The sequence below is a fragment of the Poecile atricapillus genome, chromosome Z (genome assembly GCF_030490865.1).
Source record: "Poecile atricapillus isolate bPoeAtr1 chromosome Z, bPoeAtr1.hap1, whole genome shotgun sequence".
Classification (NCBI taxonomy): domain Eukaryota; kingdom Metazoa; phylum Chordata; class Aves; order Passeriformes; family Paridae; genus Poecile; species Poecile atricapillus.
In genome coordinates this window covers 57,293,123-57,365,211 of record NC_081289.1, presented here as the reverse complement: position 1 = coordinate 57,365,211, position 72,089 = coordinate 57,293,123, and positions in this window count along the sequence as shown.

Sequence of the window (72,089 nt, the reverse complement as noted above, 5' to 3'; positions counted from 1 at the left end):
CCTTAGAAAGTGTGAAGATATTCTCAGCAATCACAGAGCTAAGTGAAACAAATTAGCTTATTAGTCTCTGGTGAAAAGCTGAGGATTGTTTCTTTACTTATCTCTAAATAACCCACTATTAAGCTAAATTTGATAGAGTAAAATTCTGTCATCTAAGGGAAAAAAATTATAAAGCCTGTGAATCAAATAAAATTTTCTATAATTGGTCTAATGAGCTGAAAAGGTCTGTTCTTCAGTCACTAGTAATTTAGAATGCTCTGCTTTGCTAATTCTATATATGGAAACTGATCTATTGATCTGATCTGTTTCACTAATTGAAAAAGCTAACAAAATAGACTAAAGAGAAAGGATTCTGCTAGGTAGAGATAATAGAAATAATTTAAATATTTTATATTGATTTAAAAGAAGTGCAATTAAGTCTTTCTGGTAATAAGTAATTTTCTTTTTCTACCAGGATAAATACATTGTGCCTCAACATAATTACTCACATCACAGAATACAAAGCAAAATTGGTTAACAGTCTACTGCTGGTCTTTCCTAAAAGGTAAAATGAAACATAACTTAAAAAGAATTTGGGGTTACATGGAGATTCTTTAGAGAGGAGTGTGCAACTTGACCTGTCCTATGAGCTGCACAGGAAATTCTTCCTATGTCTCAGTCACAAGAAGTGCATCCACAACCAAGAGGAACGGGACCTCCAGAGACAGTTCACAGGTAAGAGATTACAGCAGCTCTGCAAGGCCCTGGTTGCTCTGTTTCCAGGGGTTACAGAGGTGCCTCTGCTGCCTCTTTCCAGCCTCTCACAGCTACCTGTGCCCACTTCTGTGGGCACTTCTTATGGGATGTAGGCACGAGAGAAGCACTTGGCTTATCTTCAAGTTATAGACAGACTTGGGAGTTAGTTCTTATTCAAAGGATATGAATGAACTACCAGAAGAGAACTACAATGCAATGAATTTGTACTGAACTTGCACTTATAAAATGTGTACTTCGTGGCTCATCTTCAAGCCTGTGTAGTTTCTTTTTACTCAGTAATTTTTCTTTCAAGGAACCTTGTGAAAACTCTTGAGAAAACTCAGGAGTATGTATATAGTAAATATAGTAATAATTATAGCAAAATAGTGATGCATTTTCAAGGAAAAAAAATTATTTACAATGGATAAATAATTATTCGCTGCCTTCATGAGTATATGCACAACTTTTCCAGCAGCTTTTGTAACTTGGTTTGCCCATTTTCAATATACTGATAAAAAACCCCATGGACTCACCTTGATTTTCCTAATTATATATGTAGACTAGATCAGTCAAAACAAAGTTTCTAGAACCACTACAATTCAGAGGTTTTTGTGTTACATTCAGTAGAAAAACAAACAAAAGCCTGAATTCACCAAGAATTCGGGACATCATGCAGTTGGGCTTTTTTTTTGCTATTGACAAACAGCAGCCATTGGAAAGTCTTGAAGAAGACTTTTTATAACATTTTCACCACTCCGAAAGACGTATTTTACTTCAGATGCAGGCAGAAATAATTTTACCAGTAGACTTATTTCAGCCTTTTAGTTTTCTCTGTTTGGAACACAAGGACTTCAGGATAGTGCTAGCTTCTGTTAGTAATCAGTGTGTTTCTGCTGGTAAATTTATTTGCTGTAATTAAGTTTTCTAAAAATTTAAATATCCCCATGGTAGGTTCTTGAAGTACTAGGTCAGCTGAGGCTTTTTCATTAGGAAAAAATTGCTAATGGAGTACTGTTGAGAAGAACCCAGCATGGAATTTGTCTTTTTAGTTGGCCTGACAGTCATAGTCCTAATTTGCTACTTGGTGCTTCAGATGTAAGAAAAAATTTAGGCAAATGTTTTGAAGGCTGAAGTTATTATATTTTACTTTTGCAATGGAGTACAGAAGAAAAAGTAGAAACATTGTGAAAGTGTGTTGCAACTTCAGAATTAACTGCCTGAAATGTAAGAGTGATTCTGGAATGTAAGTAATTTGAGCAAAATTAGCTCTGAATTTTAACCCTGTCTAGAAGGCTGCCACATTTTTCCTGTCAGTCTCTTTATTTAATCATTTAAGGTTTTAAACAAATAATGCAATATAAGCCATGAATTAAATGGAATATTCAGGGACTATATTTTAAGGACATGTACATGTCTTTTTTAAGGATATGTCCTTTTTTAAAGACATGTACATTTTAAGGACTAGCACATGTTTGTGCTAGTGATGTATTTGCAAGCAAATAAAGTGCATAAAACATTAGAAAAGGGCTCAAGTGTCCAGTCTTCTCTACAAATCTGCCAATTATTAAAGCAAAAACCAACAACACCCCTCCCTACACCCAAGAAACCAAACGCCTGAAAAAAACCAAACAAAACGAAACTTGTTGAACATTTTAATAGAGACTTCTCCTAGTGGAACCTTCCTTCCAGCACTGAGGTGTTAACATTAAAACATTTAAATATTTTGTGCTTCACAGTCCTTTACCAGTGCCTGATGACTTAAATCTTATGCATGTGTTTTAATAATGGCAACATAATATAGTTTTTTGTTCCAAGTAGTTCAAGTCCATACTGGTCTTCAAGGTGTGTTAAGTCTTAATTCCCCTGCATTGTATAATATTAAAGGGACTCTTTAGAGGTTTTTCAAGAATTCTTCTTCAGCTTTGTTTCTCCTTTGTGTGAAACAGAACCCACTCTAGGATACTCTATAAACTGTCATTTGGGTAATAATTCTTTTCTATTTCCTAGAGCCAAATATAATATTCTGTTCTGTATTTAATAGCTGTAAATATTACAAGAGGTTAATTTCACCATTAAGTTCTCTTGGAAACTTCCTTTTGAATGTGATCCAATTGTTCCATGTCTTTTTTTTTGTGTTTTGTTCTCATTCTTCTTAAAACATCCTATTTCTGTCTCTCCTTTTAATCCATACTGTAGAGAGGTGCTTTCCCATTATTATGAAGCAGATGATGCATCCACAATAGCAGGGAGCCAGGCGTTCTGTCCCACAGGGAACGACCTGGAGGAATGAAATTCAAGGGTGGTGAAAATGGGGATCACTGAGGAGGAGCGTGACACCAGTCCTGCCCTGTGACTGTGAGGGCTGCCAGCAGAGAGAGGACTGCTGGTGCACAGGTTCTCAGTGGGGAAGGTTCTCACCAAAGGCTCTGGGCCGAGCATAGGTGAGTGCTTTGGGCAGTGTTTGGGGCAGATGGAGGAGACAGAACAGATGGATAGGATAGCACTGGTAGCAGGGTCTGCTGTTTCCAAGCCATATATTTGGTCCTTCACCTCCCCCCAAGTGAGAGGGTGTGGCAGCTTTCTGCCCTTGTGAAACTATCCATGACATTTGTTCTGCAGGGCTCCCCTAATGAGTCTGAGGCAGTGCAGAAACCTCAGTGAAGGACATACGCTATTACTGTGGCATGAACTTTGTTCAATTACTTGAATAGTTCGGGAAAAACAGGGAGACAAAGACCTGTTTCTTTCAAACTCTCTCACTTTTTGCTAGAACTCAGGTTCCTACATTCCTGTAGTCTGTATTAAGCTCTGGGAGTGCTTGGAATTCCTTCTATGAGCTGCGGCAGAACCAAACCAGAGGGGTGTTGCTACTGCAAGGGTGTTTTTTAAATAACTGAAATGTGCAGCATTTGTGAAGTTTGATTTTCAGAAACCCCTTCTAGCAGTAAAACAGTGAAGTAGCAAGTTCTTCAAGTTGCACATTCTATAAAAGAACACCCTAATTTTAAATTATTCTTTTTAAGACTAAACCAGAATCAATCAGTTCCCCTTAATCCCTATAAGTGCTTTTCCTTTTAAACTGTTACTTCAATTTTTCACAGTTTCATTTCACAAAGGAATAGGAATTAGCTCTGAAGACATAACAAATTAGTCATATTGATCCTGCCAAAGCTGCTAAATTAATAATCAGCCCCCCCCCCCCGCTCCCCCCCCCCCCCCAGCCAGTTTTAAATTCACAAAAAGCCATCAAGAAATCTCTGATGTAACCATCTGGGCACCTTTTTATTCTTCCCCAAATCTGTTTCATTGTTTAATCCTCTTCACCAATTTGTGTTACTTGCAATATTCATGAAGGAACAGATAAAAATAGATTTTACCTGTTTTGCTTTCATGTTTTGGGAGGCAACTAGTATTCTTAAATGCACTAAAGTTCCACCAAAGGGAAAGAGATAAAAAAGAAGAGAGAGTGAGTCAATATTCTTTAATGACATTCCAGCTGTCTTAGTTCTCAGAGCCTTGTTTGCAGACAGCCATGTCAGCACTCCAAGTGAAATAAACTTTATTGGCCTGAAGTGCCAATAGTGAATGACTATATTACAATTGCTGATATGCATACTCTGGTGCCAGAGACTGCTTAGACAGAATGAATATTGTTGTTATAAATTACTCCTCAGAGTAGAGGGAAAAAAAAGTAAACACTTCTGCTCTGCTCTCAGACAAGTGGCTGTACCGACAGATATTATAGATATATAGATTTGCATTCTGAATGAGCTGTGCTCTCTGTAGAGACACTGGAGCACTATTTAGAGAAGGTCTTTCGACACAGAGTGCTGTATTTCTCCCACATGAGTGTAATCTCTGTGCATTCCCTCCCCTGTCATCATCGCTGTACCCTGTGATCAGAAGATCACAAGAAGGATGAAAAGAGGTTATTCCCATAATGGGAGTCATATTCTATTATCTTAATTCAAAGTGAGTTGTCTTTTTCTTCTGGAAGTGTCTCATCATTTTAAAAAAGAGTATGCCAAAAGGGCAAAACTTTGATATCTTTGTACTGGACAACAATATATATATAGACAATGAACACAAGATGAAAGTGATACTGTGAAGCATACTGGTAGTTTCATTACCATATGGTATAAAACCATTAAAGACTAGAATAGTCCTAGTGACTCCAGCACCTATTCATGTAATAAGATGCTGTTAAGGAGACAAAAACCCATTTGAACAAGTTCTGGACCTTAACCTGTTATTTATGCATACTATATATTCACAAGTCTCTCATGAGACCTTCTAACTTGTGCATCTGAAGTAAAATTTCACAACTTAGAATTTCATGCTTTTTTAAGTTGCTCCCTATTATATGTCCAGAAAGAGCTTAACAGTTGCACTTTATCCATTCACAAAATTGCACATATATGGAAGGTGTATATGCTCATGTGTTAACAGGTAGAGCAAGATGGGTGCACATTATGGATCACAGTCTAATTTTAGGTAATTAATAGAACAGAATAGAATATTTCAGTTGGAAGGGACCTACATTGTTCCAACTAGTCCTACTGCCATTACTTCTGTGCTCACCAGGAATTTAGCAGGACATTTAAAAATATTTTATATTTTTTGTAATGCATTTCTTCCCTCTCTCACAAAACAGCCTTACCAGCTAAAAAATGCATGGAGTTCTCTCAGGGCATAGCACCTGCCCAGCCCTGCTGAGCTGCCAAAGTCAATGTCCTATTGCTTAGATACCTCTCTGCCTCAAAACAAAGGTCTGGTCCTGACCCATTGAATACTTTTTCACAGGGTGTCATGTCATAGAAAACCATGAAAATTTAAGTTTCCAATTCACCCTGGGGCCAATCCTGTTCTTTTTCAGTCCAAGATGAACTCAAAGTAATATCACAGGAAAAAAGGCAAACCTGAAAATCAAATGTTCAGCTTTTTCATACAGATACAAAGGAAGAGTCACCAAAACCAAACAGAATCAATCAGTTGTGAATAGACAGATGACCCTGAACATGACATTATTATAAACCAAGGCACTTCCTGACTATCCACCAATGTAATTTCTAAGTGAAGTTTTAAGCTAAGAGACAGATCTTCACTACAAATAAGCCATCATTATTTCCCTGAAATCAGGACCACACCTTGCTGTTTATTACTAATGGTATATGGCTACTCTTTTTTCTTTTCTTTTTTCTTTTTTTTCTTTTCTTTTCTTTTCTTTTCTTTTCTTTTCTTTTCTTTTCTTTTCTTTTCTTTTCTTTTCTTTTCTTTTCTTTTCTTTTCTTTTCTTTTCTTTTCTTTTCTTTTCTTTTCTTTTCTTTTCTTTTCTTTTCTTTTCTTTTCTTTTCTTTCTCTTTTCTTCTCTTTTCTCTTTTCTTTTTCTTGCTACTGGAAATGTAACAACAGGAAAAATCTGTTAAGATTATCCTTAGAGCTCCAAAGAATTCTGTTGCTTCACTCTGGATTTTTGCTTACTTTCTCTAGTGATATTTACAGACACAAACTTACGCAGTGGTTTTAAAATACCATAAAATTGATAGCTTCAAAACTCAGACATGGAAATGTCAACAAAGTTTGGGTTTAGCTCAAATCTAAAAGATCTTTGAAGTTTATATGTGCTTAGATTTTGTTCCTAGCTTTTGGCCAAGACCTAGACTACAATGATAAAAATAGCTTGGCAGCATTGTGCAAACCCAAGCCTTCTGCACCCAAATTAAGCAAATTTTCTACTTTTTCTGATTAGTATTTTTGGACCATTGCCACTCTGTATGGCTAAACTAGTCTAGTCTTGCCAATAGGACATTTCAAATAGTGCAACAAGTATCTGCATCATTTAAAGAGTACATCTTTTTGAGTCACATAACCTACACTTATTTTTGTGGCAACTGAAGGACTAAACTTGAGGCTTGGATTTTCTCTCTGAAGTGCCATCTGGAACTTGAAAGATCTAGAGTCATGAGACAACAAATTGTATTCAACCTAACATGATTAATATAAAAACACAATGTTCTCTTTTTATTTAATTATGGGATTAACTAATTAAACTGGTAAATAGTTTTTGGTTTTTTTCTTAATTAAAAACATTCCATTAAACAGCCTTAGGTCTACAGGAAGGAAGCAAAGAATGCTACAGGTGATGTGCATTCTCCACTGATGATTTTTTTTATTATACTGATTATAGTTCTACTATAACAATGTCTATAAGGCCCAAAAATCATAATCCATTTTTCTAGAATCTTCAGACAAAAATACTGTGAAGGAGTTCTAAGACCCATGTCCTCACAATTCTTCCAAATCCATAGTTTTTATCAACTTACTTGATTGCTTTTGTATGTGAGGAGCATAAAGTCTGCCTGCTATGGCTGGGAAGGCAATGTTATGTTTCATTGGTGGAAATTAGCTATATGATTACCTTAAAGTCCATATAGGTCTTTAAAATGTATGTAGCAGAACTTAAGTGAACTCTACCCGATTTACTCCTCATTATATTTCCAAGGATACACTATTTGTTATGGGCTCTAAAGAAACTGAAGTGCAATAAAATAATTAATTACAGCGGCAAATCTGCAGAAAAATTGAATGACACAGTAGATTTCATTTTCAAGCTGACTTGTCACCAAAAAAAAATTAAGAAATAAAAATACAGGGCACACTTTTAAAAAGGACAGTTCAATTACAACTACACAAAAGTGCTAAAGGGAGATCATCAAAGTAAGTCTGTGTCTTGACCTACTTTTCTCTTTATACTTCCAAGAATAATTCTTTGTCCCTGTTATGAAATAAATTTAGAGCTTGGGAAAAGAATTAACATAAGAGCAATGGAGACTGAGCACTTAGGCGAGTTACAGGCTTAGCCAGAGAAGTGAGAGAGTTCTGTATGTTCCCTGCAGACCAGCTGAACTGTGACAGAGAGGAGATATTTGGGAGTGAGAGGTGGAGCTTCACTTTCATGTACTATCTGTCCTTGGCTTTTACACTAAGGTATCTGAAATAAGGAACAAAACTAATACTAGATTTTCTTATAATGAAAATGGCCAAACTCCAATTAGACTGAATGTCTGTATTCCTGTTCTGCACCCTACATATCAATAAAAAAAACCCAACAAAGTTTTACACATTAATGCCTTATGTTGGCCACCTTTTTAAACCATCTGTGTCAGTCTATGTCATATATATATTTTTGTTTGTTTTTTTTTTTCCTTAGAGGAAAAGAGCCACATATTCCATTGCTGGAAATCAGCTAATTTTTTTCTGGTGGGTTCCAACACTCTCAGCTAGTTCTGATTCCAGATCATGCAAGTGAATAGATATAAAATCAGGATGCAAATCGACTGAAAGAGAACTCATGCTTATCCTTCATTTATAGATCATAGTCACTTTCTGAGTATAGATACATACAAGTATTGTATAATTTGTCAGTAAGATACAGAGGTACAACATACAGGCGAGAGAGATGACCTGAGCATGGGTCAGGGCTTGGAGTGTGCTGTTTCTCTGCCCATTGTTAAACTCAAAGCACTTGCTAATACTCACCCTTGGTTATAGACTCTGTCTGTATAGCATGTAACAGGAACAGTTCACAGCATAATGCTTAGATATGCTGAAGTTAATGAAAATGTACTAGAACTTTTGCAATGTAAGGAAAGAGTAATTTCCCAGTTTACTGCACAGATCACTTTTTGGGATACATGTCTTCTCCTTCTCCACATCCTGCCCCTTTTCCTCTGTTGTGTTCCTCTGATTTTGTCTCAGGCACAAGCAGATACCACACTAATAGCACCATCTTTATTCCCAGAGAGGAAAAAAAGAGACAAATGGATGAAGGTGTGTCATTCACATACCTACTCTCCTCTCTGGAAATGCCAGCTCCCTGGTGCTACATGTTATAGTAAGGTGCATTTAGCAGGTGGAATTCAAATATTAAGTAACAACTATTTCCTGTCCTTTAAGGACAAGAGAAAGGCCACACTGGTTACATCCAGCCCAGTACTTAGTCACAGAAATGAAAATACCATCAGACGATTACAAGAATGGATACTTATGACACCTTTTATTCCACCAGTTACTAAGTGGGGTTTAGTAAACTACACTGAGCCAGATGTTGTTCATATACATTTATTAAACTTTTGCATGTTTCTCTTGTAAGGACCAAAATATTGAGTTTCATTTACAATAGTGCTTTTATTTGCTTGATATATTTTTGAAATGAAATTCAAAAGTTAGGAAAAAGGTATACGCTTCAAAACATAATCACACAGGAAAAACTCAAGAGGAGTTATTAATTTTTGTTGCTGCTGTAGCAAGGAGGATGGCTCATAGTTATTACCAACATGAATTATAATAAAGACATTCTAAAGCCTGCAGAAAGTATCTCCACTGCATGCTGTAACAGGCATAACAAACCTGTCCAATTTTGGCTTCATATTGCTGTGGGTGAGGTGTTAATGACCTATTGGAATTGAAGCTGATTACAGGTCTCATTAAACAAATGGGTGGAGTAAGCATTCAAATACCCTGAGTAGTAAAAACAGCTGTGTATGTAGGAGCCAAAACACACTACCACCTGACATGACCATGTTCTCTAATGAAAATCATGAAACTGAAAAGTGTTCCTGTTGTGCAAGTGGTGGCGTAGGCAGCCACCAGGAGCCCTTGCAGAGGAACACACACAGGCCAGATGTCTCTTGAACCTGGACTGAGAAGCCCAAGGTGGTTCAAATGCAAAGTTGTGCCACTGATAATCATCTACATGGGATGTTCCCTCAAAAATTTATCAGAGGAAAAAAAAAACAACAGTAATTTTCTTTCATGGTAAAGGAAATCACTTTTGAAAGTCTTGGATCTCAAATTTAAGTCAATGAAATGGTGAACAATACCTGTAGTGGGGCTTGATTTTTTCAGGGTTTTTTTTTCATCTGTTTACATCTGTGCAGGATATTTAAAACACAGAGTATTTACTTATTCTTCTACATCTACTCCTAAAAAATATTTTGGTTCATATAATATAGAGACAACAGAAAATTTGGTAAAATTCTGGAAAAAAATAGAATAACCATTGATGAAAAGTGTTTTATACGTATAAGCTATCAATTATCACCAGTCCACCCACCTACTTTCATAACAACCACTGTCTGACAGGAAAAAAAGTCCAATGCCTTTCTGGGTCAACCAGACAAATTAAAAATATAATTAAACAACAGCAAAAAATAATCTTAAGGTTAGTTGTAATAAATAATCAATAATCATAAAAGTTAATAAAATAGAAAAAAAATGTTGCATATACATTTATTGCAGGAATGGAAATTGAAATAGTCTTATTTTCAGTGAAAATGTAGTAACACAAAATAATGGAATTCTACATTTCATATGTTTTTCCTACTTTGGCAGATGACGTTGATAATGCTTTGGAACACAGCAGCATCTTCTAATAGGATTTATGTAATTGCTGTCTCCATGGGGTTTCTGAAACCTGCATCATCCAGAGTATAGCACTACATGCTTACTAGAATTGGTTTGTTGGCAAGTGGATGTACATGCTCGGTAACGGTGCCGTGAGAATGTATGTAGAGTATAACACAAAAACTGCATTTAAAATTATGCCCAGTTCTTTTATAATGTTTATAATGTTAATTATAAAATTATTATTCTGTGATACCAGAAATTGTTCATTTCTAACAATAGTTCTGTGAGGAATACAGTTTTCAAGTATTCTTGTCTTACAGAGAAGGGAAAGTGGGACAATATGCCTTTAAAATGAGTGTGAATTGGTATCACAGTCACTACGATGGTCTCTCTACAGGGCTCCTGTTAACTCACCATGCTGCCCCTGCAGGTTTAATTCCTCGTGGGCATGCTCTGTGTCTTGTGACACTTTCACATCAAAGGCTGCTGGAGTGACATCTGGCCTACAGCTGGTGATTTGTGTTGTCTGTGCATTTCACACCCTGACGAGGTGAAGCCAAGACAAAGGTGACCCACAGAGGCAGGTAGGAAGCCTCTCCCACCATGCAGCAGGTTTAGCCACTGCTCTACAGATCCTGCAATGTGATTAGAGAACCTGCTTAGAGGGTTTTGCTGCTGACTACATTCTGATGACTAAGCTTGCCATTACAGTGACTATGCTCAGGCATGCTACCCTTCAGCCAGAGCCTCAGAAAGAATGCAGGCAGGATTCTCCCTCAATGCCTCCTGACAAAAGCTTTAGAAAATAAATAGCATTTTCAAGAGGCCATAATTTGCAAAAGTCACAGTATTTTTAGAGACCTGGAGGTGTCCTCTCCACCACTTTCCCTGAATCAGGATGCCAAAAGGAGAAGTTTGTCTCTCTGTTGCAACTAATATGTTGAGCATCTTTCCAGGGTCTAGTTTTCAAATCCACAAATAAGTCTCCACTTCTACTTTTGTTACCAAACCAATAGCTCACAGTGATTCTGTGAGGAGTGGCAACAATGACATGTGGTTTCCTACAAAACTCTGACTTGTTGACCACCAACTTTAACAGCTGGGACAGACCCAGTTAGGGTCCCAGTTAGGACATTTATGAAGACTTCCCTGTATTTAATACTGGTATTTCACCTGAGCCTTTCCCTCAAACATGCCTTTTTATTGGAAGTTCTAATCCATTTAGCCTCCCCTAGCCATTTATCTTCTTATAGCTGAAGGAAATTAATTTGCCTTCCGACCTTTACCCTCCAAACTGTATCACTAACTTTATCTACTGCCTAGGTACGGGGAGGCACACCCTGAACATGATTGTTTACACTATGTTTTTCTAGGCAAAGAGGGAAACGTACCAATAAATATCTTTTTCTCTAGTCTGACTAGAGGAGGGTACATTACTTGCTGAGCCTTCTGAAGAAATTTTCAGTCTGTTGTTCTGAGAAAGGAAAAGTAAAGTGGAAGGGTCACGTTTGTGAGAAAGGTGTGTACTTCCCTTTGGAGAAGTGCCACAGAATGGTCAATGCACACTTTCATAGAGGCAGAAAGTTCAGCTCATACACAGCCAGATTTGATTATCCAGTTTAAAGCAAACATATGCAAAAGCAGTGAATCAAATCCAACAAGTCAAAATAAATTAGAGTACATGTTGTCTATTGATAACAAACAATTGCATACATGAATGAGTCTTTTTGCGGTGATAATCTCTTATGGGAACTTCTTTCTCTGACTCCATGCACGTCAGAGAATTCTACTAAAATGCAGTGACCTGCTATGCAAACACTCAACTTTGCAGAGATTGTTTGTTTAGCCATTTTTTGATGAGGTGCTTTAAGACATATTAGACTTTTGCGTAGATATGAACCATTTAAAAATCTTTTCCTGTTTCTCAATGTATTGACTGAGTAATATACCTGGCAGAGATACTTGTGAGAGTATAAACATGCAGAACATCATACCTGGGAGATGTATTTCTTCAGAGCAGGATTCTGTATGGAGCTTAATGGATTTATGAATTTATGAATAATCAGTGATTGCCTTTCTAATAATGAATCAAATTTCACTCTTTTGGCCATTATTTAGACAGCAAAAACCACTTGGCCACACGGTACATGATGGCTTTCTAAAATTTTCAGAGGACAGAATTAAAGGCATGAGTGCAGACATGCTAAAAATTTGTCTATTATACTGTGGTTAGCCTTTTTTTCTAATATTTTGTACTCTTCCTGCACTGCTGGGGACTGAGAATCCAGGGTGTGTGATGCAATTTGATGAGAGCTGCATTTGTAGCAGTGAATATCCAGCCACATCTGCAGCAGCTCTGACTAACAACTCTTCAGGGTCTCTGACGAAATAAAAGACCTTCAGATAATTTGGCACAACTCTAGCAAAAGAAAAACCAAACAGACAAACAAGGTCAGAGAAGATCCAACTCAATTTTTTCCAGATGGAAATAGAAGTGACACTCTCTATGATGTTTTGATTATATAATTTTTTTTTTCTCATGAGCTTCTCATATGTTTTTAGCTTTACTATTTGTTCTTAAAAGGTCATTACTAATGTACTTGTTGAAGACTGAGGATAAGAATTTTAGTTTTCCTTTTCTGACTTTCAAGAATGATTAGAAATGTTCTTTAAATTCTTCAGATCACTGATTAAAATCTGAAATGTAGAACTATTTTAAAATAGGATCTGAAGTAACTTTCCTATTTTTCTGTCATCCTTGACTACTCTATTTTCCTTATCAGTCTCATTCAGTATTCAGGGTCACTTGGCCATTCCTTATTTAAACTCAATTGGGCAAATTCTGTCTTTTAAATATACACACATTTCTTGAAATGCCCAGAGCTGTTTTGAGCTATTTTGTTGCATGAATTCCATCAAACTTGTAGACCTTCCATGAAGTTTGTAGCTACATTCCTCAGCTGGCTTTGCAAATCTTGGTTGATTATTGTCTACAATATGATTCCTGCCTGTGTTTGCAGTAGCAAAACTTCAGCGCTATAAACTGAAGGTTAATAAGGGATTATCTTTTTCATGCATCTCCATTGAAAACTAAGCATGGACAATCATGACTCTAAAACTATTTCCATTGCAGCCTTCTTGAAAAGAAATGGTTAGGTTTTTTTTTCTTTTAAGGAAAGTCTAACTTTCTATTAAAAATCAAAACATTGCACAACAACAACAACAACTGTATATTTTAAAATTTTCATAACAAAACATTGAACATTACTAAAATGAAATAGTTTCAGAGTTTGAAAGCAATTGTTGAAATTCAGAAATCTAACAAAAAACAAAATTTTCAGTCATCACTAGTCATTAAAACCTCTTTGTTACTCGTTACCCAACGTCTGGGGCACATCACACGGCCCAGAGGAGATGGTTCTGAAAGGGCTGTCTGTCCAGTCTCAGTGAGCAGGTCAGCACAGGAGGTAGGATATTATTTTTCATCCTGATACTAGCTATAAAAATATCCTGGGCATAGCTGTGGTCCTTAGTCCAGCAATATGAAAGTAACATCTTTGAAAAAGTACTTTTTAAAGTATTGAATATGAGGACACATAAAAGATAATATTAAGTTGTTGTTATTATTATCCTTGGGTGTACAATATCCACCCAAGTCAACTTTCAAATGTCAGTGAAGTGTCTTTGTTAAGCAAAACATCAATCCCATATGATTAATTTATTTTTAATTTAAATTTAAAACCCCTTTGGTAAGGGAATGAATGGGAACTGATTTCCTGCATACTATACTCTGTTCTGCTAAACTGAAGAGAATTTGCCAGCAGCAGCCCTACTATCTTCCCCACAGCTTAGTTTGGGAAATTTGTCCCATGGATACCCCTAACATGGAATTCTGCAGGTAAGACTAGCAAAGAAGTGTCTGCATTTGAATCCTCAAACAGCTCAACTCTTGACAGATCACAGACACACAATTAGCAATTAGTGTCAATTTTGCAACAGTTTAATAGTACATTAATATTCTAATAAATGTAATAATGATCATCACATAATAGATATAATAATATATAATAAATATTCTCTGCTTTAGAAGAACATTTTGAAGATTATTGAGTCACTTGTTTTTTACCTATTTTCCTCATTATTATTATTATGTACCTCATGCCATTCTGTATGTGTATTTAAATAATAAAGGCTGTCCTAAGGAACATGATGGGAATTTGAAAGATTTACATCAAATATAAAACAAACTGCAATTAATTTTCTTGTTGCTTTCATTTATTTATGGAGGAGTTAGATTAGGATTTTTTAGCCCCTCAACAGAATCCACACCAATTAAAAGGAGATGAGAAATAGTTAAGTAATTAGAAAGGATGGCATTCTATAACCTATTTTTGAATTTGACTCTTTTATATTCTTTCTAATGCATATCTATTATTTTTCTTTATGTGTAATATTTTTTCTTATTTCTCTCTTCCATGATGTTTTTTTATTTTTTCCTTGCAATTCATAAAAACAGTCTCAGCAGAGGAACCAACTGGTTAAGTTGGTTATATGCTCTGTGGGATACAAATCAGCACAAATAAAGAGCAGTCAGACATCTCAGTGGGGTGTGAAGGACCCTGTGTATTCCCTGGTTGAAATGCTGCCTTGGCTTCTGTGATGAAGTTCTCTGTTTTTACTAAACTGAATAAAGAGAAGAAAAAAAACCCCAAAAAACCAACCAAAAGGATCAAATAAGAGCAGGATATTTGAGTTATTTAATGTGTTTTTCAGTGAAAAGTCAAATGTATTTTTTGATAGTGTGTTCAGTCTAGAGAGTGCTGGACAGTAGACTTTTTGATAGCGTGTTCAGTCTCCAGAGTGCTGGACTGTCTCCAAATAGACAAGCACATGTGGTCTGATGTAAGTCCTAGTCCAGCTAGTGAAAGAAAAGTCTTTAAAAACCAGCAGAGAGTCTAATTCACCTTTTCTAGATTCGTAGATGGATTCATAAGCTCTATACACACCTGGGATCATCAGTGCACATGGAGCAAAGAGGAGCAAAACTCTATTAACTACGCCATTATGACTTTATAAAAGCTTTGAAATTAGCCATTGCAAGAGATGTTTTCTAACTTGTCAGCAAGCAAATAATTGAAAATAGTTAAGAATTGCAAAATAAGCACCTCTTTTTCCCTTCTTTTTCTTTATTCTATAACAATTAGTGAAATATTAGCAGTATAGGCATTTAAATCATTGTAACAAAGCTCCAAAGTTAACTTTGGAAAGTTCCCCATAACTTTCATTTTAGTCTCCTTGCAGACCCAGGAAGACAGTGATCTGACAAAATTTGTTTTATTCAGTCATGATTTCACTTTTTTTAAATAAAACCAATATTTTTACTCACATTTTTATTTTTCTTTTTTTTTTTAATCCTTGATTATGTTTACAAATGGAAGAAACATCTGCAAAAGGAATGATAGCTAATGAAACACTTTCCTATAGACTAGAAATCAAAATTTATTACAAACGAATATTACATATTCATTTGTAATAAAGAATAAAAAAAAGATATGGAAGCGAGTGTAAAAGTAGATAAGTGGAGTATTTTCTATTCTGGCTTGGAGGATAGAGGGTTTATCTGTTATACTTAGTCTGATGAGGAACATTGAACAGATTGTCTTACAAAGTCACAGGATTGTCTTGTAAATTTGAACATAATTTTATTTATCAAGAAAGTGGTATGCTCTGGGTAGGAGGATAAGTTTTATTGTGTTGCTATAAACTGTTGAAGATATGCTTGGTATTTTTTACCCATAGCTCCATTTCTGATGGTGAATGGAAGTAAAAATTAAATATTTGCTTTTTTATTCATTACTATTTAAAGTTAATTACATAGTAAGTTTAACAGCAATTAGATGCACAAATACATGGGAAAGCAAACCCTTCATTAGTCTTAAAAATATCAGTGTTTTAAATTTTTAGTCAACAGTTAAAATAGTCCACTGCAAGATAAAAAACATGTGTTTTCCTGTTGAATTAATTTTCCAGCAAAATAAGTCATTAGAAGTATCTCATTGCTCATTCAGCTCTCCAGAGCCAGATAAGCAGATGTCTGTCTGAACATAATATTTTAGAAAGTAGACCATACAGTCTGAGAGTGGAAAGATCTTCCTTGCTTCCAGAAAGACTTCTAAAATTTAAATCAAAATTTTAAAATGTTTGCTATATAGGAAAATCACAGAATGGAATCATAGAATGGCCTGAATTGGAAATGATCTTAACGATTATCTGTTTCTCACCCCACTGTACATGGGCACAGTCAAAAAACATGGAACCCTTCATGCATTTGCATGTCATGTTAGATCAATTTAAAAATTCCATTTGAAGTTCTGAATCAAAACTCCATTCTTGCTTCATGATGCAAATTATAGTGCTGGTCTATATTCTCAGAAATAATTGGTGATAGAGGAAATCAAGTCAGAGGGATAATTTTGGAAAGCAGATGCACAACATTTTCTGAAATTAAAAAAGTCACTCAGTATGTTCAAGGATGAACCAATAAAGCGAGCTGTTTATCTATCAGCAATCACATTAGATGCGGAGACTTTGACATCACAGTAGACAAATTCTATTTTACAAATGCTTTATCTGAAGAAGTAAATTGTATGCTAGATGCCTACACATGTGTGTGCATGTGTACTTGAGACACAAAGGGAATTATACAGCTTTTTTTGGTTCATAAAAATCAGTGAAAAAGCTTTGGCTCTATAGCTAGCAGGATTTGTTACTAACTTTATTACTTCTGTTTTAACATTCAAATGCCAAGCTGATGTCCCAGGGTAATTCCTCAGAGATATCTGGTGGTGTGCAAAAAGAACTGTACATCATGGTATACTATTTGATCTCTCAGAGCACAGTAGTTTAGGAAAGAGAGGTTTTTGTACAAGAAATATAACAGCATGGGCTTAAAAAGTCAGAGAAAGAAAACATAATGAATATAAATCTTAGGTTTATAGAGAGAAACACTAAATCAAGACTGAAATAACCTCTGTTTTTCACTTCATAAAATCAGAATACATGTGATGCAAACATGGCAGCTCTAAGAGCCCAATATCTAGCTTACAAAACCTGAAAATCCTTTTATTCTCTGCCTCTGATACCTTTGATTTTGCTCTTTATATTTTGCAAAATGCCCTGAGAGCAGGCTTTCACAACATGGATGATGCTGCCCACTGAGAAGTCGCTTTTCAGTTCAGAAACAGAAGAAAAAACTGTAGAAAGAAAGGGCCATATTCAACAGAGCTGCTGATTTGAAGAGCAAAGCAATATAGTGAATATACAAAGAATGTGCTGCAGCTTATAAAATTGCTAAAGAAAATGAGAAAATGAATGCAAACATGATCTCATGTTATATGATACTTGCAGAAGTAATGGAAGTGACATCAGGTGCGCATCTCCGGTTGTAGCTTTGTAGCTAGGGATATTCCCTTGAGTGGGGAAGGTGGACTTTAGCATTTGATGAGAAATGCTTCGAACAGGACCATCATGACTGAGAAAACACATTGAACAAAATACACAGAAAAGGCAAACCAGAGGATAACACCTCTACCTCAGAATACTTTGATTTCTCTTGCACATATATTTTTGCTACACTCTGGTAGGGAAGGTCTTAATATTGTCCTCTTCTGTCTGTCATGCATGTGCCAGATGTGGTGACTTTGCCTATTATATTTTACCATGTTTATATAGGCAAGACAGAGAGATGCAGATATGTGTATGCAACCTGGTTTTGGTTTGGAAGACTAGTATAAGTGAAAGCTTTACAGCTAGGTGCTTTTCAATATCACCAAAGTGGACAGAAAACAGTTCATAAATGAGGTTGCGGGAGCAATGAAAGCAAACAGAAAAAGCAAAATAAAAATGAATAAATAAAACCAAACATACTGACCTACATTCTGTTCTTGAGTTGGTGCTTCAAAGCAGGGGTGTTGGGCACTGTTAATGTTTCAGAAGGTGTACTAGAAATGAATAACACTGTGTGGAACCACAATGCCCAGCAGATATGTGAACTGTACTGTGAAAACTGGCATGCACTTGACAACCTTTGCAAAATGGTTAGAGGCAATGATTTTGATCTGACTTTGCAAAACAGACATATATGCAATGATCATCAACAGAGATAGTGAATAGCTCCTAAAATGAGCCTTTGCACTCTCCTGGGATAGCTGCATTCTTCAGTGTTAGTGATAACAACTGTCTAGTATTTGCTGTGAGAACCCATGCCAGTAAGATCAGAGGAGTCTTCTAATTGACTTCAAATAGAATAATCTGAGAGGGCTTTCTGTAAACACCACAGCAGTATTTTTTAGCTCTACACTAATAGCATATCTCTAACCTCACATGAGATTTTCAGAGGGGCCAAGTTGATTCATTATTTGCCAAAAATTACAGAGACCAGTGCAACCCAGCAGTGTTGCCAACATGGCACCACCCTGTTCTTTTGTCATTAGTGCAAAGAGAAATGTGAGGGGTTTGTTAGTTTTGTATTTGAGTGTTATAAAGTCCAAAAAGCCATGACTGGAGTAGAAAAGTTATTGTTACTGGCTCCAAATATTAGAGACAGTTAACCTTATTAAAGCAAAACTATGCTTCATGCCTGGGTTCTGGTTCAATATGTACTTCTGTGACCACTTATACATAGCTGCAGTGAATTTTATTTTCCCAGAGCTCAGCATGGCTAGAAATATGAAATTATCTATCTTCACTATCTTCACTGTGGAAGTTTGTTGTTGAGAATTTTTGCCCTAATTTGCCTCTGCTGCAAAAATACAGACATGTAAATAGCAAGTATTCACGCCCTAAGGAGAGAATGAAAGCATTTCAGAGATCAAGGTAAGACTGAACGTGGGAAAGAATTAGATATGAAAACTTTTAATAAGCTCCTTTGATTCCAGTTCTAATATCAAATTAGTCATGATCATGTAAGGCGCAAAGAAAGGCAAATTGTCTTTCCTTCTCCATTTCTTCATTTTTCACATAGCATTTAGAAATCATAGATCAGTATAAGAAATACACAATGTAAACACTTTTAACAGCTTCTATTCTGCGCAGTTCATCAACTTAGAAATGTACATAGCAAAGCCCATGCTGTTCCAAAAGACGACTGTGTGTTTGTAACTGGTTTCAATAAATAGCTTTTACCCAAGGTATAACATTATTAATCTTCTGTCTAATGGTACTCAGCAATCTGTGGTGCTCTCTCATGACTTCAAACACCTCAAAGAAACCAAATACATTATGATCAGCCTCTTGCAATGACTTCAGCATGAGCAGAGAATGTTCACTAGAAACACAGAGTTCTGTGACCAAGTCCAATTAATGTAACTGAACATAGTTAATATATAAGATTTTTATATTTTAAAATTATTTGTTGCTCGTTATATGTTTTACATGTTTACATGTCATACCCTATTTCTTGACAGTGTAAAGGCTGAAAAGATGTGATTCTTGGGATGGTCCTGTGCAGGGTCAAGAGCAGAATTTTGATGATTCCTCTAGGTCCCTTCCAACTCAGGACATTCCATGATTCTATAACTTGCTTTATCAGCACTGCAAAAACATGTGCTTGTTTGAATTCTAGGTGAGGACTACAAACCCTTTTTGACACCATGGTAAAGCACGATCCAAAAACCAATTTTGCCCTCAGAAAGTTTTCTAATTTTCAGCTATAAGTTCTAGCATCCCAAAAATGCTTCTCTGAAACTGACTCTTTGAAAATGGAAGAGAATAGATGCTTCCTTAACACTGTCATTTTTGAGTGGGCTCATTGTACAGAGTATGACAAGAGATGAATTTTAGCCTACTGAAGCCAAGTTCCGTAAGTCTCACACAGCCTGTGGAGAAAGATAGATCCTTCCAGAAACAATTGCCAAAATCCTGCCCTGAATAACTTCAATAGAGGAGCTTCTTACCTTCTGAAGACTGTAGAAGAAACCCATGGAGATTAGATTCATGGGGCTTATATTTCCTTTTAGAAATATCCCACTGAATTTCCTTCTCCTCCAGGCATTCTTCTTTTTCTATTATTTTAATATCTTCTTTGCCATATAGTCATGGATTTGTTAGTGAGCTTTTTAAGGAAGTAAATATATTCACCCTTGTGTGATGAGCCAATGAAAGAGAGGACCCTGATATCCTAGCAGCAGAGGGGCTGAAGCTGTGCTGTCTGACACTTCCACTGTCTTCAGCAGCTGACAATGGATGGCACTGGAGAAATTCTGAACGTGGTCCTTGACAAATTATGGTTTATCTGCTATTTTATTTAGTTAAAGCAAAACACTTCTAAACATCTGTTTTACTGTCTGTCCAGTCAGGATATTCAGATTCCTTGAGAAGCACATTCTTTAACTAATCACCAGAATTGTAAATCAATAATCAGATTAGTAGCTTCTTACAGAAAGCAAGGGATTTGCTCTTCCTGACTGACAGTAGTCATGTTGCTCATAATTAGGATTAGTCCTTTCAGGAGACTGAAGATTACAATGATACATACATACATTGTGGAAATTTTTTTTTCTCCCTCAGTGTCTCTTCCTGCTCTTTATTCCAACTTGGACAGTACTATATGACTTATGTCTCTGCTCCCCAGATCACCAGACAAACCAAAGGGAGCATGATGTTTGCTTTTTAAATGGATAGAATTTGGCATTTTGAAAGAAACTCCCAGCAGGATGGCCTCCCCTGCTGAAATATGTCAGTAGCCATCTCTCCTCATTATCCAAATGGCCTTTTTGATGAATGGCAGCAGCAGTCTTTTCTTATTATAGCTAGTTAGCTGAATGCTCATCACTATTGTTTTAGCATAATTATCTTCAGGGTTAGGTGGAGGCCAGACTGTTCCCCATTAATGTTACAATACTGGAGTTGATTTTTGTTCACGACTGTTAGCACCAAGGCATGAAAACAGCTTGTGAATACTGAAAAAAACAATCCATCATTTAGTCATGCAGAATGTGCAAGAACTTTTTTTATTCCTTCCTTTTATAGAAGGTATTACTTTAAAAATTCTTTGAAGTGTGTAAACTTATAGTCATGTCAAATCAAATGCTACTAATCTGTTGAGCAGGAAGGAATTAATATATTTTCAGGAATGTTTGTATCTCCCTGACTTGTTTAAACTAAACATAATCTCCTGATGTCATTGCATGTCTGAGAAGAGGGAGAGAAAAGGAAGAAGAGGGGTACAGTTCATTAGTTAAGAAATGTGATTGTGTTGCTTGAAGTAGTAACAATGGAAAGATTTTGATAGTTTGAGACATTATTGCAAATAAAGGGCGGGGGAAAGGGGGGAAATTCCTGTGCTAATCTCTTGATAAAATAGCATATTACATGTCCCCTTACTGTAAGACCTAAGTCCACCACCTCAGACTGCATGGCTGTTATATAAGCTGTTATTTGGATTATGAAACCAAGATCTGGTTGCAATTCGCTCATAGGGAAATAAGGCTCACAGGGCCTATTCAAATTTTCAGAGAAGGTACTTGTTTGTGGTGCTCTTATATCCTCCTCCATTTGCCATATAATCCTGCCAGATCAGACAGAGGGGAGAGGTCCCAGGCACTGCATCCCCATGGGGAGCAGGAAGAAAGTGGAGGAAAAGGGGGTGTCCAAGGGGTTGGACCTGGTCATGTACCGTATGTAGGGAGGTCTCTTTTTTGTGTTCAGTTGGGGATTTTTTAGTACAAGAATTTGAGATTTCTTTTCTAAATTCATGATTTGAAACTACAAGCTGTGGGATTTCTCTAAACTGTCCTAAAAAGTGCTGCAGTTTCCTCCACATGAAACACTCCTCTCAGAACCCAGAGATTTAACCTGAACAGATGAAATATTTGTATCTTTTTTTTTTTTCCCCTCTTCTCCTTTCCACAGCCTGACCCACCTAAGGTTTTGGAACTGCTACATCCAAGTGAGATGTGTTATGTGCCTTTGTTATTTGTTTCAATGAAGGAGACAGGCACACAGAATGCACAGGAGTTTAAGTAGTGTTGTGAAGCACTGCCTTGCTTGTGTAGAAGTGAACTGGAGAGCAAATTCAGAACAGAGCCTGCCTGATCAGAGCAGGTGTTCCCATGGTGGGAAGACTCTTAGAAGTAGAGGATGGGAAGGCTGAGAAGTCTGTATGGTGCTGGCAATTAAAAGTATTGGGCAAAATGCTAGAAATATATATATCAGGTAAGAAATCAGTTCCAGCAATTTGCAGGACAGCCTCCACCCACTTAAAATCCTTTTTTTTTTTTTTTTTTTTCTGTTCCATGATTTAAATAAATATTTTTAGTTTCAGTAGGAAGCTATGCATTATTCAAATGACAGTTCTGATACAGTTTATTCAGATGCAAAAAGCACTTTAAATTGATTTTGAAACTAATAGCAGAAGAGAGGAAAAAGGTGGGTGGGAGCACAAGCTGTCTTACTAAATATGTACACAAATAATTGTACATTTCATATCATGATAGTATTATATTTTCTGGTCTCCAAAGTGCTAAAGAACATTAGTTCTTCTTGAAATTGAATTTAATTAAGCATATTTTTAGTCATAAACATGAACAACAAGCTGATTATTGGAAAAAGTTTCCCTATTACCATTAAAAAACGCAAGGAAGGCAAGGCAGGGCAAGGCAAGGCAAGGGAGGAAAAGAAAAAAACTTATGCTGTTTAGTAGTTTTGTGAGTTATGAGTATTTAAAGTTGAATTGTAATACAGTGAGGGTATTGCCCACCTTGTACTACTGATAAATCTGTGTTGCAGCTATTACTGAGGAAGAACTTTATTTACTTCTGTCACACTGTGTGCATTTTTCTCAGCCGTTTATATTAGGAACAGCTTTTGTATGTGAAATAAGTGAACCTGACTTTAATCTGCAACTGATTTACTGTTTTTGCCTTCAGGGCCATCATCTTAGTGGAACTAGAGGACATACCAGCTTTGACATACTGTACAGGAAGCTTTTTTGAAAAAAAAATCAGGCTCTCCAAACCCCAAGGTCATCAGTCAAGCAGTCACTGACTGAGTAAAAGCTCAGTAGTTCTTGAGGTCTGGGCCACTGTTTAACATCAGATTACAAGCTTCTCTTATTTAATAAAAATTTAAAGGATGGCCTCAAGCTCAGAAATCCATTGTGCACATGCCTGTCTTTGAGCATGTGTGAAGTCCTGCTGATTTGAATATGAGTAGTTCCTGAAGCAGAAGGCCATGGGAAGTTGGAGAAAAGTATGTGCAAGATCAAATGTCATCTTCTTTGGTCTTGATCTCCTTGTGAGGTCTGAGTACAGTAGCGTCTTTTTTTTGTTGTTGTTCCTAAGATCTTGAGATCATTTTCCTACCACATAAAAACATACTTAACAGAAAGCAGAGTCCTGATTCAAAGGCTAGTGTTGCTTGTCACAGTTATTTGGATAGACAGATGTTTTGCTGGATGGACTCCTGACGTGCATTTGTGTATAAGTGCTGTGAGCTCTCACCAGGAGCTTCAGGCTCTGTGTGTAATAGATCAGATTCTGGGTTTAGATCTCTTCAAAACTTGATTTTTTGCTATCACAAATCATGAGTGTGAGAAACTTAAAATTAGCATTCCAGGGAAACAAATGAGGAAAAAAAATATAAAAAATAGCTATTTAGGCCAGGTAAAAGTAATTTTAATGTTTTTTTGAAAAGTAATAAAAATTCCCACTAGTGTTCTATGCCTCTTATGCCTTGCTTTCCTTTTAATGACATAAATTTCCCATAAGGAACACAAATAGGAAACTGAGGGAGAAAATAAACAATGATCTACTTTGAGGTTTGTGTTAATGATGTCACTATGGTGTCAGAAATCCTTCTATGTAAAACAGTCTTGTTTTGTAATCACACATTTTCTAGGGTACTTCATAACTACTAAAAGGAAATTTGAAAAGAATTTTCACCAAGGTTGGAGTCTTAGAATATGTTTTTATTTAGAAATAAAGGAAAGTGATGTTCATATTTCTAAGAGATTAAAACTGAGTGTTGCAAGAGTTTATTGATTTTTTTTCCCTTTATCATTTTAATCTTACAGGGTATGGGAGAAGAACTGCTTTTGTCATGACACCATAAAGGTCATGTTATAGTCATCTTATTTTGGGTGCATTATTACAGCCATTTAGATATGTTAAAATAACAGAATTTTAAAAACTGTACTTTAAAAAAATCTATTTTCCTGGTATATATGCTATTTTTAAGGTTTTCTAGTATAATGATTATCTGTACTCGCCTCAAAGTGTTTTCTTTTTTATTTAAATAAAATTCATATCTTCTTCCAATGTGGCCATGATTTTACTCTCAAAACTGCTCATTCCAACACCCTGCATGTCTATGTAGGTAGTTGCAGTTGTATGTTTTGCCTTTGAAAGAAAAGGAAGATGAGATCCAGTTTGTGTTGTGCAGCATTTGGCTGTGTATCTTTATATAAAATGACATTGTGCCATTTTTAATGCAGTATCTCCAACACTAAGTGGTTTGGTCTCTTTTTTTTTCTCTAGAACTGAATTTGATACTTGGCTTTCTCCCAAAACTACAAGCATTATAATGTGGGAACTCAACCTGCTAAACTTGGGAGGGAGTGGATAATTGTTGTTGTAGGTGTTCACATACCAGAGCATTTATATTTACTACTGTTTGTTTCTAGCAACCCTTACCTCAGCAAATTTGGCAAGCCTGTCCATTTAGCCCACATCTCTATTGTTTACAGACTAATTGTGGAATTCAGCATTTGCACATAGAGCACTACAGTGGTGTCTCCAGAGTGTCTCCTTCAGTGAGAACAGAGATTGTTGTTTGCCTGGAATATAATTTACTGAAAAAATCCCAATTATTTGACTTCATCTGGAATCACTACAGAGCTGTGAAGAAAGTGTAACAACACACAGAAAGCAAAACTGCTGTCAGTGCCAGTGTGTGAAGAAGTGCTTGCCGAAGAATTATTCTGTCTTAAGGTCTCTAGCACCTAAAGAGTATTAGGAAGTTCCATGACTTTGAAAAATAAATATTTTCTGTCTGGAATTTTTGGTTGGTGTGAATCAAGCTTAATTGTGCACATGATGTTACTGACAAAGAGATCTTACAGTTAAATAAAATAATTATTACAGTAGTGGTTTGATCAGTGTTTTACTGTACACAATGGGCATTTGGGCATAATTTCATCAAGCAGTGAGAATTTCCCAGACATTTTTTTACAGAAGAGCTCATATATTAAATGTGTGTTTAATCTTCGTGTTTTCAGCCTGCACCTTGAAAATAAAATTCAGCTTATACTTTTAGCATTTCAGTACTTTTTTAAAGGCTTTCTTTATTTGTTTGAATGTCCTATTTTCCTGAAATCTTCCTCTAATATAGTGCAAATGGAACCTCAGAAAAGAGCATAAAACATGACCCCAGTATCCTGTGCAGACCCTTTATACAACCAAATGTATACCAGTTGTACTCACTGCTTAAATCCACAGAAGAGAGATCCACACTCATTAACTTATTTGCATGACCATGGACCGAATTTCAATGTAATTGGCTTATTCAAATCACATTAGCAGGAAATGCAGACCAAAAAATGCAAAGAATGAAGGCAGTTGCAGCCTTATCTAAAATCTCTTACACATAGGTAGTCTATTCACTTTCTGAAAGTCCTGGGAATCAGAGCAAAAGTTAAAGGAAGTAGCATTAAAATAGGGCTGCAAAGTTAGAATTGATAGATAGCTTTGGACCTTCTTAAAGCTTCCAGTATGTGAAGGATATGTGCACCTTAACACCACTTTTGTATATGAATGCCTCCAGGTAAATTTCCCTACATAGCATATGGATTTTAAATAATTTTAACAGAGTTTCTCTTTGCAGGATGATGTTATGAATATTTTTTTTTAAGAGTTGTGTATGAAAACTGATTCTCAAATGTCTATAGTTTGAAAGAATGTTGCATAACATAACAAAAATTTATTCAGTACTCTGTAGTTTTGGTAGGGTAAGACTAGTACACTCACATTTAAAAGAGAACCTCCTACACAGCTATTTCTACTCAGGGCTTGTCATTTTGTACATGTGATATCATGTAATTTCTTTTAAAGCCTGTTACTAATTAAATAGCATCATGAGAGAATAAAATTTCACCATAAAATAACTCTCAATATTCAACATATTTCAACAATTGTGTCCAAGTCTCTAGGAAACAGTGTAGGTTTACATAAAGCTTTAAACATACCCATATTAAAGAGCCCTAGCCAATTTGAACCATCTGAAATCTTGTTATAAGGAGTTAGTACAAGGAACTTTTCAAAGGAGGGAGTGGACATGGTTGAAAGAAAAAAAGAATAAGTTATACTATCTACTTTCCCAAAAAATAAAATTAACATACCACGGTGAAGAAATGCAAAACCCCAGAAGACTAAATTAGGCAAAAAGTCTTGCAGAAAATAGAAGATGGTTTTTGAAGCTTGAGTTATAAAAAATATGTTCATATAACCAAGTAAAATTCTTGGTGATCTTAATTTTGTTTCCCTCCAGCTCCACAAATTACTTTCTAGCATACTTTCAAGTCTTTGCTGTGTACTCCCTCCCCACTCTGTTAATTAGATGACTTGCTGGAGGAGGATATCAAACTTCTACAGATGCTAAAGAACTATAATTTCTATATTCTATAATTTCTATATTCTATAATATAAAATTACATTGCTAAAATTTCCTTATTCCCTGAGGTTTTCAGTCCCTTCTGTTCCTGACCTTTTCTTTTTTGTTTTGGTTCTGACTTCATCTTCTGCACATGACCCCATTTCCCTTCTGATATCTTCTGAACCTTCCAAATATTTTTCTTGCTCTGTTCCAATCACTCAGGTTTCTGCACAGATGATTTAACTGCATCATCCTTTCTCCACCAGTCTCCAAAACCCTACCTGAATATCCATCCTTTTCTTTTGATCATATCTGGTCCTTATTAATTTGTGTCTAACATTTTTTATGGTGATTCTCTAGATCAGGAGGGCAAAACACCAAAGGGAGAGAGCAAATGAAATCTCAGGAGAAGCACCAACAGTTTCCTACAGATTGGTTGCTATATTCATTTTTGTCCTTCATGCAGTTTCATGCAGGTAGACTGTTCTGAGAGTTAGTAGAAGGAAGCTACTGACGTTGTATGAAGTGAGATTTTCAAGAGATGCAAAGTTGAGTACTTTTTAGTACATCTTGAAGAGATGTCAAAAGTGTAAAGTGACTGTCTCCCACATGTGAGGTCATTGTTTCTTTCTCTGCAAATAAAGAGGTTTTGATAGGTCTTCAGCAATCAGTCAATAGGATAGGAACAAAAAAATATCTCACATTGTCTTCTTGCATAGACCTGAATGTAGACCTGAATTCCACAGCTGCCTCTCCTGAATTAAGCCTCAGATATTTCTTTACTGCCTAGAAGAAACAGGCAACACCTTTTTTCTTGACTGATGTGAGAAATAACTGGAATAGTTTTGGTAAAATTTCCCATCTCTGAAATGTTCAGCATAAACAGTTAGAATTGGGCAACGTTATAAACAACTGAAAATGTGGCTTCATAAAAGGAAGGCTCAAGGTCATAATTTAAGCAATACAACAGTTCGACACATGGTGTTGTTCCGTAGAATGAATTACAAAATAAATTTTAAGAGCTGTTGTTTGAATGACAAGATGGAGGAGAATGTGGAGGAAGTCTCCCTCATAACCCTGCACACACTGTAGTCAGAATATCAGTGTCCTTACCTTGAGGACCTCAGGTGTGGAGGAATCTGTGGGGCAGCCAGTGACTTTGTTTCTGTACTGTTTGGCAATCAAGGGTTTACAGGAGGACAAAAGCAAAGAAGCAAAAGGTTCTGTGTTTTTTCTGACCTGAGCCTTAGGAGAGAGGGCTTAGCAGCCTACCTGCCCAATTCTTTAAGGCTGAAAGAGCTGCACATTATTTCTATCCATATCCAACTATTTATATTCATACCCATATCCAGGAAAAAGATTTTGAAAATTAGAATGTTCCTGATAAAATAAATAAAGTCTCTATACATTAGTACCACTGCTTTATTTTTCAGTTGTCTTAAGTTATCTGTTTAAAAATACTGTTCACATTCTGGACACTCATTCTCTCTTTTTGAATGGCTAGTTATACATTTGCATATTTGTAAGCATTTTAAAATTATTTACTAATTTCCTTTGTTTGAACCACCTGCTTCAAAATTGTCTTTTCAAAATTTTGTTTTCTCTTTGTGGTCATTAGTGGCATGCACATAAATTTGAGTGTGAGAGTGTTGTCAGTATACACAGGACACAGAGGGCTTGAGGCTGTTCCTTTAATTGTGTCAGCAAAAATCCATAGTGTCAAGTGATTCATAAGACGTGTGATCAATAATTTGTCAGCACAAAACCAATAGCCATTTTCTCTATTGCAGTATTTCCCAGAAAACAGCAGAGACAGCTGTGCTTAGAGCAATTTTATATGAGGGATGTCTACAGAAGGCTTATTGAGGCCTAAATTTAAAAAAATATAAGTAATTTGTGTTGCACCAAAAGTGAAGGTAATATGAAGAACAGTTTTTGGATGTTGCTGTTATTTAATTACCTTAAATAGAAATCAGTAATGGAATTCTAGAGTATCTTGAAGCCTGTTCTTGAAGCTGTGGATAAATTACTGGGGAAGTGTCCTTGATTTTCAGATGGTTTAGGGAGTTTAGGAAGACTGCATTTTTATTGCAAAATTCTTAATAGGGCTTTGATGATCTTTTAAACCTTCTGAGTGGTCACTAATATTTGAAAACACATCACTAGGGTTAATATTAGACATAGCTTTATAATTTTCCATAAAATATGAAACATTTGTCATGAAAACAGTATTTTGCATTCTTCTGCATCTAAACCATGCCTACACATTTTAAAAGTTTACCAATAATCTATACAATTTTACCATTGAAACGGCCAGGATCAGTTTAAGTTATGATTAAAAGTATTATTAGTATTAAGTAGAAAATTAGGGCTTTGAAGGTTCATCCTTCCTGAACCTTTATCATAGAAATTAAGTGACATAACCTCATTAATCTGCAATGAAAGTAATGTAATCTTTTGACATATGTCTAGTAATAGAATGGCTTGGGCTGAAAGAGATTTTAAAGATCATTTGGTCCAACCCTCCTGCCACAAGCACTGATACCTTCAACTAGACCAGGTGGCTCAAAGTCCTATCTGATGTGGCCTTGAACATCCAAATTCACTGAGACCAGGAATGAACGTTCTTCAGAGTGACATTCTTATTTCAACTAATGGAATACAGCCCTTAGTATAACTCAAGAGGCACAGAGAATTTATCTTCATGGGATGTGAAGTCCAGAGTGGGGTGGGGAGTGGGGAAAGACATTCATGGGAGGAGTCTCTTTGTGCATTCTTCTGAAAACCTGAGATGTTTGTGAAAGTATTTCCAAGAGTTTTGGCAAAAGGAAGAAATGCCACTGGCTTGGAACGGATTGCTTAGCAGAGTGCAGGAATATTTTGGAAGGACCCATATGATAAACTATCTAATTTACCTTTGATCTTGAGAGCTACATTTGTCTGTTTTTTCTTTTCTCCATCTATTGTTTTCAGCTCCCACTGGTTTTGTCAGGTCTTCTATTAGACATATAAGCTCCTAAGGGCCTGGAACCTGTTTGCCTATATGTTTCCCAAAAGCCATTCTGAGCACTACTCATGAATAATACATTTGTGCAGTCTGCACACTGTCTGACCCAACGTAAGTTCTCTCTTTTCGGAAGAGAATCATTAAAGACATGTGCACATACCCACTAAATTATCTTCTTTAAGAAATATGAGAAGACCCCTTTTATGTGGGGCAGACTCCTAGTCACGTCAGCTGTCAGTTAATAGAATTCTGGCTGAAGCACCAAGCAGCCACAGCAGCATTCCTGTGCTCAGCCTGTGTGCCTCTGCTTCGAAATTAGGCCTTTGCAACACTGGGCAGCTGCTGCTTTTCAAAAGTATGAACAAGACATAGTCAATTAGGAACAGAAACTATACAAACAATTCAAAAAATGAGTTTGAAAATCAAGTGTGCACTATGACTCATATGCTTTAGCTTGTCCAAGACTGATGCAGAAACTCATGAGACAGTAATTGATGAATTCCAAATAAAAATAACAACAATAATAATAATAATAATAATAATAATAAACAACACTCAGAAAGCAGATTTCTTTACCTTCATTTGCTTAAAATATTTTGCTGCAACATGTTATTGGCTAGAATACGAATGCTAGGAACTACTCCATGTGTCTGAAAAATTTCAAAGGAAAAATTAATTTTTCCTTTAATTTCTGTTTCTCTTGACCACCAGACAATTCCTCTTTCTTTCCCCCATAAAACAACCTTTGAACACAGAATACTCTTGTGCATTCTGTAAAATTTTGATATAAATTGTAAGACAGAATGAGGTTTACTTTTCCATATGCACAGTGAGAACAGCTTTGGACCCCCTGTATGTAAAGGTAATCCAAAGAACTGTGTGAAATATTCAAAGTGTACGCTTGATCCTTTCATAGCCTAATTATATTATTTTGCAATTTATTAAATAAAGACAGGAGCAAAGAGTGAAAACCTTTGTTATAGCATATGGATACTCAGTGTATTGTGGTTGGTGTTTTAGAGACATGACAATATGTGTCTCCTCCCGGACATCATGGCTGAAAAGCTACTTCTGCTTTCCATGGCTTTTGAACCATCTCCCATGGGAATTTCATTGAGAAAAGCATGGCATTAGACCTACTCTTTCCAGGTTCCTTAAGTGCCAGATGGCAGTTCTGTCTGGAGATACATCAGAAAGATGACCCTCAAGGCAACTGTGCATGCTGTGATTCAGGCTGGGCTTGCTCTGACAGGGTAAGTTCCATATACTTTGTAGGTCAGCTGACATGAACATACTTCTCTTTTTTTATATCATTCTAGTGAACAATATTGACTTAAAAAAGGATTGTTTAATTTAAATAAATAAATTTATACTGTCAAATTGTACCGTCTCATTTAGATCAATTGAACTTCCATGCCCAAATGGGAAGTGTTCAGAGATTTAAAAAGCCAGGAATTTGATTCATAAAGCAGTTATGATTTCAGAATGTCAAGGGGAGTTAGTGAAGCTGTAAAGGAATAGCAGAAGTAAACTTGTTTTTTTACGTTGGTCATTTACCCAAGTAAATAAGATAAAAAAATGTGGAGGCATAGTGCACAGACTGTTTTTATAAAACAAAAATTAGTTACTAGGAGAAAAGAGTTAAAAGATATGTAAGAACAGAAGTAATTTTAAGCAGTGCAGTTCTATATGTAGCTGTTAAAGAATCTTTTTGTCATAGCGAGTGTAAGGCGTAAATTTCATCGTATTGGTTGGATGAGAGGAGACATAAAAATGCACATTGCATTGTCTATCTTCAAATAAGGCAATAAGATTAAAATGAGAATGCTAATTACAAAGCCATTCTAAGTAGCAGCTGAAACTTAGGTTGCTTACAATTAACACATCAGTTGTTCAGTGTTCATGCATATCCCTGACTGAAAAAAACCCAAACAAAAAACATTATTTTTACCAAAATGTAAAGAAACAAACACAAATATTTGGTTTATTGACGATGCAGATGATACCAAAAAGAACACTGTTTAGAAATTGTAAATTGTGTCAGCATTTAAAAATAAATGGATGAAGAAGAAACAAGTTAAACGCAAACTGCTAGGAAGTCAGGCTGAAATTATTTTGACAAGCAATTTGCTTAACTAAAAATAACCAACTTCTTTTTGAAATGAGATGTTGAGATGCTTTCCTGTGAATGGAAGTCAAACTGGAGCTTTTCTACTTAGTGAAAAGATGACTGAGACTATAAAGTGAAAGAATGAATAGGAAACAAGTATTCATCATTTCCCGTTCAGTATTAAGTGCATCAAAAATACCATGATGCTGAAAATTTTAACTCAATCAAAACAATTCTCTCAATCCAATTCATTTTCTTGCCACAGGATGAAGTATAAAATAAGGTGATAAGGTGAAAAATACAGGAGGATTCAGAAAAAAAAATAAACAAATGCATGGTAAGAGGTCCACTGGTGTCAGCTAAGGATGATGGCCTGCAGGCAATCAATAGCATAAGAAGCTTTTAAACCATTGCTGTCTGAAATATAAAAGGAATAGACTCAAAGTTTTTATTCAGTATCCATTATTAGACTTCCTTATAGATACACAACCTTATGCTAAACAGCCATGCAGGTTTGGGTTGGAATTCAGGTTCTTGAGGTCTTAAGTTCAAAATATACAGCATGGAGTAAAATACAAATATATTTCTGAATTGTTCTAATAAAATTTGTTTTTTTTGTTAAGCAGAAAGAGACCAAAACTGCAAAATGTAGCTGATATTTATACAGCTGAAAAAGAGCACTGCAAATTGTTGCTTCCACAGAATATAGCCATATTATAATGAGTTATGATATTTAATCTAAAACATAAATGTTGTTTTCTAACTTTCCTAGCATTTTGCATGTGGTGAGACATTGGTCTCCTAGTTGATAATTAACTCTTTTGAAAACTGAGTATAGGGAATTTGTTTTGTAAATTTAATTCCTAGGAAGGCTCTTAGATGCTGAAATGTATGCAGAGGTTTTCATTAAAATCCTTCTCATTTGTTTTTACAGGTATTATTCTTACTGCTTAGATTGGTCTCATTTATTTTAGAACTTGCTTAGGACTGGAATGTCTTTGGCACTTTCTGAACTAGAAATGTTGGTTCTCTGAAAGGAAATTAAAGGTGACATCACTGGCATAGTGGGAGGATTGGTGTAAGTATGAAACATTTGAATATATTTTACCTAAATCTTAAAGTACTGTGTTGAAACAATTTTACTTATTTTGCTCAAGCTTATATTACATCAAGCCATCCGGCTAAGACAGCAAAGCAGTAGCTACATACAGCACATGCTTTTTCTTAAGTATTTAATAAAGCCCAGTGTTTAAAGTAAGCACAGCTGTTGAAGACAATTCAGCAGAAACCTTGCTAGTGTTTAGCTATTACGTCCAACTAGGACTTTATTGGCTGTTAGTAGGGCCAGGAAATTTGTTTTCCTAGATGTTTCTGATCAAAGAGATGGATAGGGTAGGATGATAACTTGATAAAAAATTATGGTGATAAGTGGTTCTATCTATTGTACATCACAGAGGCCAAGATAACACAGATAAACATCATCATCATCATCATCTAGAAAGAGCTACCTTAATTGTCTACATTTTGCAAGAAATCTCAGACAGTTATGGCTGTTCTTGTAAACTAATATATACTCATATTTTCCACAAACTCTCAGGACTTCCAGTGTTTTTGGAGCAAGTACTTCACATCATACACAGACAATATTTCAATTATATCTTTCTAATTTGTCCTTCAGAATGAAGAAGGTTGAATGAATCAAACCCCAACAGAGATGCCCTCCCAGTAATGTATGATCTTGCTGATTTTGGCCAAATAACACAAGTATAATGTCTTCAGTAGCAGTCAGAACAGATTAGAGCAGTTCTCTATATTTTTGCATCACAGCTATACAGAACTGCTTCATCTTCTTATCTGAGATCCAGGTAAGTGCAAAAAAAGCAGAAGATAGACCCAGGTGGCATTAGAAGGGCCACGGACAATTTAATTTTCTTTGTTCTACTCTTGCACAGAACCTATCTTTATAAAAACAACTTTATTAGCAAACACTGTGCTGATTTAGAACACTCGGTATCTTCCCTAGTTTTAAAGTACATAAACTGTCTTACATGAAAAATTGTCTTTCAGCCTAAGCTTTTCGCTTTGGGTCTTTAATAATTAAGATGTAGCCATAATAAATATAACTGTTTGCTAAGCTGTTTAGGGTTTATAAAAAACAGTTCATTTTTTTGAGTATTTATATTTGCATGATGACTATTTCAATAAGTATGAAAGGAAAAGAGGAAGAACAGGTTAATGCAATGCTGTTTCTTTAATTTTTATTTTTAAGAGAAAATACTGGTTATTACATTACTTTTATACAATATGTTAGTACAATTTGCTGAAGTGAAAAATATATAAAATCAAATACTTACTGAAAAACAGATATTCATTGCAAATTTATTTTCCTCATGATGTTGTGGATCTTAAATAATGAACAAAACATGTGCAGTACAATCCAAATAAATAATTCTTCAGGACATTTACTCATGTCAAAAGTTGTGGTTAAAGGGAAGGCAAACACCCATTTACGAAAATGTGTGCTTTAAACATGAGAATGAATCTGCTGAACCACATTTTCTATCTTGGTTCTCAAGGATTCTTAAGAAAATGGGTTTAACCATTATACTGAGCTCTCATCTGGCAGAGAAGCTTCCTTCAATATGACATTTAGAAGGTAAACATTGCATTGTGTGATTTTTAACTTCAGACAGGATCTGCTAAACTATATTTTTTCTCTAAATATTAGTAAATCCAAGTTGTAAATAGGCTTAAATCTTTTGATACTTAAAGGTGAACTGGAATTTACTTTAGATGACTGGGTTTGATGCATGGATGACTTACAACTGCACTATTACATTTTTTCTATTAAAATAAATTAGAACAGTTTTAGAGATAACTTTAAAGGTCACCTGCTAATTATCTATGCTGAACATCTTCAAATGATGTGACATATTGCAGAGTGAAGCACAACCAACAGTGGTGTTGGAATCAGTGAACTTTATAATCAAAGGGATGGCAAATGGTAGAGGTTTACCTGGAAAAATGAGCAATATTGGTTTCTTAGGTCAACAATTATTTTCTATTCTACAAAGATGAGAGCTTTTTTTATGCACCATATTATTCTTTAACCTTTTAAATTCTTTATTTTTTTTTTTCCTTTTAATTTTTTTTTTTCTGGAAAGACATATGAATGGCATGAACAACAGCATCACTCACAGTTCTGAGTCAAATTAATGCTTGTAGGGAGAGTCACTCAGCAATGACAGTATGCCCTAGATTTCACATACTTATACACCTAAAATAATTTTCCTTCCTCTGGGACTCTGAATTGAAAACTGCCAGCTTCTCTTTGTTTCATGATGTTTTTCTAAGATTACTTAGAAGACAAAATAAACCAAAATTTTATTTTTAGTTCTATTTTGAACTCTCTGACAAGATTTAAATTCAGCTATCTGCAGAAATATGTGTAGAAGTCTAGAAATCCCATAGTGACATCCTGCAGCCAAAATATATGAGCAGTGTGGGCACAGTTTGGCTATCTGTGAAGCCCTGGTGTTTAGGGAAAATTTAAGGTATTACAGAACTAAAGAAATATTGTAAATATTATTTTGCATACAGTTTTGAAAAAAAAAAAAACCAAAAATATCTTCCAGAGCCCAACTGAAGATTTGGTAGCTGAGCACCAAAAAGATATGTATGGATTAGCCCTGTGTCTTAGTCTGGAATGTGAACCCTGTCTTAAATTTAGGAAGTTCTTATGTCACAAAATATATTTTGTTCTATGACTAAAATCTGTAGGCCTAAAATTATTTTCTTGGAATCATTCACAGGAATGTAATTTTTTACCTGAATGGCAGCAAAAAGGAGAGATAAAAGATGTCCAAAATGATTTTAACTTAAAAATTGGAGATATATTTGGAAGGGTCAAGTCTTCCTTTTCATGCTGACTATATTTTTATGTAATTAATCTTGTTATGTTGACATTTCCTCCTAACACCATATTTCAAATTTTACTTTTGTTTGTGTTATTGTAGAAGTTCCCTTCATTATCTGATAGGTTCCAAGAGAAAATATGTAGAAATTCAGATTATCGGATGCATTACACTTTACGGCAAATCTGACATGGTTTTCTTTGATTCTCTTTGGTCACTGAGGATTTCAAAATCTAAAGTTTATCTACATGACATTTTCATATAAACCAGAAATGTGCTACTTTGTGGAAAAAGAATCACATTAAGATGTAATTACTACCATGTGCATGTGTCATCCTTCTAAACTTGTGCTGTTTGATGAGTGGTATTTATACTGCATTTGCACAGGGTAATGTAAGAAGCTCCCTAAATCCCTTGGATTATCTGTGTGGTATCAAAACACTCTATCTAAATCTATCTCCTTATTCAGATTGAAGAGCATAATTCTGAAATCTAGTGACAAAATCATTAATATCTTCCTAGCAGCTAATAGGCACTAAGCTTCTTATGCACATTCATTCACTCCCCAATTCACAGAAACAATAGTAGAAGTAAAATCTCAAAGAAGACATTCTTTATTGGCATTATGGTACATTTGGATTCCTGACAGAATAATTTAAAATATCTTTGTATATTAAAAAAAAATGTTTGATTAATGTCTTAAGGAGCAAAAATTTCACTACAATATCAGAGGTCACTAATATATCAGACTTGGCAAGATTAAATATTATCATTTCTTGAAACAGGAAAATAAATCAAAATAAGCTTCCTTGAATTCCAAAAATGGCATTACTACTCCTGTCTGACTAGGGTGCATTACACATCTATTTTTTTCTGAATTAGCAGCTCAATAGCGTGATTGTGAATTAAAGTTCCATCCTAAATTTGTTTCTGTTGTTCTTATTCTGTCAGTTTCTGTAGCCTAGTTCTATATTAAAAACATGCATAGATGCATGAAGGCAGCTTTAAGTCCTTCTCCTTGTTTTTTTGCTTAAATTAGTCTGAAGGAGTTTGAATGCAGCCACGAGCCGCCTCCAGACAGCACATGGCATGATTGAGGAACATTGTCTACTCCATTACACCGCTTTTCCATGGAGTTAGAGATCACCTCCTGCCACACTCTATCTCCATCCATATAATCAATTGTGCTTGTGCAGACGCAGCAGAGCTTTGAGTATTTAGCTGTCCAAATAAAATTTAGGGAGCTGATACTGCTTTCTTTAGAGCACATGGATACGTGGAGAGTGTTTTCCCACATGAGCCCAGAATCACCAATTTAACCCCATGTTTATGCTTAGTGTCCATATGCACACATGAGGCATTGAGTTTCAGACAACCTTCAAAACTGTGAAGGGTCCACTGCAGCCCCTCCAGCTAAGGCCACAAGGTAGTTTTCTGGATAACAGTAAGTAAAGAACTAATCTCCAAAGAACCATATGTCCTAGGTCCAATCTCCCTAGAAAAGCTCTGGGTCAGTGATCAATCCATTGCTTATCAAGCTGAAGATTTCTTTCCAATAAGTTTTCTGCAGAGAGGAACAGGGTGCTTTCCCATTGGGTAAGAGATGGTTCTTCTTAATAATCTTTGGTATAAGCCTCAATAATGAGATTGTCCCAGCAACAGATCAAAGATATACCATTATTTCCCTTTCTCTATCCCCACACCAGAAAGAAATGTAATTTTATTTATGCTAATAATTAAATTAAAAGGAAAAGTCCTTCACATCTACTTTACCTACAGTTCCTCCTTCCCTAATTCTTTGTCACACTTCTGCAGATCAGTTTGTAAACAGTATCATATTTAGAAAACCTGAACAAAACTTGCAACACACTTGTCTGGGACAGATTACTAAGTACAGACAGTCACTGGTGCAATAGAAGCTGAAATAGCTTGTATGAGTGGGAGTTGTAGCACTGTACCTTATCTGCTGCTCATGAATTATTCCTGCACCCATTCACTTTTAAAGAAATGATATAGCAAAAAAATTCTAATAAAACCTGCAAAGTGCTTTATGAGTCATTGGGATATTTTTAGTTTCATGTGATCGAACATATGCTGAAATAACCTAGTGTGGCATCAGATGAGTTAATTCTGTTATAGTCCACAGATAGAGACCTTTAAAATCACAGAAACTCTTCAATCAATTCTGGGCTGTTTACTGAATATGCTGTGTGGCAAATCAGGATGACCAGTAAGGATCTAATAACCTAATGCTTAGATTATTTTGTAGGTGGGAAAACAGGCTGTTTTAGTTGAAAATATCAACAGAGACATGATCTCTGATATAATCTTTCTCTGTCTTCACATGAGTTTTGCCAGTGCTACTACTCATGTGGAAACTGAAGGAGTTGAACCAAGGCTGACTTTCCCTCTCATGCAGATATGCAGATTTTTACTCCTGAATCAAATAGAAGACTTTATTTAAAACTAACACAAGGGGAAATCTCCTGGGCAGAGGCCAAATCTTCCCAGTCTTCACATTGCTCCAAGTCCTTGCCAGAAGGTTTGGAATTTAAATTCTGATTTCTAGCTCAATGACACAATGAACTGCCACTGGACCTGCTGAATGCCTCCAGCTAAAATCCTTGACACTTTTTTGCACTATTTAAAGACTGAAAATCTTCTACAGACCTTTGTAACAGTTTTATTCCCAGCCTCAACAATCTCTAGGCATTTTGCTTGTCAAACAACCCAACACCAAATGTGCTGGTTTTGTTTGACCTATATTACAATGCAAAGCTACTTGGGTCTTTAATTCACTGCCAAATAAAGCTGTTATCTCTGGATAAAGGGAACTAGGCCAAATGGTGATAAAGTCTCAGGGATGAAATGAGATTAAACCAGTTCTACCTCACCTTGCTATTTGCTAATTATATATGTGCTGGTCAGCAGAGCTCACTGTCTGTCTAATCGCATGTCTAAAGGTCAATTAAAAGGGGTTAATGTCCACAAATTAATATCCAGTGAAAAGTATTAATTGGCATATACCTGTCCTTTTCTTTCTTTTTGTCTTTTCAAGCCATTTTTGGGGCACGATACATAATATATAAAATTACAATGTGCTTTTAAAACACAAGAGGATATATACACTTTTTTTTTCCTTTAAAATTCAAAATCACTTGGCAAACTCAATTCTAGTGCAGAACTACAATCAGGTCAAAGAACTACATCTCATTTATTTTTAAATTAACACTTGGTAATATTTTTAAGGAAAGAATTACTCAGAGAGGTGGAGTCATGTTAGTACCAGAAATGTCTCCAGGGCATCAACAATGCCGAGAAACTTTCATGGAAGCCTTTTTAGAACAGTGGCTCACTTTACATCTTTGTTGTCACTGCATAAACAAACACAGATCCCTCTATAAAATGGTTGGCTTATAACTAAATTCAGTAGGCAAGTTTGTTTGGCTTGTTGAGGGGGAGTGAAGGGGAGAGCAGGGGTTTATCAGCTCCTGGCCTGCCCTGTTTGAAAACACAGACACCAGAGAAAGCTGTGCACAAGAGCAGTGGTGTAACCAGGAGACACACTGCTGTTTTCAGACTGCCCCAGTCAAGCTGAGGGCTGCCCCTCCTGGATCCTTTTCCCTCTTGGCCACAGCTGTTCATTCATTTATAGCTATCACGACACCTGGGCAAAAGACAAGTGCAAGTGGAAAGAGGATCAGGTCCTCTTGTTGTCCTGTCCAAGAAGCTCCTCCTGAGGCACCATCTGGTGCTCTGCAGGTGACAGGAGGATTTTCAACCTCACAGCTGCTCTGCTCTGAAACATACATGTCATGGAGTTACTTTACCTTTAAGGAAAGTTGGAGTTGCTGGGGACTGCCTGCAGTCTTTCTCATGACCAATTATCTGTCATTGCTGAGAACTGACAGCAGTTTTAGCCATTGAAAAGTGAGATCAACTTGTGAACCCCACCTTAAAGTGTACAACCAGAAGTCTGTGGGGCTCTTTTTGTTTCCTGACTGTGAAGGGTGGCGGAGCTCCGGCTGGCCTCCGGTTCCCTGCCCAGGCCATGCGGCCGGGCGGGGGCCGGGCCGGGCCCGCCGCGTCCCCGGCCGAGAGATAGGGCCTGCGGGGGCTTACCCGGCCCGGCCCGATCTCTGGCTCGGCTGCAGGTTTTGCTGTAACTACATTCACTAGAAAACTGCTGAATGAAGAAAGAGAGAAGCTCTGAGCTTGCTGCAAGCAGAGACGGTGACCACGCTCTCCAGAGCAGCTATGAAGAACTTTCCATCGCAGACAGCTCCAGCTCCTGTTCAGCAGAGATCACCGAACCATCTACAAAAGCTTGGGCAAGATTTTAACTCTTTCTTATCCAGATGAGACTTGCAGATTAATCTTTTTATCCAGAAAGAGAAAAAGAGAGTGATCAACATGAAAAGAGACTTTATAACTACTAGTGGCAAGAAAGAAAGGAAACTTCAAGAAAGGTAGAGAATTAAGAAGATGCTTTAATTAAGCTGAAATATCTTTCTGTTAAAACTATGGGGATGGACAATAAAGTCCTGAAAAGAACTCCTTTAATTCATGATAGAGTATGGGGAGGAATAGAGTGTTCAAAGTGTAAATTTGAGAAAAAGTAGAGTAATTACAGTATAGTGAAGTGCTGGGAGATTTGAAGCCTTGAGAAGCAATGAGAAAACTGTTTTCTAGTGAAGCTCACAAAAACAGACGAAGAATACTTTTTGCCTTTGAATAACTTATCCTTAAAATGCTATCCCCAAACTAATGACCTATAACACGTGGAATAAGAGGAGTGAGCTTTGATAACAGCAGCTCTGAGCAGCTGATATCAGAAAAACAAGAAACTATAACAAAAATAGTTTTCTTGTGAAAAACTCCATAAATTAACAGAAAGGAACTTCTGTTTCTTTACAGAAACTGATAGAAAGACTGTAGAAAGAATTGAAATTATTTAAACCATCAAAATTATAAAGTTTTTGTCTCTGTTGTCATGTGAACAAAAAAATGGTAGGAATGAGAAATGAAAAGGTTTTTCTAAAAGTTTATTCTGGTGTTCTTATTCTTGTAGTTTGTCAATAAACTTTCTTTACTCCTTTTAAGTTTTATGCCTGGTTTGCTCTTATTTTAATCCATATCTCACAGCAAGAAATAAATAATTCTTTTTTCCCTTTTTTTTGTTAATTACTAGTTCAAAACCACGACAATACACCTTGCCAGCATCTCGTCCCCCCTTTCAAAAGAGAGTGTACACCAAAAATATAATGGGGGGAGGCCTAGTACACAGAGGCCACAAGTAATGACAGCTGGGAAGACAGGGAATAAACCAGGAATGAGGGAGGGCAAGAGAGAAAAGCAGTGTAGACAGAAGGGAAGGGCTGTCAGAGAGATACCTCTATCTGCAGTGTCCTATAGCTGAAACAGGTGCAAGAGGGAAAATGCAGGGGGAAATGGTATCAAAACATTAAAACTGACAAGTTAGAGCACATCTGGTCTTTTGAATTTCAAATAGCTCACCGGTTAGAAGCAAGGAGTGGGGTATTTAGGTTCAGAATAAGATCACACACAATATCTGAAACATAGAAAGCTGAAGAAATGCCAGTTTCAGGCAGTGCAATTTCTTTGAGACAGGACACATATGGAATAAGCTGTCATCCAAGCAATGAGCATTAGCAGATGTCCAGACATCTGTACGAAAAGAGAGACACTGTTGGTATAGCATGACACAATTACGGACATGAGATTGCATTTAGAAGTGGACTGTCTTTTTAATAAAGAATAATTACTTGCATCTTTTCAGGAGCAGATTGACATTCTTCTGAAACTCTAGTTACTGAACATTAATAAATTGCTCTTTCAAATGACTCTGAGATCGTTTAGTCAAAACTGCTAATGCAGTAATTTGAGTTCTTCTAACAGATATTTTTACTCATTCTCAAGTCTTTAGAAGAAAGGACCAGAGCACCTTGTTTCAACCAAAGTGTATTATCTGTCTTCCATGTCACTCATTTACTTCTGGATGCCACACACATATTTTGCAGATAGGCATCCACAACCCTCAGGTACTGACATGCTAGAATGTGGACCTTGCATGCTTGGTACTGTTGCAGTTACTGATCACCCACCACTGTTTACACACATGCTTTAATTTCAAATTTACCTGGCTTCAGCTTCAGTCTTCCAGCCAATACTAAGTGAAGGGGCTGGTTTTAATTTTACCCACTGGTTCACAAAGGAGAAGTACTTCTTCAATGTGATAAATTTCTTTGATGTAATATCTTGGTAGATGAGGGGGGAGAAATGAAAAGTTCTAAGACTTCAGAAAGGCTTTTGAAACTGTCTTCTGTATCATACTGTTGTGGTTTTAAACTACTAACAAAAATTACTTATTTTTGTTGTGAGATATGGATTAAAATAAGAGCAAAACAGGCTTAAAAGTTAAAAGGAATATAGACAGTTTATTAACAAACTATTAGAATAAGAATACCGAAATAAACTTTCAGAAAACCCTTTTACTTCTTATTACTCGATTATTTCTTTGTACACATAACAACATAGAGACAAAAAAATAGTTTTACAATCTTGGTGGTCAAAAACAGTCTCAATTGTTAGAGTCTTTTCATCAGTCCTTGTAGAGAAACAGAAGTCTCTTCCTGGCAATCTATGGAGTTTCTAGAGTCCACTCCTCCCATCTCACACTATTCTGAGGTGTGAATGGGTCAAATTGAATCTAGGGATGTTATTTTTAAGGATAAGTGATTCAAAGGTAGAAATCTTTTTCAGTTGTTTCTGTGAGCCTTCCTGGAAAACAGCCATCTCTTTGGCTCCTTTAAGGCTTTAAAATCTTCACTTCACTCGCAAGTTCCAGCAACTCACAGCATTACAACCACCCTTCTTTTCTTTAAAGTCCACACTTTGAATACTTTATTCCTCCCATACTCTAGCCATGAATTAAAGGAGTCTTTAAACTACTGTCCATCTCCATAGCTGTAACAGAAAGACTTTTCAGCAACAAGCATCTTCTTTTTTCCCTCTTTCTTATTTAAACTTAACTCTTTTCTTCACTGTTTTTGGTAGTTTTATGATGTCTTACATGTTAATTGTCTCTCTTTCTCTGTCTGTTCTAAGAAAAAGGAGTGATCTGTTGTTTATCTAGGTAGTAAAGGAATTAAAAGAAGAAAGCTACAAAAGTTCATAGTGTCAAGTTTCAGTCTAGCAGCAGACCTTGAAAACTAAACTAAACTGCTAAACTCTGCTTTTCTCTCCTTCCCCCCCCCCCCCCCCCCCCCCCGCGGCCTTGTCCCGGGCCTGGGGGGGGGGGGGGAAAGCCAAGACAGAGCTTGTTACCTCTCCAGAGCCGGAAACAAAAGAGAAAGAGAACGAGAGAGCTCTGAGTGTACTTCTTAAGGGGGTGTTTACAAGTTGAATTCACTTTTTAATGGTCAGATCTGCTGTCAATTCTTGAAAATGACTGATAATTGGTCAGGAAGAAAAACTCCCATCAGTCACCAGTAGCTTCAACTTTCCCTTTTTTTACTCGGTCTTAAAGGTGAAGCTAACCCATGGCACATACTCATAGAGAGGACAAGAGAGTTTGAAGTTGGATGAGCAGTCAGTGTGGTATATTGGAAAATGGCTGGGTGACTGGGTTCAGAGGGCAGTGAACAGTGGTGCAAAGTCTACTTGGAGGCCAGCAACTTGTGTTGTACCCCAGAGGACAATACTGGTACCAGCATTGTTCATCAACATTATTAATAATATGGACTAGGGAGTAGAGTGTACACTTGTCATGATTTAGAAATTGTATTCTCCAATTTAGTATTTCCTCTGAAAACATTCCAACCACAAACCCTATCCCCACACCACCACCTCTTCTTCCTGTTCAGAAAGCTGGAGAGGAGAATTGGAGGCACAAAAAGTTAAGATCACAGGTTGAGATAAGAACAATTTATTTAAATTGGCAATGGAATGAGAAAACAAGTAACAGTCGTAATACTAATAACAAAAGGGTAGAAAAGAGAGGGGTGAATGATTCACATGCAAAGGATCACTGAAGAGCCTGACAATAACCAACCACTCCCTCCAACACTCTGCCCTGAACCAGAAGAGACCCCTTCCCCTTACTCTTCCCCAGCCCCATCAAGGGTATGAGGTGGGAGAAAATAACCTCCTTATGCTAGCTATGCCCCCTCTGGCTACTGCAAAATTGGTGCTGTCCTAGCTGGAATGAGGAAACTCTCAGCAAGTTTGCTGAGAGGAGCAGCCAACATAGCCAGAAGGATGTAATGTTGTTCAGAGGGGCCTCACCAGGCTGGAGAAATTATCCTATGCATTAATACAAGGTGAGGCTGATAGTATGGGAAGGAGCTTAGCAGAGAAGGACCTGGGAGTCCCTGGTGTTTCCCAAGCTGAACATGAGCTAGCACTGCATCCTTCTGGCAACGAAGATTAACAGTATCCTTAGCTATGTTAGGAGGAGTGTTGCCAGCAAGTGGAGGGAAATTATCCATCCCCTTCATTCAATGCTGGTGAGACTGCAACTGGAGTGCTGTGTTCAGAACGTGGGTACCAGTGCAAGAAAGATATGGATGTATTACAGTGCAGTGAAGCGTCATTCAGATGATGAAGAGAATGGAGCATCTCTCATACAAGGAAAAGCTGAGAGATCTGGAACTGTTCAGCCTACATTAGAGAAGGCTCAGGAGGGATTTTGTCAGTATCTAAATATCTGAGGCTAGGTATAGATGGAGCCAGGTTTTTTTCAGTGGTGTCCAGTGACAGCACAAGAAGCAATGGGCATAAATTGAAACATCAGAGATTTTGCCCGAACATAGTGAAACACTTTTTTACTGTGCACTCACTGTGCACTGGCAGAGATTGCCCAGAGAAGTTGTGGAGACTCTGTCCTTGAGGATACTAAGAAACTATCTCTACATGTTCTTGGACAACCTGCCCTAGGTGGCCTTTGTTGAGCAGGGCAGCTGGACACAAGGACCTCCACAGGTCTCATCCAACATCAGCCATTCTGTGATTCTTTGATCTGATGCAGTCATCTTTTGTAGAAATGACCCTACCTAAGGGGGACAAATATTGTAAGATACAGCAAATACAATATGTGTAAGGCTTTGATGTTTGGCAAGTTTCAGTACTGCAGAAGAAAGAACAAAACAAGTAAAATATTCTTATTCTAAATTGAATTCTAAACAACACATGAAAAATGTGGATTACAGAAGTGTTTTGAAGGTCTGTTACTGAATATTTGTAGTAAATGTCATTGTATTGAATGGGAAGAAGCAAACGATAGTATGGAAAGGAATCAATGTTAAGTATTGCAGTAGTTAACATCTTTGTTAATGAACTGGAAAAGGGGATTAATGTCATGTTAATGAAACTCACAAATGAGTATTCGTTGATCTGTTTCAGATATATATATTAAAATAATGGGATGGGATCCCATGGAAACATAAGCTAGCAATTAAAAAAAACAGTTCCAGAAATTATGTTTCATCATAGAGCAAAATAAGTGAGTTTGCATCTGTACACATGTATAGATTGTGTGTATATATAAAATGAGAGTAACATGAAGGAATAATTTTGAAAACCAATAAAAGGGGGAAAATTTAATTAAAAGTGGAAAGTTAATTAACTCTGGCTTGAAAGAGAGCAGCACATAAAACAATAGAGTTTTAGGCTTCCTACTATTTCTTGAAGGGTCTTAATTATCCCTCGTTCCATAATACAGGGTTATCTCAAAATCTCAAGAACATTCAACCATATTTTAGCTCTGCAAAGAAAAAGCTTTTAAGACAATTATTTGAATATACTATTATTTTTATCTTATAGACAGGCAACCTTTGGATTCAGGAAGATTAGAAACTAGAACCAATAGAGGAGTTTCCTAGTAGTTACTGTGTTAAAAAACATACAGACTGATTTGAAATTAATATAATGAATTAATGCAAGCCACCAGCTCTGCTTCCTACAATGTCTCTTTCTAGGCCCCACCAATTTAATGGTGGGAACATTTTCACTGCCAAGGAAACTGAACTTCAATCACCTCTGTGTAGAGAGGCACTCCTAGCTGAGTGCATTAACCAGTACTAAAAATGAATCACCTGCAGGAAGGACTTCAAACTTACCAGCCAAAAAAACATAAGATAGAGGAAAAAGAGAACAAAGCAGGATTTTTGTTTGAATATAGGTAATACAATATGTAAAGTGTATTCGAGTTCAGAAAAAATGTCTTAATTACCTAAGTATTGAAATAAAATATAGTTTGAAATAAACTTAACAGTCAGCAACATTTACAGCTGCTTAAACTCTTTAATCAAGAATGTTTAGGAAAAGAATCATGTCCCAAAACTCTAAACGCAACACTGACCTAAACCTGTGTAACTCTCATGATTCAAGTTCCTGAGATCTTGATGACCTCTCCATCTACTAGAACTCTGCCTTCAATGACATTGTTAATTTGGCTATGACTAACTTACAGACTTCTATATAGACTATAGATACTTCTGTGCCACATTGTCACGGTTTCTGTTCTTTATGAGCCTAGGTCTTGGACTTCAAAGTATTCTCAGGTTGCATAGTTCTATGAACTCCACCAGTACTCTTCCACCTTGGTGAATGACTTGATGAATATTTTTTATTTAAGGGGCTAGAGGGGATCTTGGGTTCACATTAAACATTTGACAGAGTGTTGGCTAGAAACTCCTCAAACCGAGCAATTGCATCCGCTATTTGAGGTTTCTCAGGGTTATTCAATCCTCCTAAGTTTAGGTATATAATTTACTTGTCTTTCAAAGTTAAATTCCTGCTCTGAATAATCCCTTGGAGGAGCTTGCCTTTTGCAATAATTATAAAGGAAGTGTAAGTTGACTGGCCCTATATCTCAGTCATAATTAAAATTCAGAAGTTGAAAGCTGCTAAGGTCCCTTTCTGGTGTTTCTCTTTACTTAAGTGTTCTAACTACTTGGCTGTTATTATGAAATGTCATTTCTGTAAGAGAATTTTTGTAGATACCTACAAAAACAATAATTCAGGACTGTGGATTCTACACAGAATGAGGTGGTATTTCCTGAACAGAAAGCCAGTTGTACAAAGGAACATGATTTCAGATACACATCATTCTTCATGTTTTCTCTTGAATGACAGTTAATGCCAGCATATTCATCCCCATTCCCCCATTCAACAGGGAATTGAATGTGGTAAACTACATGCCTGGAGAACAGGGGCCAAGATTTCATTAAGTACCTGAACCTTGTAGCAGAAATCTTCTAGATGGGTCATGTTTATGTTATCCACAGCATTGTGTTGTAAAGATCGCAGGGCTGGTAGCAGAAATAGAAATATACCCTTACATCTAATTGAAGGTCAGATTCTCATCTTAATTCCTGAAAACACATGAACACTGACACATTACATTCACATGGATGTAGTGAGACAGCAATAGCATTAAAATACATGGCTAACATGCTCACTGAGCATGGTCCTGGACACTATGGAAAAGAACCAACCAAGCCAACAGCCAGCTTAATACAGTGTGATGGCTATGCTAATTCACCTGGAAGATGTGTACTGGAAATATAGAAACAGTTAATTAGCCCAAATATCACATTTATTCCAAGCTAGGGAACTCTGTAAGTTGCTGTGAAGACCCCACACAGGCTGCTCAGTGGTCATTGCCTTGCCTGGCAAAGCACAGTAAAGGTCTGTCTTAAGGACTTCATTGGCATTTGCCCTAAAGAATTTACCTCAATTTACAGAGGATATCTCTGTTTTTTCAGGGAAATAAGTCCAAATCTTTTGATGCCCAGGCTAGCATTTAAACCACTGTGTGATCATTTCCTGACAAAAATCATCACACCTAAATCAATAAGTTAATAATGCTTTGATATGTAACTGCTTAGAACATATACCTAAACAGTTATTACAGTTAGTTCTGTCTCTCCACTGGAGAGGGACATGGACAAATTTGAAGGAAAAGGCAAAAAAGCCACATAATTGATAAAAAAGATGAAAGGAATGATACATGGGGGAAAGACTGAAAGAGCTAGATGATATATTTAGCATGTTAGGATAATAATCAAGATGAAACATGGAAAGATTCTATTCATATTTAAATGATGCAAAACCCATGACAACATACAGATAATTTAACACAAAGAAGCAAAGAAAAATGTGCTTAAACTTAAGTAGAAGCTGCAAGCAAATTTCTGGAAAGTTACACTATAGAGTTGGGTACATATCAGAACTCCTGTGCTGTAAATTGTGTGTTTCAAGTCCCTGACACCTTTCAGAGTGTGAAACTGACTCTTGAGAGAGAAGCTGGGTACTTATATCTCTCTCTAACACTTAAATTTTGACTGGACACGTTGCCGAAGTATTTAACGTGCCATACTGGTGAAGACTTGGACTGGATTAGTCTTGTATTATTTGAGTGTCTGTTACCTGCAACTGAGCAGGAATTTTCAAGATTTCTGCCATCACTGGCTAAAAACAAGGTTGATTCAATAAGAGAACATCAGCAATGTCATTTTCTGGCCATTAATGAACTTTCTTTGTCCCATTAAATGCTTATTCATCCTGTGGGAAGAGTTTAATCCTTTTAAGTAATTAATAGTTCTGTAAGTGAAACTGATCAATTAAAAAATCCACATTACCTGTCAGAAAGAGTTGAAAACTAGATTAATCTCTTTCTTATTTCCATATTTTTGATGCCACTTTTACCAGACAATGAAGTTGTTCTTTCTTCTCTCTCTGCCTAATCAAAATAAATAAAGTTTATTCCCTTTCCAGATCAAGACCTTGGTATTTTTTTATTTCATCCTCTGTCTCAACCCTTCTTTTATGAGGGTGGCATATTTATAGTAAGATTCCCTTCCCTAGACAAATCAGAAAATCTATGTAGTCTTTCCCACATCAAAAGCATCCAACAACACAAAATCTACTGAGAAAAAGCAAAAAAATTAAAAATTACTAAGGACCAATTCCCGAAGTGTGTGGACTTAGAATAACATTAGAATAACAGAATTATAGATGATCTTGATTTGGAAGGGACACAAGAAGATCAAGTCCAAATCCTGATTCTACACAGAAAACCTAGAGGTAACAGCATTTATCAAAGAATATTGTGCATACATATCTTGAGCACCAACAATCTTTGGGCCATGGACTCCTAGCTGGGGAGATTGTGTTAATGATTGACTCACCTTCTCAGGAAATTGCATACTCCTAATATCCAGTGTGAACAGATACAGCTTCTTAAGCCATTCCCTTGTATGCCTCAATAGACACCAGAGATAAAAAATCAGCACTTCATTCTCTACTCACCTCCATTGTGAAGTTGTAGACAACAAGGAGTCTCCTTTTCTCCTCAGTCTCCTCTTTTCTAAGGTGAACAAACTAAATATCTGCAGCCACTCCTCCTGAACCTAGTCCTCTAGTCCTTTAATGATCTTTGTTGCTCTACTCTGGACACATTCTAATATTTCTAAATCCTTGTTATATTGTGGGGCTCAAAACTGCAATCAGGATGTGAGATGAGGCAGCACCAATGCTATATTGTGGGATAATCACTCCTTTACACTGCTTAGCTATACCATACTTCATGCACTCCATAATTGGACCTTTTGTCTGCCAGGGTACATTGTTGACTCGTTTTGAGTTTTCCATCAACCAAAAGCCCCTATTCCTTTCTGCACTCCAACCCTTGTCCCTCCATTCTATACATACATCCAGGATCACATTATTCCAAGTGCATTTTCTGGCATGTGTCCATGTTAAATTTCAAATGGTCAGTGCTTGCCAACCCTCAAGGCTCTAGTCCATCAAGATATCTCCTGAAGGTAACCAACAGCTTGTCCAAATTTTGTTCTGTTGGCAAACTCAATGTGCAGTCAACTTCTTTTTTCAGGTCATTGATAAAAATATTAAAGAAAATAAAAGGGCCCCTAAAATTGGATCATGTGGAATCCCATAGATATCTGGCTATTAGACAGATATTACTCTATTTAATACAAACTCTTTTAGCCCAACCCTTCAGCCAGTTGTTCACTCATTGCAGTGTGCATATGTCTGTGTGCTGGACATTTTGTATTGGGGGATCCTGGGAGAGAAAGTGGCAATAGCTTTGATAAAATGAATAAAAACCAACATTCAACAACACATCCACTATCTTGTCTTCATCCAGGAGGAAGGTAACCTTGTCATAATAGGATACACAGTTAGTAAGGCATGACTTTCCCTCCATGTATCCATGTCAGCTTTGACAGATGACTGCATTGTCTTTCATGAGTTTTTCAATACCTCACAGAATAATCTTCTCTGTAATTTTACCAAACACCAAAGTAAGACTGGCAAGCCTATAATTACTAGGATCCTCTCTTGCCCTTTTTGAAGTATGAATAACATCTGCTAGCTTCGAGTTGACTGGGATCTCTGCAGATCTCCAAAATCATTGATAAATAACTGAGAAAGGTCTCACAGTGACCTCACCCAACTCTCTTACTACTCTGGGATGAATCTCATGAAGCTCCATAGGCTGGCCTTAAATTCTTATAATAGGGCTACCTGCCTAAACAGCTTTTCTGAATTTGATTACTTTTACTAGCCATTAAAACATTTCTTAAATAAATATGTTGCTTTTAAAACTACTTTATGATGTGTAGTTTTAGGATATGTTTTAGATTTTCTGGGGTATAAAAAAAATCTCAGAGCTTCAGCCCTAATCAGACTGAGATATTCAAAGCCTTTATAATACAGCTTTGGTTTTATTTCAAGGTTATGCACTGGAGTCAAATGTACCAAGCATATTAAAACATAAGATTGATTATACAGACAAGTTTCTAACTGTACTTCTGTTATTGTTGTCTTGGTAATGACAGTGACAAAATTAAACTTCTTCTTCATCACCACATAAAAGAGGTAAATAACCTGGGAAAATAAGCTGTAGCTTATTACTCATCATTATTAATAACTGAAATACTTCCTTAGTTCCATTGAATGCATATAGTGGGAAAGTAGGAATGCTTGTGACAAGTTTTACTGTACAATTAAGCACAAGTATCATGATGTAACCAGTCACATAAACTGGTTTCATATGAAAGTGTTAAATTGCCTTTTTTGGGTATGGAATTCCCTAATTAATTTCAGGAAACACAGATAAGTGACTTGATAATTCTGCTGGTTGCTATTTGTTTTGCAATTATTTTCAGAATCCTTGCTCATGTCAAGTTGCTGTGGTCCTGGATTATAGTCAATATAATATATGATTCTGTTTTGTTATGATCCTCTTGCTATAATTTAACTCATTCTACCATCTTCAGTGAGCTCCTTAAACTAATATACAGTTTATTACCTAAAAAAAAATAATTAATTTATTTAGTGATCACTCACATGCCTAGGACTACAGAGATGACATGGAGATAATGAAGCAGATCCTTGGCCTTTACCTCTCTGCCTTGGAAACACTTCTATACTTGAAAACACTCATTTATTGGTCTTGACACAGCTTACACTTTGCACTCTTTGTGGTTTTATGTAGCATAAAAATTAATAAATCAATAAATCTATCTATCTATCTATCTATCTATCTATCTATCTATCTATCTATCTATCTATCTATCTATCATCTATCCCCTTTGCCTATAAACACATCAAAGCCTGGCTATAAGGAGAGTAAAAACTGCAATAACAGATAGTAGGCTCTAGTACAAGCTGAAGTTACTGATGGTAAGGACTTAGCTAGATGGTATCCAGTCCTATATACCTCACACATGTCATTATATTTCACCAGTAGGTTGAGGCTGGTCTATCTGCAAAAGTTCTCCAGACCAGTCTGCCAGGAAGGTCCATGAAATCTCCCTTTTCTCTAACCTTTCAAGTTCTCTATCAACCTTATCTTTTCAATCTACATTTTAATCTTTGTGGAAGGCTCTTGATCAGTTACTGTAAGAAAATGAGAGCCTATGTTTCCATAGGAGACTAGTAATTTAATTTAATTAGGTGCTTTTAAACTAAGCACTTAATTTTTAAAATTTATTATATGTTTATACCAAATGGTTTCTTGGGGCAGGGTTTGGTCTTATAGTTAGGATATATTAACTTAATAAAGACAATGTACAAATAGGATTTAATTGTCAGATTCAGGTGAAATAAATTATTTTGCAGCCATGTTTTAGTTTTTTGGTTTGGCAGGAGATGCAAAAAAATATCCATTTTGTTCCAGGTGAATTATTTCATCATCGATTTTTAACCTAACAGAAAATGATATTATTTTCCCATTATTATATCTGCCTTGCCTTCAGTGTTTAAAAATTTTATAAATATCTGAAGAGAAATTCTACTGTAGCAAGAGAAATTCTATCCTAGTATAAATAAAACCCATCAGCATGCATTAGTAAATGTATGCAGAGAACAAAATTTGTTAATTTCCATTACTTTCAGTGTGATTAAGTTCTAAAAGAACTGCAAAACAAATAAACATATTTAAGTCTATTGTCTCAGAATTCAGCAATGCCAGCCTGAGGCTCCATAGGACTCTGGAGAGTCCTTAAACAAGTTCATAAATCTAAGATGCTTAGGGTTTCTAAATACTTAGAAAATTAGATACTGTCTTTGGAAATTTCATGGTAGTGATTGGTTTGCTTAAAAATCTCAGGTACCTTTTAGGATATTGTCAGAGGATACTAAGCTCAGATTCCTAAATGAAGATTTTTCTCTAAATCTTTCTACTGTTTTTTATCTTGGGGTACAAAAAAAATAAAAAATAAAAAATAGAAAAATAAAAAAGAAAAAATAGATGAAGCTAAATTATCTGCTTCATTAAGATGACAGAATGTCACAGACATTTTTTATTCATTATATATTTTGTACCAAAAAGTAGAACTTCTAAGAGTTATCAAAGGATTTAATTTGTGTTGCATTATCAAAATGTCTGCTGCATTAAATTAGAACTGAATTTAACTCATTTATCAAAAAAAAGTTATCCAATTTTTTGCTTGATTCATCTCTGATTAGTTTTCTGACTGGCAATAAATTTCTGTTTTTCCTTGTTTCTGGTGTGAATGCCAACCTGCAACATTTTTGCTTTGGTGTTAGAGCTCAACATTCTTTGAACAGCTCAGCATGAGATATACTATCAAGTCTACTTACGCTTATTTGCCTATACTGATACATTTGAACTTATTATCATAAAAATTAGGCATTTCAGATATGTCTTAATGTTTAGATGTGAATTGCTTACTACTCAGTTGCTTGTGTGTACTGACATTGTGCTTGCTACCTTAAAGCTATCATGAACATGCAGAGCACAGGAACATTTTTTAGAAAACAAAGCTGTGTCCTGAGAAACTGGTTATGTAAATATCCCCTTAAATAAATGTCTATCTCTCTCCTCCTCACTTCTAAAAAAGCCTTCAAAATTCAAACAAATAAAATCCTCTTAAATTATAACTGACTTAAATAAATTTTACAAAGTAAATCTTGAATTCTTGAAGACAGCACCATTCTTCCAAATATTAACATGATAAAAAGCTGAGAAAAGGAAAGACAGAGTCTGTAAATTTCTTCCTACAGAGGAAAAGGGTGAGTTCTCCGATTGTTACATATGGCAGAATATGAGGTGGAAGAGAGGCTCAAGTTCTGTCCTCACACACAGGAAAACATCTTCAATCAGATCACTGCCAAGTGCAAGACACAGACCAATAGCAAACTAGGCTGTATTTATTTTTGTGTACTCCACATGATTTACTCTTCTTACAGGTTTAGCTTATGCAGCTGGAAAAATCTCATTAAGTTTTCTTTCCTGTTGAGGGGTTTATGGTTGGATGAAGACTTCTAGGCTGAAAGAAATTGGAGTACCTGGTATTTAGCTCAGCTACAGCTTCCAGTTTTAAGTCTATACTGCTTTTGGACCTACCCTGGGCCAAAAACCATGATGGGTCATCTGGAATTGCCTCAAATGTTACTACATTATGTTACATTGTGTGGTCATCTAGTGGTTATCTCTTATCAGTAGGTTTTACTTAGAAGGCTTCCATTTGAATAGTTACACGTTGAGGCAAGGCAAACCCTTAGCAGAGGCTTTCACAGAGTCAGGATGCAAAGGGTGAATCAAGAGGACAAAGCACTGAAATTGTCCACCAATCTTATCATGAAATGGCTGCACTGGAAAAAGAGACAAGCTTTTCTTTTTCTCTCTGGCATAGTAGTAGGTATTTAGGAATTCACTGCAGAATTTGAAATAAGTTCCTGTCATGCTGGAAGTTTAAATTAGCAAATTAAATGTAGTTCACTAATGGTATTTGCAGCCTGTGTTGTACTAATTAAAACAAACTTATTTTTCTTTTATTATTTGCATACTGTTACTCTGCAGCTATGCACTTGGGAGGATAATACTGCCTTGAGATGCCAGTTCTTGGCATCACTCTGTGCTAATGAACAGAACTGTACTGGAGCTATTCTTAAGCTGTACTGGGGCTTCTTGTTCTTCTTTTTTGAATATGTCACAACTACATAACTATGAAATAGCAACTTCTCTAGTTAGACTGTGTTAAAGAACTGTTTGTTTCTATAATGACAAACTAAATCTACTTTGTAAACTCATTTTTACATTAAAAAATAAAGTCTCTGTAAACTTTCCAGACCATAAAATATTTGGGACTGAGAGAAAAAACACTGAGGCATACTTAGAGAAGAAAACAAAATAGCAGTAGAAAGTCTGGGGGTCATAGTGGCCAAGAAAGTGCTTTTAAGTGCTTTTAAGATTGGCTTGAGTTTCTACTGTATGCTACGTCCAAGATAAAGGAAGTTGGAAATACCAGAAGTGACTGTACCTATATAAGCACAGTAGCACTTGGAGTGTCCCCACTGATTTGAGTGCCTCCAGATGTAAGACCAGATCAAAACTGAGAGATGGGAAAATTTTAGACAAATTAATTATCTACAGAATGGAATCGTGAGTGCAGCTCTGGAGTCTTATCCTCTTGATTTTTTAAAGTCACAACAGCAGCAAAATACCTATATCAACCCTAAATATCTAGCCATACTAGTCTAGTAACACATTACATAGGGCAGTACCTAAATTTGTAAAGTTGACTGTATTAAGGATATCTTAATCCATAAGAGTTTTTGAGATAGTAGCTTGACATCCTCTGCTTCATGAATTTCCTCAGCTGCTGTGATGGTGGTGTTGAGACACCATCTTCTATGACTACTAGTTACCTGGGAAATTTATTTCTCTCTCATTACCCTGTGGCTTTGGGACTGATTTATTCCATTTCCCCTCATAAGTATGTAATTATTAAGAAAATTTAGCCAATATTAAATGTTTTTATCAAAGCTTTTTTACCACAAATTCTTTGTGCAGGAGAGTGTGAAGATGGTGGTCAAACTTAAAAAGGAAAAACAGGCAAACAAATAAAACATTCTTTAACTGGGCTAGTCACTGACATCTCTAATAGCTCATTGGACCTATTGGCATCCATAGATAATTAAAGCTGCCAGAAGCCTGGTCAAAATTACTAATTAATGCAATTATAGGCTATTTTTTAATTTAAATTTGCCATTAAGGAATTTTTATGTTCTTTCAGTTCATGGGCATTGATACATTGTGAAGTTTCAATGGTTTTCAAAGGTGCTGTGCTGGCTCTGTGAAGGCCAGTAGCATGGAACACGTATGGCACCTTTCTCCTGGACATGATTCCTCTAGGCTGGCAAAATTGTTCTGTGGGCTGCCACTGTGAGTGACACTCACCAACTGAGACAAAATCTGGTACACCACAGATTCTGGGGCTTAATAAAGAAAGGTGAGGTTGTGAATAAATATCTCATATTTTTAATCAAGTGTCTTCTGACAGTTATTCTGAATTGCTAAACTATAAGCAGCAGGTGCAAAGCATAACAAAATACTTAAAAATAATAAATATGGTTTATGAAGTAGCTATTAAAACAAATCACAATGTAGATTTTTCAAAATGGGGAGAAGAAATTAAAATCACTACAATTAGATGAGACTATAAACCTCAGAGAAACAAACCAGTCACTTCCTGAGAGGAGGAACACACTATTTGTTTGCATTAATCTTGACAATAATGCCAAGAGTTTCTGATCTTCTGAAACTCCATCATATTCCCTTAGGGTAGTTTTCACAATCATCACTTGCATCAGTACTGGCTTTGTGAGGCTTCTCAATGAGTCAAAGAGAGCTGACTGCAGATAAATTAATCCCTTATTTTTCACCTGAGTCAGAGGGCTGATCTGACTTGGTAGGTGTACAAGTGCAGGATCTCAGGAAGGGAGGAGGAACACTATATGTAGCAGCAGCCCAGTTTTACAGCTCCTTAATCCAGTCATGAAACCACACCCTTGGAGTATATCTTCTTTTCTCTCTCCCATCTTCTTCAATGTCTGTGGCCACCCATAAATCCTTGCCAGTTTTAACTTTTTAACATAAGATTCTCTTATATCTTTATTTCTCATAATCTGCAAACACAGACTCAAGATCAGGGGTCTATAAAGTCTGTCTCTTCTTAAAGCAATTGGATGTGTCAGCATTAAGGAAAAATCTATAATCAATTTCCATTACCAATTAAAGTTAATCATGGTTTTGCATGAGAGTCAGATCAAGTTCTAGGTGGTTCTATCAGCCTACAGTGGAAAAAAAGCAACACTGTTTTACACAAATGAATTTTCAAAGTGGCATTTACTATAATTGCAAAGAAAATGGAAAAGTTTTGAAAATGTATGCCAAAGTTCTTCACTCTGCTCCACCTTACAGATTTATCAGCTGAGCACTGCACTTTTCTGAGTTACTAGTAATCACCTGCCAAAGTACCATCCTTCTCTGTTCCCCAATGTGACTAGTTATTCAAGCAGTGTATCCTTAAGGAGGGGTTGGAAAGATGCCTGTGACTAACAGGATGAGATCAATAATAGTGAATGACATATTTTCATCTTTTTCATCAAAGTAAATGGTACAAAGAGGGGATCAGACCCTTTTTCTCACCAAAAAGGGAGAATATAGAAGGATGACATTTCAGATATTCTAGAGGATGTGAGATGTGGTGGGGAGTAGAGATGTTTATAATCAATTGTTCAGGTGAGTGGGTTCAAAGGTTTATTGCATACAAGGTGTCAGGTCCACGTAGCACTGCCAGTAGGCATCAGTGATATCCACAGACATAGTTAGGGTGAAGCTGTAGGAAATGTAAAGCAGGTATCTTCACTTCTCCTTTCAGCAGTCCACTATTACCCTTCTTTTATATGGTCTCTGGAGCTTAACGATGAGGGGATTTGTCATGAAAATAGTAAAAAAAAAAATCCCTCTTCTCACACCCTGGAATTAAAGCACATAGTGCTGTGTTGGGTCAAATTGGTTAAGCAAGAAAAAAAAAAAAGGAAAGAAAGTGAAAAAGAGAAGCAGCACTTTTCTTAGTGACTGGCTTATCTGTCTTGTGTAACTTCGCTCTTAGGTACTATTTATAAAAAGTTTTTTCCTTCCTTGGCAAGGTTACTTTAAGAACTCATTCTACATTACCAGAGAAAACTCTAAACAGCTCTACACTGACCTGGATGACATGGGTTGATTTTAATTGGGTTTTGGCTTTTTTTTGACAGGTGTTTTAACAGTCAAGAGCAATTTAATGATTTTGACCCATAAACATCCGCAACAATACAAGTTTTACTATGTCAAACTTCATCAAAAATTTGTCATGGTTTAACCAGAGTCAGCAACTAAACATCATGCAGCTCCTCACTCTCTCTTCACTGTCTTTCCCAGCAAAAAAGAGAACTGGGGGGAAGGGGGAAAGAAGTAAAATTATGGCTTGGGATAACAACAGTTTAAAAATTAAATAAAAAAATATGTTTATATTGCTAATATTGCTAATAATAATAATAATAACAACAACAACAATGAATAAGAAAGAAATGGGAATAAAGCCCAAGAGAAAGGAGTGATGCACAGCATGACTGCTCCTACAGTTTATATACTGCATGGTGTTCTATAGTGTGGAACATCCCTTTGGCCAGGTCAGGTCACCTGCCCCTGCTATGCTCCCTCCCAGCTTCCTGTGCAGTTCCTCACTGGCAGGGCATGGGACACTGAAACTCTTTGACTTATTATCAGCACTAATCAGCAACTGCCAAAGCATCAATGTGTTATCAACATTATCCTCATACTGAATCCAAAACACAGCACTGTACCAGCTACTAGAGAGAATTATTCTATGCAAGACTGTTCTGGTGTCAGAGAGAGCAGGAAAAGGCTTTACCAGTGAAGAAATTAATTGCATAAGTATGCCACTAATTAAATCTAAGGAGTTAAATGCTGTTAAATTGTCCTGAATGAACCTCCCTCCCTCAATAAATATTACAATGTCCATTGGTGTGCTAGGATTATTCAAAAAGACTCCTTTACTTTAGTCATGTTCCTTTGCTTATTCCTTCTCTTTGCAGAATTCTTTTGTTGTACTAATATTCCATTTTGTCAGCAGGGAATATTTGAAAAGGTCTTTGCAGATGTCACTTCTTCATGCACTCACTTGAGCTCACTGTACTGACCAACCATTTCTGTAAAACCCAAGTCACAGACAGCAATTCAGGAAAGTCTCCTGAAGTTACTCGGCCTTCAAAAAAAAAGTGGTTTTGCTTTTTTTGTCTTTTAGATTTGTTTTCCTCTGAAAGAGGTGTCTTTTCTTACACATACAAACCCCCACCAAAAAACCACCAACCATCCTATGATGTGCTTGAAATTATTTTTCCTAAATAATCACCTGTTTTTAAGGACTCTTTCTACTGATCTGTTCTCCCATGAGGACAACCACTGCCCTTAATCTCTCCTGTGCATATTCTGCTCTTTGTTAACCATTTGGAAAAAAGTAACGGTTGGATTTGTTTGTAGTGTTCATGAAAGGAGTTTTTTCTCTTAACTAAGCATCTCTGATCTAAAATAACCCTTCCTTTTAATGATTGATAACATGGAAATCCTGAGTACAGAGAAGTGATGGATGTAACTAGTTTATTGACTTATAAGTAGTTAGCTCTTAAGTCCTGTTATTTGTATTGAAAGGTGTACAAATCCTGTGAAAAGCAATGGTTTACATTTACATTATCTATTGGTAAAACCAAGCATGCAAGCTTCAGAAGATCAATCTTCTACTGTCACATGGGAACTGTGGGTTTTTATAAAATATATGAACAAAGTGTAAGACTTGAAAATATTTTAGTATAAATTTAAAGAATAATTTCTCATCTGTAATGTTGTCTGCAATTATATCTACTTAATGAATTACTAAGTGTTGCCTAAGCCCATAATCTTTAGTCATAACAATAGTCCCAACCTGTTAAAACATCAATTTTCCAGAAACAAAGGCTCCAGCCTACAGTAGCTCCAGCAATTAAATCTGTTAATGCTTTCATTTCTAATGTAAAAGAACTGCCTTGCATATATCCCAGTACAAATATTAAAACTAAAGAGGTAGAAATCAGTGTCTGTGGTAAGAAATGCATAATGAAGAAGAATTCCAAAATCATGGATAAATTTTCAGGAAGAAAATGAAAATACAGATGGTATATACCATCTGCAACATCAAATAAGAGGTCAGTTCCACGTCAGGGGAAGACCTGGAAATAAGGCAATTCTCATACCAGTTCCATGGTTTTCAAAGAAAGGAATTGCAGGCCAGACCACACATCCTAACAGGTAATTTTTGTGTCAGTCAGACTCAGAATAATGCACACAGGAATAGCACAATCTGGAACCTAATATATCATCACATTCTTCTCTATAGCTACAGATAAAGTATGGAAGTGCTTGATGGCAACATGATATTTTGAACTTTCTTCTGTGGAAGAATCTGGAAAATTAATAATCTGAGTAAATGTAAGATAATTTTTTATTAGGGTGCTTGATTTAGCATATAGCTGCTTATTTTGTAAGTTTAAATGAATTATAAAATTAATGACTTTACAATCATATCCTATTCATGGGAGAAATTACTGCGTCCAAACATTTTAATGTCCCAAAAACATTGAATAACTTGAAATAAAGGACTAAACAAATTAACACAAATAAAATCTCTAAACTTTTAATGATTAGATTTTGCTATTTTGAAATATCTTAACATTTTTGTAGTGTTACAGATTTTCTTAATCAAGACTAAATCTAAAGGAAAATACTTATACCATTATAAACTAGATCATTGCATCAGCTTGCAGATAACACTTAGCATAACTAAAAGATAACTCATATAACTTGTTAAGATATTCAGGAATAGGTATAGGTTTTTCCTTTTTGTTTCCTCTTTGCTACAAGACCATGAAAAGAAACAGACTGAAAAAAAATGTGACATATCATCACTTAAAGAGACCTTCCATTTTATTAAATGCCTTGCCTGTACATGTTTGCTGAAAGTGAGAGACATGGCAGTGATTAAGGAAAAGGAGAACTTTGGAAATCTGAAAACACAACCTAAACCCCAAGGAAATGAATAATGTTGGAGTGCTTCAGTTACTGAAAAAAGAGAACTCCATTTGAAATTATGTTGTTAGGTGTGAGGAGTCTGAAAGAATCAGCTTCCTATCCCATGTCCTGAATCCTTCCCACAATTTGCATTGGTAGCTGAGGAAGGATGGCAAGATGCAGACATGCTAAAGAGCTATGCTTTATAGGTAAAAATAGCATGTGATAGTTGTGTGAACACACATATTTTAATCAAAACAAACTATTTTAAAGATGCATATGGAAGCTACATATGCCACATAAGGAGTGCCATGACTGAAATGTATTACATTTCCTTAATAATATTTAGGTTGGAATTAAAAGTGATAAAACAGTAGTAGACAAGTCTCTGGTATGGCAGAAGAGCTGGCACTATAATCAGACTTCAGAGGAATTAAAAACAAAAGGTAACAAGATACTCTGAAAACTTTAGTCCACTGAAGCCTGTGATTGAGAAAATTGTCCTGAAGTTAGTGTAAAGAAAAAGTCAATTAAAATTCACATCTACATGGAACATTGCAGGCAGACAGATTCTCATTTCATGCAGCCTCTGAGCCAGCAGGACCTGGGCAGTGTGACATCAGTCCAAAAATCATGTAGCTGTTTTGCTGCAGCAAGATAAGCAGGTATTTCTGGCTCTTCTCAGGGTATATTATTTCAGGACAAGCAATACATTGATGCCGTGATGGCCTTCATCACACTGGCTTTTGTTCAACTACCTGCAATTTACCATGCAGACCCAAATAAAGGCTAGTCAGACCTTTTTTTTACTGGGGTAAAAATCATACCAGACAGAGAAAAACCACAAGAGAACCTGTATCTGGTACTCAGTTTTGGTACATCAGAGCGGTAGTCTCACATCAAAAAGTATGCAAGACTGTAAGGTGAAGAAGCACTTGTAGTCTAACTGGTGTGATGAGGTATTTGAAATGCAGTTATCTCTTCTGTAGACAAAACACCTGATTCTGAAACGCAAGAACTTCAACTATGAATAACAATTAAACATGTGACTCTTTTCATTGGACCAAAATAAAAATTAACAAACAAACAAACAAAACCAACAACAGCAAAAACCCCACAAAACCCCAAAAACAAACAAACCAAAAAACAACTGTTTTTACCAATTCTCAAAATAATAGAGTTATCTTCAGTCTTGAGTCCAGAGCAGAAAGCTGTTTGGCTAAAAATATAGTAGGATGAGGATTTTTCCTCTGGTGTTTCTTGAAATATGTCTTTGTGGCTTTTTGTTAGTTTGGGCTTTCTTCCCTGTTTTTGTTGTTTTGTGTTTTGTGTTTGTTTCTAAGTTTTGACTGAGCTATAGGGTCTTTTCAAATGTCTATATACAGTTTCACTTTTTATAGCTGTCCTTTCATGTTTTAATATGTCATGCATGATTCTAGGAGTTTGCAGCACAGTGAAAGAAATACAAATATTTTATTTGAACAAATTCACTGGATTAATTGACGAAAATGAAAAATTTACCTTCTCTGCCTTTCTCTTGTCTTTGATCTATGTCACATTAGATATTGAAGTGAATGTTTACTAGAAATGCAGCAGATGATAGAGCTTCTGGGATCTTATTCTGGAAGTGCATATTTTCTAAGCATTCATACAAGCTTAGAAAGAGAGGAAATTGGACTGAAAAATACAGCTTGTGTGTGAAAAGCTGGACAGAATGTGATAGGAAGAGGAAAAGAAAGGAGAGAATACACATCTACACTTTCTGCAACCCTCCCTTAAAGTAAATAATATACCTATATCAAACCATTGCGTAAACCCAGACTGTATGCTAATCTGCTTCGGTGTAATTAATGTGAATCATCTAGCTGGGTAATAAAAGAAAGTTATTAATCATTCAATCCCAGTTTTCAGCCTCTAGTGACTGCAAATGTTGCTATCTTCAGCTGGAATCCTCAACTAAACACAGCTGTTGAGAAGATAAACATTGCTCAGGAGGTTACTTTCAGCAAGTGATCTGTCATTGCCTGATATATATTTCTTCATAAGAAAATCTGCTACCAGATGTGTCTATAAGTATGGCAAGCTCTCCCTCCTGATGTCTGTGCAGATGTTTGCTATGAGGTAGGCAGCTCCTGGGCTCCCTCCTCTCTTTCATACACTGCTTGTGGTAAAAGAGCCCTGTGCTGAATGTAATACATTATGTCACTTATTCCTTTAAACATTCTGAGATATTAATCTGAATTCTTTTTACATGCAGCAATTTACACTACACAGGTCTTGAAAGAGCCATGTGAAGTTGTTGTACCTGTATCTCAACCCATGGAAAAAAGGAGGAGCTTTAACTGGTGGCATATGGCTTGAAACAAAGGTGAATCGCTCTTTCAAAGATTGATGTAGAAGACAGATAGTTTATGAGTTCATCTTGTTTTCCTGGTCTTTACTGCATAATTTATGTACCACAGCTACAAAAAAACCTTTTACTTCCCAAAGATCGAGGAGTCAGAGAACACAAAAAGGTGTAGTGTTGTCTGACACTCCCATATGCATCACATAAAGTAATCCAAGGCAAGATTATGTTCCAAGAAATTCTCCAGAAAAAGCCACATGAACCACAGAAGGAAACTTTAGTTTGTCTCTTGTGATTTTTCAAAATGTCCCTCACAGCCAAGTCGGGAGAGAATAGCTTTCCCTACATGAAGCAATGAATAGTAAAAACAGGATTAACATTTTATTAACTTTTGGATGAAAAAACTCATAGCTTTTAATTTTCCCTCCATCAAATACGTGAGAGATCTAGTTCACTGTTAACAAACATTGTGCACACAGGTTTTCCAGCTGCAATTTTAAGCTTTCCAGACGAATTATCAACTGAAACTATGTAATTTCACCACAGTGAAAAGCTAGACTGGTTTTACCTGTTCTGGCAAGGAAACAACCTTAAGCAGCCATGGATTTATTTGTGAGGGAGGATAACAGTGTTGAAGGAAAGGACAGAAATATAAGCATAAGTGTCTACTGCTTGCATTTCTCCATCACAATCATGTCACAGTGCTTTCTGCTTCTTTCTCAGATCACATCATCTGGCCTTGTCTGAACTTCTATAGGGAAGTTTTTCAGCCTATGCATAGTGACAAAAACTAAGGAGGGATTCTAAATAACTGTTATTTTGCTGTCATTTGTTTCATCCTCAATCTGGCAAAGTCAAGAGTAGTTAAAGACCCTCTCCTGGGAGCTAGGATATAAGTGTTTTACCTCCTCAGAAAAAAAATAAATAAAAAAATCTCTCTCCTGTATCCTTAAACCATAAGTTATTGTGTAAGTGAGGTCACATATCCTTCCCTTGAGCTTTGAATAAAACCACAGGACCTCAAGATATTTGGACTCTGTCCCTAGAGGAATTCATAATTATGTCCTAAGAACAGGCTCCTCGATATGAGTAAGTGTAGAAAACCTTGTCTGTGGATCCTAAATGTGAAATATATACAAAACTGGTTAGATCTGATAAAAATAAATTAGTTCTGAAAAAATGTGGAAGGCGGCTGGTTATTTAGGGGGTGTAGTGATGAAGGATAGGATATTTATGGACTTTCCCTACCTAGAGATTTTGAGAGAGAATTTTATTACAGCACCGATAAACTTAAATGTCTGAATTATGTGAACCTGTCCCTTGGTCCCTTCAAGGAAATTCTTTTAAATTCTTTTTAATACAACCCAGAAACAGATTTTTATATGTGTTGGCATATGGCTGTTAAGGGTTGTTTTTTTCAATTTAGTTATTCAAGCACTATTCGATAAACAATGAATTGGCCAGATTTTGTCCATATTTGTCAAATAAATTATTCAACAAATCATTTTCGCTTTATTTGATCAGCTATAACAGCCTTTCTTACTCTTCTGCAATCTAGATACCTTTTAAATAAATAAGTATGCTTGCCTCCAGAGACTTCAGGAGTCAAACATCTGTTTTCCATCACCGTAATAAAAGCCTTGAGGGTGATTCTGGATGACTATAATTATTCTTTCCTGATTCAGGACGGTGTGTAAAAAGAACCAGAGAAAGTTTTTGTAATTTAGGTACACAAGGATGTTAAGAATAATGAGCTCTAAATTGGCCTTTGTTGGAAAAGAGACAAGATTCTGAATCCTAGTTTAATATGAAGCAGGTAGGTAACACCAAGGTGCCTCACTTCTTAAAATGGATGAGGTGTGGGGTGGCAAGTGGACCTGAAAAATCAGGTGTCAAAAACTGGGTCTGCAGGACAGTCAGTTCATCAAGGCAGGTGATACCACTCACAGAAGGAAGGAAATAAACTCTTTAAGGTACCCATTATTTATGTTTTTAACAAGAAACATAGAAATTTGATAAAGAGCTTTGAAGCCTTTTTTAATGAAACATCTTCAATCATAACAATCTGATTTACTATGTTTTTACTGGATAAATGAGAAAAATATGCAACTGTGATTCCTAAACATTGATATTCAGAGTTATTTAAGCTCATATGGCATTTCCAGACTGCTGTTGTTGCATATAAATGTTCACTTGCATAAAAAAGCAGATTTTCTATCACAGAAACCTCAGGGAAGCAGCTGGCTGCAAATGGGAATATCAAAATTATCTTCAAGTCCTGAAGGAGTCATTGTTATAATAATAAAGGCTTACAATTGTTTTCCCTAACTTGCAATTAAATAACCTTATTCTTAATAGAAAATTTGGATTAACAGAGGAAAATCTGTTGTAGGATTCACACTCAATTCTTCATGGTTATCATCAACCTCAGGGTTGTACCTTACAATAAAGGTAAATTTATACATAATTTATTTAGGATTCATTAATTATTAATGAAAGATTCAAGTGTGTTACAGGTGTATATGGTATGTGCCATGGATGATTATGAACACTGCAGTAAAATTTATTATATTCACTTGCGGTCTATGACTACAAATGATAAAGATATTTGTCAAATTCTGTAGTCATATCTTTAATAATTTATTAACCACATGCTAAGTTAATATTAGATGTTTATAAGTTATTTAGAAATTTGTTTTTAAAACAAAATTTATGCCCAGTCAGTGGCTGGGCAAATGTCATGTGAAAATACACAACCTCAGTGCATTTTACTGATTCATTCTTAGAAAAATTGATTTATTTGAGATTAAAAAATTATCATTTAAATTATGTGTTTCATTTTGCTGCAAAATTTTTACTGATAAATGCACTGCTAGACAAAAGATCTGTCTGTGATTATTCTCTACTTAAGTGCTTCTTTAGGCACTGCCAGACTAATTGCAAAAGCTACCACTGTGAAGCCAAGGAACAGTTATGTGTTAACTGAAACTGTGTGAGTTGCAATCTCACTGCATCCTTTTGGATAAAGCAAAGACAGTTAGATAGATGAGAAAAGCATCCATCTTCCTACAGTGAATAATAAAGGAGACAGCTTTCTGAAGGAATCAGTTTCTAGATAGGTGTTTTTCCAAAACAATATGGTCTGATAATAGGTTTAGGGCCTATGTGCCTGCATGCAAATATAGATGTGGAGTGCCACGTGATTGTTGCTGTCAATTCCTCAATTCAAGAGAAAAGAGTATGTTACTCATGACAAAAAGCTGAGAGACACTTAAAAACAAGTGAATTTTAGAAAAACAGATGAACTTTAGAACTAGAAAAGTAGTAGTCTATCTCTCCAACCTACCTGTTGAGGTCGTTCTGGATGGCTGCACATTAACAAAGCCAGCTCTCAGAAATCTCTGACTCAGGGGACCAGGGAAAAGGAATGTGGAAATGGAGACTTTTCCTTGTTCAAGGAGGATTGGATTAGAGAACACCTGAGCAAATTTGGCTTCACAAGTCCCTGGGCCCTGATGCTTCAATGGATGCTGAGAGAGCTGGTGGACACCATAACAAGGCCACTCCTAGTGGTCTTTGAGTGGTTGTGGTGATTAGGAGAGGTGACTTGAAGAGAGCAAATCTCACATCATCTCACACAGACACAGGAAGTGTGGATTGGGTGAGTGGACAGTGAGATGGATTGAGAACTGGTTGAGCAGAAGATTCCAGAGGTTGTAATCAGTGGCACAGGGTCTGGTTGGAGGTCTGTCACTGGTGGTGTCCCCAAGGTTCAGTACTGGGCACACAAGTTATTCATCAATGACTTGGATGAAAGGTTGGAGTGTTCCTCAGCAAGTTTGCTAACAGCACAGAGCTGGAAGGCTTTCCTGGTTCTGAGAGACCCATAGACTGGTCTGCACATTGGACTTAGAGGACTATACAGTAAATCCCTGGATATGTTTTAAATACTTTTTAATACTGTCTGTTTCATAGTCATCATCCTGCTCCTCTGGAGTGAACATTACCTTCAAATGGACTTGGGATCCTTTAAACAATTAAACACCTAAGGGCCCTTTGTCATATCCTTCATTCATGACCTATTATTCTGATTGAACCTGCCACTGAAGTTGGTATTAATTTGAATTATAACAGGAGTATTTGTTTTGGTTGTCAGTAGAACTCTCCTAGTGGCTCCAACTTGATTATTGCGTGATAGATTATTTTTATAATATTGTTTTACTTGTTATGCAACATCAAAATTGTATGCATGTATAAAAATTAATAGTAAATAGAGTAGAAATACCCAAAAATTGTTATTGATTCTAAAAATAACTGAAAAGGCACTTCAGCAAAACATGACCTCTATTATTATAAAGTAATTGTCCCCCAGAGGATTTTGTGAGTGAATTCAGTATTTTATCCTACAGTGGAATTCAATGCTTACCTATGGTACATAAAGCTTCAAATCTAATAGGTGTATAGGTTCTGTGTGATGAAGAGGAAGAAGGGAAAGAACCTTAAGGAGATTCTAGAGAGAGAAAATTCAATATTTTTTTCAGTATAATCTGCAAATGATGCATAATTTAACCCATGCCTTAAAGTAATAAAAAGAATTTGTGTCATGCTCACTATGATTTTCAGATTTTTAGATATTTAAATAATCCTGAAGCACTTCACAAAGATATAGATTAGATGTTCATTACATAAATGCTCTTCCTTATCAATCTGTACTTTGTTCACTTAGATAAAGTGGTGCACTGTTTTGATGTCAAACAACTCCTGATTTTGAATAAATAATTGAACAATGAGATACACTTGTCCACAGTACATGAAAAAGGGAACTAAATTGGAGAGAAATGTCAGTAAATTGACAATATTAAATGTTAATCAACTTACTCTGTATAAATAAGGAAGGGAAACACCAACACTTCCAAAGGGTTCTAATATTTAACTTTCTACAGTCGCACATCAAACCTTAGTAATGTAGCAAAAATGGTCCCCATAATGACAGAAAATAAAACACTACCTCTATCACATCATAATATCAGCATTATTGTTGCTTTTAATAACAAGAAAAGGAGGCAATCAGCTTGTATATTTATAAAGTTCTTACGCTGAAGCATTGCAATGAGAAGAAATAATATTATTGTCTGCTACATCAGATTAATTTTGTTTGAAATTGTGTCTCAGGGGTTGATATTAGCAAATTTTGAGAAAGAGAAAATAATCACTGTAATAGACACTTGTAGAAAACCCTGGCCAAAGTGCACAATTTTGTCCAATTGTTTCTCCAGTAACAATTTAACAGTGGTTAAATTAGTCAATGAGAGAATAAAGGTATTCTATTTATTTTGTTTGGAGGTGTTTTGATTATTTAAACATTTTCCTTCATCATTCTTGTTATGATATTTAAAATGTAGAAGCATCTTTGCATTGTAAAAAATGTCGTGGTTTTTTTTTCATCTGAAACCTTTGAGAAAATGGATAAACACATTTTTAGTTTTGCACTGCTGGCTCTCCCACGGAAATTGCCACTTTGCTCCTTGTCTTCTTATCTATTACAGAAAAAATATTTCCTGGAAATCAGATAATGATTTTTCAGAAGAGCTTTTTGAGAAAGTAAAGGAGAAGACTATGGTGTTTCTGATTTCTTTGTTCAAAAATTGTTTGTTTGATTAGATTTAATGGATAAATTTGGGGTTATTTTTCCAGGGCTACAGAGTAAATTAGAAGCTGAAATAAACTTTTCCAACTGTATATTATATTCCTGTAATAACAAAATAAAAATAGAAACATAAACAAAATAAAACCAGAAAATTAAACTGGCTGATGATAAATTAAACAGTAGCACTTAAAAAACACAACCAAAAAAAGTAAATAAAAATTAAAAGCCACAACTATATGGTAGAAATTATAATGGAACAAGCCAATTTTTGATTATGAAACCCTGAAGGAACTTCTTAGTTAATATTTAGATATTTACAATAAGAATATACATTTGAACATATGTTTTGTATTATTTTAAATTACCTTATTATTGTCATTTTAATACAACTGAATGAGGAAAGAGATTTAGTTGAGTAGCACTAAACATTTTATGTTTCACTTAAGCATTTATTAGGCTATTGCTAATTAGACTGGAGGTTTTCAACTCTAACAGCACATGTTCCACTTTATTATACAATTAGGGATGCAATATGAATATTTCATGTTTTCATTAGCTTTGCTGTGCACAGAAAAGGTTGCATCTCCTACAAACAACAAAATCAAAATATTCCAAAGGCACAACAGGGAAAAATCAAGTTTACATCTGTATTAATGTAGGTTGAAGATAGGTTGAAGAAAATTCTGGGAACTAAGCAAGTTTTATTTTATGCCGAGGTTTCCATGTTAAATGCCTGTAAACGTAAAGAAGGGGAAAAATTAAAAGGAAGATGAAGACAAGCAATGAAGATATAAGTTAGGGAGAAGGAAAACAGGGAATGCTCAGTTTTTTACCAGCCCCCAAAATTTATTTCTCTTGTTTCTTTGCAGATATCAGGTCATAGGTAAGGCAGGATTGAATGCACTCTAGTTCAAGAGGGTAGATGGCCTTGGCCTCTGATGGTGTCTCATTGTTTTACATCTGGTGACTTTTAAAGGTTAAAAATGATCCAAAATTAAATGTAAATTAAGTTTTCAAATGTTTTCCCAAATGGAGACCCAATAAAAATTTTGTAAGGGTCAGGGAAGACAGAAAATTGGGGACCCAGCAGTTCCAAGAGTTTTTCCTGAGTTTTTAAGAGCAAAGTCCTGGCATTTCAACTCAAATACTAACCCATATTTTGAATGTTGCATTATTTCATCTTTTAGTTTATTTATTGAAGGCTGTTATGCTTTGTGTTAAACAATAAGAATATTTTTGATTGTTTTCTGCAGTAAACATTATTGCATATTATGTGAGCAATAAGAAGGAGAGAAAATATTAATCTCTTAAACATTTGTCAAGCCTTTATTCTCTTTTTATACATCTCTAAATATTGAGATGCTACTGATATACATGGTGACTTGATAAGTACATACATAAATTCTAAGAAAGTACACTCTTAATTAATCAGAACAGTGGAAAGAGGGGGTTGATACAGATTCTTCAAAGACTGTTACCAGAAGTAATTGATCCCTTATGTTCACTTTCCATTAGAACATTCAAGTAAATGATTTTTCATATATGGGCTTGTATAAAATCTCATCTTAAAATTCTTAGTAGAAATAGTCTAAAGCAGATGTAATAAGTTTTTTATCAGTCAGATTAGATGTCCCCAATCTGTCATATTAAACTACGTCTTTAATATGCTGTCATCAGAGAAGGGGCTTTCACATGTTTGGAGCTGTTGTGAGCTGCTCATCTTCGACTAAAGGGTGGGCAACACCCAGCCACATATGCTTAAAATCTTACCCAAAACTAAAGTGTAAAATAGAACATTGTGCTTTTGTGGAGAGGCTGTAATAACCATGAGCCCTGGTTGCATTACGGGTATCTGCTGTTGAGCCAGCCCATTTAGAAATTCATCCTTGTTTATGTGGCAATGCCCAAGTGAGCTGTTGTCATATCTGCAGAAATCACTGGGGAGCCACCAGCCAGGCAGGAGCTGCCTTCTGTCTCTTCAATGCTCCCACATCATGCTGGGTGTCTGTGCCCAGGCTGTGGGCTCTGGGAAGGGAGGACAGACATTCCAGCCAGATCCAACCCTCTCACCACAGGGCACAGCAGATCCACTCAACCCAAGGTGACACAGTGCCTGTGTAAAAGAACAAAGTGCAGGATGGCTGTGAGCAGTTTAAAGCAAAATAATTTTGAGCCAGAGTGCAACTGAAAGAAAAATGAGAAAGAAAGTGGATTGTTAAAAATTTTGGACAATTTCAGTACATAATTGTAATTTTCATACCATGATTTTTCTGTGGAAATAATTTTCTTCTTTTGTTTTTATTAGTGTTGCTCATGTATATGGGTTTCCAGACTACAATAAATGCTTTCACAATTAACAGAAATGCATTTGAAGTTGCTGAAACAGCATTTCAAAAACTGTGTTGTAGGTAATACAGTCTATTGTGTTCTACCAGCAGCAGAAACACCAGATTTGTACTAGATTTGTCAAGGAATGAAAATGTTTGGGCTACTGCTAAAATTGACCCTGGCTTAAGCACACAGCAGAGGTGAGTTGTCCTGTGCCTGAATTGATGTTCCTTCTGTTATATATCAGCATAATCAGCATTGAAGTGGTAGAGTATGTGTCTAATGTACATAATGTAGCTGAGATGATTACAATAGCTTTATTTTCTCTCTGGCAATGTTGTCTCAGGACATTTTTAGATGTCTGAATCCTTCCCATGTCATGCAGTGGCACAAGATATTTTTTTTGACTGAATGAAAACCACTTCCCCACTGGAACTACACTTTTCTGACCAAGTGGTGAAAATATGAAAATCAGGCAACCTTGCATCTTAAACATTTTTCTCACAGTTGCCTTCCTCCTCTGAAGTGAGTTCTTCTTCACGGTCATCAAGTATCAGCCAGATGTTCATCAGACATGTAAACAACATAATTTGTGGGAGACATTTCTTCAGTCTGTGCCCATTACTAGTGTATCCAAACCAGACTCCAGATGGTTTCCCGGCTGCACTTACTCTGCTTTTTAAGTTTTGCATTCAGATAACTGGATGTACATCTAATCTCAGGGGAAGCAAATGTGGTCTTTGCCTTTTAGTACAAATCTCAGTTTGCTTCTACTTGATTTTTAGACTGGGCTGAGGTAGATACAATATGGCACATAGTTTGCTTTCCTTTACCGACCATCTGCCATTTCAGCTCAGTGGAGGTTTCATGGGTGGTAAAAGTGAGCTCTGAGTACCTTCCCAAACACCTAGAAGGATCTTGGTCAGGGCATCTGGAGAGTGGGAAAGCCACATGCAGGAATGAGGCAGTAGTTTCATCTACTGTTTGCTTACATAGTTTGTGGTCTCTTATGCAGTCTAGACAGCCATGTCTTTGAAACTAGTCTATGAGAGAAAATGAAGCTTCATAGAATTCAAGTAGTCTAATAAAATATGTGAATCATACCAAATCCTGCTCTTTTCTGTATACATGTGGCTTAGTTGATATGGCAGTGGGTGTTCGATCAGAGGTCAGACTCAATGATCTTGGAGGTCTTTTCCTACCTTAATGATTCTGTGTTTCTCTGTTCTAGATGAGTTGATAAAGAAACAAGTCATGACTCTCCTTATGGACAAATGGTCTGAAGGAAACAGCTTTTCATTATTTCTTTCCATTCCTCTGTTAGTCTCATTTCTTATCATGTGTGACTGTTACCCTTTGTAAAGTTTAAAATGTGGTATCATTCATTATTGTAGTAGCCACAAAGAAATAAGCTGGATTGTTTTTTCCCCAGAGTATCTATCCAGTTGAATTTTTAGGGGATAAAATAGATGATTACTAT